The sequence below is a fragment of the Zea mays genome, chromosome 2, assembly GCF_902167145.1.
Source record: "Zea mays cultivar B73 chromosome 2, Zm-B73-REFERENCE-NAM-5.0, whole genome shotgun sequence".
NCBI classification, from domain to species: Eukaryota; Viridiplantae; Streptophyta; class Magnoliopsida; order Poales; family Poaceae; genus Zea; species Zea mays.
Window position 1 is genome coordinate 207510129 of NC_050097.1, and position 71622 is coordinate 207581750.

At 45.7% G+C, this 71622-nt stretch overlaps 3 protein-coding genes across 5 annotated transcripts; 1 reads left to right on the forward strand and 2 right to left on the reverse strand.

Annotated features, from left to right (window-relative positions):
- Positions 1-7381: 7381 nt before the first annotated feature.
- On the forward strand, positions 7382-12160 carry LOC100279517 (LRR receptor-like serine/threonine-protein kinase GSO1). Its single transcript, XM_020547654.1, has 2 exons — positions 7382-11368; positions 11464-12160. Exons 1-2 carry the CDS (start codon positions 7957-7959, stop codon positions 11793-11795), a joined length of 3744 nt encoding a protein of 1247 aa, XP_020403243.1. The 5' UTR covers positions 7382-7956; the 3' UTR covers positions 11796-12160.
- Positions 12161-13190: 1030 nt separating this feature from the next.
- Positions 13191-24429, reverse strand: LOC100276162 (uncharacterized). 2 transcript variants are annotated; one of them, NM_001360977.1, is made up of 3 exons: positions 24157-24327; positions 23639-23776; positions 13191-13444 (listed from the first exon to the last, which is right to left on the reverse strand). In NM_001360977.1, exons 1-3 carry the CDS (start codon positions 24245-24247, stop codon positions 13431-13433), a joined length of 243 nt encoding a protein of 80 aa, NP_001347906.1. In that variant the 5' UTR covers positions 24248-24327; the 3' UTR covers positions 13191-13430. The 2 variants fall into 2 exon arrangements, with proteins under 2 accessions (NP_001347906.1, XP_008670423.1); XM_008672201.4 differs by lacking the exon at positions 13191-13444 and having other exon boundaries at positions 23189-23776; positions 24157-24429.
- A 2284-nt stretch (positions 24430-26713) lies between these two features.
- On the reverse strand, positions 26714-45749 carry LOC100304380 (uncharacterized). Of its 2 annotated transcripts, XM_020547825.2 has the most exons (17): positions 45491-45749; positions 45229-45390; positions 43375-43486; positions 42585-42686; positions 42408-42494; positions 42124-42206; positions 33354-33467; positions 32377-32431; positions 32182-32268; positions 30134-30189; positions 29973-30032; positions 29807-29894; positions 28942-29679; positions 28799-28859; positions 27953-28055; positions 27142-27273; positions 26730-27035 (listed from the first exon to the last, which is right to left on the reverse strand). In XM_020547825.2, exons 3-17 carry the CDS (start codon positions 43387-43389, stop codon positions 26951-26953), a joined length of 1866 nt encoding a protein of 621 aa, XP_020403414.1. In that variant the 5' UTR covers positions 43390-43486; positions 45229-45390; positions 45491-45749; the 3' UTR covers positions 26730-26950. The 2 variants fall into 2 exon arrangements, with proteins under 2 accessions (NP_001348345.1, XP_020403414.1); NM_001361416.1 differs by lacking the exon at positions 43375-43486 and having other exon boundaries at positions 26714-27035; positions 45491-45747.
- Positions 45750-71622: the final 25873 nt, after the last annotated feature.

The following is a 71622-nucleotide window of genomic DNA, read 5'->3' on the forward strand; positions in this document are numbered from 1 at the left end:
AAGTGCCGTCTTGAAGCGCTTGATGATGAGGGCCATCTCTTCATCATTGAGCCCTGCCGCCTCAACTTGCGCCACCTTGCTGGGTAACGCCTCCTTGCTTCTCGTTGCCTTAAGAGCAATGGGTTGAGGCTCATTGATTGGACCATTCAGTGCGTCGTCCACGTACCTCGCCTCCTTGATCATCATTCGCCCGCTTACGAATTTTCCAAGGACTTCTTCGGGCGACATTTTGGTGTACCTGGGATTCTCACGAATATTATTCACCAAATGTGGATCAAGAACGGTAAAGGACCTTAGCATTAGGTGGACGACGTCGTGGTCCGTCCATCACGTGCTTCCGTAGCTCCTTATTTTGTTGATAAGGGTCTTGAGCCGGTTGTATGTTTGGGTTGGCTCCTCGCCTCTTATCATCGCGAATCGTCCAAGCTCCCCCTCCACCAACTCCATCTTGGTGAGCAAGGTGACGTCGTTCCCCTCATGAGAGATCTTGAGGGTGTCCCAAATCTGCTTCGCATTGTCCAAGCCGCTCACATTTATGATACTCGTCCCTGCACAAGGAGGCTAATAACACAGTAGTAGCTTGTGCATTTCTATGAATCTGTTCATTAATAAAATTAGGACTATCCGAGCTATCAAATTTCATTCCACTTTCCACAATCTCCCATATGCTCGGATGGAGAGAGAACAGGTGACTACGCATTTTGTGGCTCCAAAATCCGTAGTCCTCTCCATCAAAGTGAGGAGGTTTGCCAAGTGGAATAGAGAGCAAATGAGTATTTGTACTTTGCGGAATACGAGAGTAGTCAAAAGAAAAGTTCGAATTAACCGGTTTCCTTCTCTCGTAGTCGTTGTCGTCGTTGTCCTTATGAGAAGAAGTGGACTCATCACTGTCGTCGTAGTAGACGATCTCCTTGATGCGTCTCGTCTTCTTCTTCTTTCCATCTTTGCGTCTGTGGCCCGAGCCCGAGTCGGTAGGCTTGTCATCCTTCGGCTCGTTGACGAAGGACTCCTTCTCTTTATCGTTGATCACGATTCCCTTCCCCTTAGGATCCATCTCTTCGGGCGATTAGTCCCTTTGTGAAGAGAACGACTCTGATACCAATTGAGAGCACCTAGAGGGGGGGGTGAATAGGTGATCCTGTAAACTTGAAACTTAAGCCACAAAAACTTGGTTAAGTGTTAGCACAATAAACGCCAAGTGGCTAGAGAGGAGTCTTCAACAAAACACAATAACCACAAGATATCAATCACAGAGATGGCACGGTGGTTATCCCATGGTTTGGCCAAGACCAACGCTTGCCTACTCCATGTTGTGGCGTCCCAACGGACGAGGGTTGCAATCAACCCCTCTCAAGCGGTCCAAAGACCCACTTGAATACCACGGTGTTTTGCTTGCTTTTCTTAATCTCGTTTGCGAGGAATCTCCACAACTTGGAGCCTCTCGCCCTTACACTTGAAGTTCACAAAGAAGCACGGAGCAAGGGAGGGATTAGCAACTCTCACAAGTCACAAAGATCACAGCAAATACGCACACACAAGACCCAGACTTAAGCTCAAGAGACTAGTACACTAGAACGGAGCTTAAATCACTAGAATGTCGAACAAGTGCGCAAGAATGGAGTGTGAGTGATCAAGAGTGCTCAAGGAATGCTTGGTATCCTCCTCCATGCGCCTAGGGGTCCCTTTTATAGCCCCAAGGCAGCTAGGAGCCGTTGAGAGCAATCCTGGAAGGCAGATCTTGCCTTCTGTCGACTGGCGCACCGGACAGTCCGGTGCACCACCGGACACTGTCCGGTGCGGATTTCCTTCCTTATCTGGCGAAGCCGACCGTTGGCAGCCTTGGAGCCGTTGGCGCACCGGACATTGTCCGGTGCACACCGGACAGTCCGGTGCCTCCTCCCGACCGTTGGCTCGGCCACGTGTCCCGCGCGGATCGCGCAACCAACCGTTGGCCTGGCCGACCGTTGGCTCACCGGACAGTCTGGTGCACACTGGATAGTCCGGTGAATTATAGCCGTACGCCGTTAATTCCTTCCCGAGAGCGGCAAGTTCGCCTGAGCCAGCCTGACACACCGGACACTGTCCGGTGCACCCAAACCGAGCTGACTTTGGCTAAACAGAGCCATCTCATTTCCAATTCAATTTTTCCTGTTTCCAGCACTTAGACACAATACATTAGTCCATAAAATAATTGTACTAAGTTTAGAAACATACCTTTTGACATGATTTGCACTTTGTCCACCACATTGCATAGATTAGCACAAAAGCACTTGTGTTGGCACTCAATCACCAAAATACTTAGAAATGGCCCAAGGGCACATTTCCCTTTCAAGAAGGCACCCAGGGGCTACACGCACCTGCTGGTCGCCATCGACAAATTCTCTAAGTGGATTGAGGTCCGACCCCTAAACAGCATCAGGTCCGAACAGGCGGTGGCGTTCTTCACCAACATCATCCATCGCTTTGGGGTCCCGAACTCCATCATCACCGACAACGGCACCCAGTTCACTGGCAGAAAGTTCCTGGACTTCTGCGAGGACCACCACATCCGGGTGGACTGGGCCACCGTAGCTCACCCCATGACGAATGGGCAGGTAGAGCGTGCCAACGACATGATTCTGCAAGGACTCAAGCCATAGATCTACAACGACCTCAACAAGTTCGGCAGGCGATGGATGAAGGAACTCCCCTCGGTGGTCTGGAGTCTAAGAACGACGCCAAGCCGAGCCACGGGCTTCACGCCGTTCTTTCTAGTCTATGGGGTTGAGGCTATCTTGCCCACAGACTTAGAATACGGCTCCCCGAAGACGAGGACATACGACGACCGAAGCAACCGGACCAACCGAGAAGACTCACTGGACCAGGTGGAAGAGGCTCGGGACATGGCCTTACTACACTCGGCAAGGTATCAGCAGTCCCTGCGACACTACCACGCTCGAGGGGTTCGGTCCCGAGACCTCCAGGTGGGGGACTTGGTGCTTCGGCTACGACAAGACGCCCGAGGACGCCACAAGCTCACGCCTCCCTGGGAAGGGCCGTTCATCATCGCCAAGATTTCGAAGCCCGGAACATACAAGCTGGCCAACAGTCAAGGCAAGGTCTACAGCAACACTTGGAACATCCGACATCTACGTCGCTTCTACCCTTAAGATGTTTTCAAGCCATTCATACACCTCGTTTACATACGCAAATAAAGTCTAACCATCAAGGAAGGGTCAGCCTTGCCTCGGCAAAGCCCGACCCTCCCTCGGGGGCTAGAAGGGGGGAACCCCCTCTGCGTCAAAATTTTCCTCGGAAAAAGTCTTTCTGCCAGAACATCTTTCGTGCTTTTCGACTACTTCGATAGTGGGATCCTGAAAACTACGGAGTACACGTAAGCGGCAAGACCGACCGAGCTGAGGGACTCCTACGCCTCCGGGATACGGATACCTCACTCATCACCTTCTGCGATAAGTAACTCACGCTCGGATAAGCGATTCCGCTGACCGAACAAGTCTTAACGCTCGAAAACTTTTCTGCTGAAACGATTTTTCGTGCCTTCTCGACTATATCGATAACAGAATCCAACGGACGAGTAAGAGTACACGTAAGCGGCAAGGCCGACCGAGCCGAGGAACTCCTATGCCTCCGGGATACAGATACCTCACTCATCACCTTCCGTGAAAAGTAACTCTCGCTTGGATAAACGATTCTGCTACCGACGAACAAGTCCTGATACTCGAAACAAGGGGAAAAGAAACACAGCTTTACGACACGACGACAGTATGTTTGGGCCTCGGCGGCCGCAAAAAACATACACACACTACAGATAAATTGTTCCTGCAGGTTCAGACATCAATAGGGGGAGCAGCAGCACCCTCGGCATCGACTCCACCTTCGGCGGAATCCGACCCGGCCTCGGACGGCAACACGGTCGGAGGATCTCCACCTCAAAGGAAGATGTCAGCACCGCGCCTGGGCCATCGTCGCCGGGGTCTCCTCCAGGAACCCGACCCGAGCAGACGGCTCGACCGGCCGCTCCGTAGCCTCAGCTAGCTGTCCCCCGAGGACATCAGCCCGGCTCATGGCCTCGGCAACCCGACTTCGGCGTTGGTCCCGCCAGTGGACGACCCGGCCAGGCTCCGGCCGCCGCTGCTACACCTCCTCGACCTGGGAAGTCCTCTGCTCCTGGGTTGACGAAGTTTATTCTCCAGCCAACTCTGCCTATGTCCACGCTAACGCCGCTGCCTCCGGCTTCGGCTCATCGCAGAGCAGCCGAGGGTTCCTTCACTGAGCAAGAGAAGCCTCGGGCGGCAAGGCCGACCGAGCCGAGGGACTCCTACGCCTCCGGGATACGAATACCTCACTCGTCACCTTCCGCACGAGGCAACTCACACTTGGTTAGGCGGTCCAGCTAGCCGACAGACGAGTCTGGTGCTCGAAATGAGGAAGAAACACGGCTTTACGCCCAAATACACACATGTTCAGGCCCCGCCAACCACTCGTCCCGTCGCATTAACTCTGTGGCAGGGCAGGCGACACCTTTGGCAGCCGAAGCGGGCGACGCTTCACCTCCGCCATAATGACCGCGTCAAAAAAGGTGTGCCACGTCGTTCAATTTCGTATCTGAAAGTCTCCTAGAGGGGGGTGAATAGGGCGAATCTGAAATTTACAAACTTAATCACAACTACAAGTCGGGTTAGCGTTAGAAATATAATCGAGTCCGAGAGAGAGGCTTCAAAACAAATCGCAAGCGAATAAAGAGTGTGACACGCGGATTTGTTTTACCGAGGTTCGGTTTTTGCAAACCTACTCCCCGTTGAGGTGGTCACAAAGACCGGGTCTCTTTCAACCCTTTCCCTCTCTCAAACGGTCCCTCGGACCGAGTGAGCTTTTCTTCTCAATCAATTGGAACACAAAGTTCCCACAAGGATCACCACATGATTGGTGTCTCTTGCCTCAATTACAAGTGAGTTTGATCTCAAGAAAGAATGAGAAAGAAAGCAATCCAAGCGCAAGAGCTCAAAAGAACACAACAAATCACTCTTACTAATCACTAAAGCCTTGTGTGGAATTGGGAGAGGATTTGATCACTTTGGTGTGTCTTGTATTGAATGCTTAGCTCTTGTAAGTAGTTGGAAGGTGGAAAACTTGGATGACTTGAATGTGGGGTGGTTGGGGGTATTTATAGCCCCAACCACCAAACTAGCCGTTTGGTGGAGGCTGCTGTCGCATGGCGCACCGGACAGTCCGGTGCGCCACCGGACAGTGTCCGGTGTGCCAGCCACGTCACCTGGTCGTTGGGTTCCGACCGTTGGAGCTCTGTCTTGTGGGCCCGCCTGGCTGTCCGGTGGTGCACCAGACAAGTCCTGTAGACTGTCCGGTGTGCCACCCGCGCGTGCTCTGCTCCTCTGCGCGCGCTGGCGCGCATTTAATGCGTTGCAGTCGACCGTTGCGCGCGAAGTAGTCGTTGCTCTGCTGGCTCACCGGACAGTCCGGTGTGCACCGGACATGTCCGGTGAATTATAGCGGAGCGGAAATCCGAAGCTGGTGAGTTCAGAGTCGCTCTCCCCTGGGGCACCGGACACTGTCCGGTGGTACACCGGACAGTTCGGTGAATTATAGCGGAGCGCCTCTGCGTTTTCCCGAAGGTGAGGAGTTCAGCCTCGAGTGCCCTGGTGCACCGGACACTGTCCGTGGTGCACCGGACACTGTCCGGTGGCACACCGGACAGTCCGGTGCGCCAGACCAGGGCACACTTCGGTTGTCCCTTGCTCTTTTTGTTGAACCCTTTTCTTGGTCTTTTTATTGGCTTTTTGTGAACCTTTGGCACCTGTATAACTTATAGACTAGAGCAAACTAGTTAGTCCAATTATTTGTGTTGGGCAATTCAACCATCAAAATCAATTAGGAAAATAGGTGTAAGCCTAATTCCCTTTCAGTATCCTTTTCCTCTTCCCCTTTCTCTCTCTTGCTACAGGGAGCGGGAAAGGGGATACTCCGAAAGGGATCCTTCTCCGCGAAGGAAGCGGGCCCCGAGCCCTCCTACTGATCAGAGGTTCGAAGGCTGGCCCCTCGGAAGGGTTCGACAGCCGCCTCAGAGCACTCGGGCTCCGCGCCCACTACTGGTCAGGGGTTCGAAGGCTGGCCCCTCGGAAGGGTTCAACAGCCGCCTCAGGCCACTCGGGCTCCGCGCCCACTACTGATGAGGGGTTCGTAGGCTGGCCCCCGAAGGGTTCGACAGCCGCCTTAGAACACGCAGAGCGAGGGATGACTCTGGGTACGTCCGATACATGCCGAGGCTCGGGCTACGCTCCTGAGGTACCCTAGGACATTTCCGAGACCAGCAGGAGCGATTCTGTAACGGAATCCCATCAGAGGGAGGCATCGAGCCCTCGGACCCAATCAAACGGGACCGGGTCCGGCAAATCACCTGCAAGTACTTTTGGAGCGCGCCTCTGGGCCACTAGCCGACCCTTATCGAACGGGGCACGGGCGTCCACTCGGATCACCCGTTAGCAACTCACTGGAGACACCATGTTCGGCGCCCTCCGAGGGCAACATGGCGCTTTCCCCCCTCCTCCTTGCGGAAAGGCGACGAAGGGGCGTATGATAAAAGCCGAGTCAGTCCTTGACCGTCCTCTCGCTCTGTGCGGAGGCTCGGGGGCTGCTCTCGCAAACCCGGCTCCGGCCAAACCGTTGACAACGTCAACATACCAGCCCGAGAACTCGGAACCTGACTATGCACCCGGGCAACGACCAGTTTGCATGAGGGAACAACCAGACTGGCTGAGGCGTCACGAAAAGCGCTAAGACCTCGGAGGAGTCAAACCACTCCTCCGAGGCCTCGGGGGCTACACCCGGCGGGTGCGCTCGCGCGCACCCACCGGAACGAAATACAACCGAGAAAGGCCGGTCCCCTTGCAAAAAAGTGCGACAAAAGCCTCCAAGCGAGTACCAACACTCCCTTCGAGGCTCGGGGGCTACTGTCGGGGACCATAATTAGGGGTACCCCCAAGACTCCTAATCTCAGCTGGTAACCCCCATCAGCACAAAGCTGCAAAGGCCTGATGGGCGTGATTTAGGTCAAGGCTCTATCCACTCAAGAGACACGATCTTGCCTCGCCCGAGCCCAGCCTCGGGCAAAGACAGCCGACCCAGGAGGATTCACGTCTTTGGATTTCTTTTTCCGTCTTTGGATTAAAATCCAACCAGTGCACGACGCCATCACGGATTCACGGTGCTCTCCCCCCTCCCATTTCTCATGGCAGTGGCACTCATTGGAGTAGTCATGTACGTAGATGGAACGTAACACAGCATCCATTGGTCTGGCCCCATGCCGCAGGTCAAATCATTCCATCCACTACATTCGTTTTCGTTCCCACAAGTCACGAGTCACAAACTCACTCACAACCATGGAGGGGCAGAGGGCCGAAGGCATGAAGGATTCTGAATCCATCAAAAGGACGCCAACCACTCTCTTTCTACGAACTCCATCTCTCTCCTCTGCCCCTCCAGTATCTCCACCTCCCCCTTCTCTCTCCTCGCCCTACTCTGCTCTACTCACTCCCCCAACTGCCAGCCGAATCCTACTATCCCCTCCTCTCCGAGCTCCGCCATTCCCCAAGCACAACAACTCCTTGCAGAGGCGGACGCAGTCGGTGACATCAATGCCCTGACTGCAGGCTGCCCTGCCCATGCACTGGGCGCCTCTGCTCTCTCTCACTCTCAGACACGACGCAGTCACCGACTCACCGCCACCTCCGTTAACTCCCTTGCCTGGTCGCTTCCCGACGCATACGTGCGCCCATGCACGCAACCGCCGCATACGTGCGCCTCCCTACTTGCCCCTGCCCTGCTCATGTACTCACCACAATCTTACGGGATCCCCAATCTTACACCTAGGAGGAGGCTACGACCTCAAGAAGCTCTGGGCTGTGGCGAGCTGCGAGCATTGAGTCGAGGGGCACCGAGAAGATGGCAATGGTGCGGCCATTCTTGGCGCCGCTGATGATAGCGGCGGTGTTTCTTCTTTCATGTATGGCGGCGGCGGCGGCAGACGACGGCGACGTAATGCTGCAGGTGAAGAGCGCGTTCGTCGACGACCCCCAGGAGGTCTTGGCGAGCTGGAACGCCAGCGCGTCAGGGTTCTGTTCCTGGGGCGGCGTGGCGTGCGACGCGGCGGGGCTCAGGGTCGTGGGCCTCAACCTGTCCGGCGCCGGGCTGGCCGGGACGGTGCCCCGCGCGCTGGCGCGGCTCGACGCGCTGGAGGCGATCGACCTGTCGTCGAACGCGCTCACGGGCCCCGTCCCGGCGGCGCTCGGCGGGCTGCCCAACCTCCAGGTGCTGCTGCTCTACTCCAACCAGCTCGCGGGCGTGCTACCGGCGTCGCTGGTGGCGCTCTCGGCGCTCCAGGTGCTCCGCCTCGGCGACAACCCGGGCCTGTCGGGCGCTATCCCGGACGCGCTAGGCAGGCTCGCCAACCTCACCGTGCTCGGCCTCGCCTCCTGCAACCTCACCGGCCCGATCCCAACGAGCCTCGGGCGGCTCGGCGCGCTCACGGCGCTAAATCTGCAGCAGAACAAGCTGTCCGGGCCGATACCGCGTGCCCTCTCCGGCCTGGCGAGCCTCCAGGTGCTCGCGCTCGCCGGCAACCAGCTCAGCGGCGCGATACCGCCGGAGCTCGGGAGGATCGCGGGGCTCCAGAAGCTCAACCTTGGGAATAACTCGCTGGTGGGCGCCATACCGCCGGAGCTCGGCGCGCTCGGCGAGCTCCAGTACCTCAACCTCATGAACAACCGCCTCTCCGGCCTCGTCCCGCGCGCGCTCGCCGCGATATCGCGCGTGCGCACGATCGACCTGTCCGGCAACATGCTCTCCGGCGCGCTGCCCGCCGAGCTCGGCCGTCTGCCGGAGCTTACTTTCTTGGTGCTATCCGACAACCAGCTCACCGGCAGCGTCCCCGGCGACCTGTGCGGCGGCGATGGAGCGGAGGCTAGTAGCCTCGAGCACCTTATGCTCTCCACGAACAACTTCACAGGGGAGATACCGGAGGGGCTCTCGCGGTGCCGGGCGCTGACGCAGCTCGACCTCGCTAACAACAGCCTCTCCGGCGGTATCCCCGCCGCGATCGGCGAGCTCGGCAACCTGACGGACCTTCTGCTCAACAACAACAGCCTCTCTGGGGAGCTGCCGCCAGAGCTCTTCAACCTCGCCGAGCTCCAGACACTGGCATTGTATCACAACAAGCTCACCGGTCGGCTGCCGGACGCCATCGGCCGCCTAGGTAACCTAGAGGTGCTGTACCTGTACGAGAACCAGTTCGCCGGCGAGATACCGGCGTCCATCGGCGACTGCGCGAGCTTGCAGCAGGTCGATTTCTTCGGGAACCGGTTCAACGGGAGCATACCAGCGTCCATGGGGAACCTGTCGCAGCTGATCTTCCTTGACCTCAGACAGAACGACTTGTCCGGCGTGATCCCGCCGGAGCTGGGTGAGTGCCAGCAACTCGAAATCTTTGATTTGGCCGACAATGCTCTGTCCGGGTCGATTCCCGAGACGTTCGGGAAGCTCCGTTCGCTGGAGCAGTTCATGTTGTACAACAACTCGCTGTCCGGCGCAATACCGGACGGCATGTTCGAGTGCCGGAACATCACGAGGGTCAACATCGCCCACAACCGCCTCAGCGGCAGCCTCGTGCCGCTCTGCGGCACGGCGAGGCTGCTGTCGTTTGACGCAACCAACAACTCCTTCGACGGCAGGATCCCCGCGCAGCTTGGCCGGTCGTCTTCGCTCCAGCGCGTGCGCCTGGGAAGCAACATGCTCTCCGGGCCGATCCCGCCGTCGCTTGGCGGAATCGCCACGCTGACCCTGCTGGATGTGTCAAGCAACGAGCTCACCGGTGGCATCCCAGCGGCGCTCGCTCAATGCAGGCAGCTCAGCCTCATCGTCCTGAGCCACAACCGCCTGTCAGGGGCGGTTCCGGGCTGGCTGGGCTCGCTGCCGCAGCTCGGCGAGCTGGCACTCTCCAACAACGAGTTCACCGGAGCAATCCCGATGCAGCTCAGCAACTGCTCCGAGCTCCTGAAGCTGTCCCTCGACAACAACCAGATCAATGGAACAGTGCCGCCTGAACTCGGCGGCTTGGTGTCCCTCAACGTACTGAATCTCGCACACAACCAGCTCTCAGGTCCGATTCCGACGACGGTCGCAAAGCTGAGCGGCCTCTATGAGCTTAACCTGTCGCAGAATTACCTGTCCGGCCCGATCCCTCCGGATATCGGCAAGTTGCAAGACTTGCAGAGCCTGCTGGACTTGAGCAGCAACAATCTCAGTGGCCACATCCCTGCATCGCTCGGCTCACTCCCCAAGTTGGAAAACCTGAACCTGTCCCACAACGCTCTGGTCGGCGCGGTGCCGTCCCAGCTCGCTGGAATGAGTAGCTTGGTGCAGCTGGACCTGTCCAGCAACCAGCTGGAAGGGAAGCTGGGCACCGAGTTCGGCCGGTGGCCGCAGGCCGCATTCGCTGACAATACAGGGCTCTGCGGTAGCCCCTTGAGAGGTTGCAGCAGCAGAAACAGCCATTCGGCGCTGCACGCGGCGACCATCGCGTTGGTGTCTGCGGTGGTCACGCTGTTGATTATCCTCCTGATCATTGCGATTGCGCTGATGGTGGTGCGCCGCAGGGCCCGGGGTTCAGGCGAGGTGAACTGCACGGCGTTCTCGTCGTCGAGCTCGGGCAGCGCAAACCGGCAGCTCGTCGTCAAGGGCTCGGCGCGGCGGGAGTTCCGGTGGGAGGCGATCATGGAGGCCACGGCGAACCTGAGCGACCAGTTCGCCATCGGGTCCGGCGGATCAGGCACGGTGTACAGGGCGGAGCTGTCCACTGGCGAGACGGTTGCCGTGAAGAGGATAGCGCACATGGACAGCGACATGCTGCTCCACGACAAGAGCTTCGCGCGGGAGGTCAAGATCCTGGGCCGCGTCCGTCACCGGCACCTGGTCAAGCTGCTCGGCTTCGTCACGTCCCGCGAGTGCGGCGGCGGCGGCGGCATGCTCGTGTACGAGTACATGGAGAACGGCAGCCTCTACGACTGGCTGCACGGCGGCAGCGATGGCCGGAAGAAGCGGACGCTCAGCTGGGAAGCGCGGCTCATGGTTGCCGCCGGGCTGGCGCAGGGCGTGGAGTATCTCCACCACGACTGTGTGCCCCGCATCGTGCACCGGGACATCAAGTCCAGCAATGTGCTCCTCGACGGCGACATGGAGGCGCACCTCGGCGACTTCGGCCTCGCCAAGGCCGTCGCCGAGAACCGGCAGGCCGCCTTCGATAAAGACTGCACCGAGTCAGCTTCCTTCTTCGCCGGATCATACGGGTACATCGCTCCAGGTAATTTCGACGGCAATCTGAAATGCTATAGAAACGCAGTAGCTCAGGCGACGCGGCCAGTTACTGACAGTGGACGTGCCACATTATCTCTGCAGAGTGTGCTTACTCCCTGAAGGCGACGGAGAGAAGCGACGTCTACAGCATGGGCATCGTGCTAATGGAGCTCGTCACCGGGCTCTTGCCGACCGACAAAACCTTCGGCGGCGACATGGACATGGTGAGGTGGGTGCAGTCGAGGATGGATGCGCCGTTGCCAGCAAGGGAGCAGGTGTTCGATCCTGCTCTGAAGCCGCTGGCGCCGCGTGAGGAGTCGTCGATGACGGAGGTGCTGGAAGTGGCGCTCCGGTGCACAAGGGCGGCGCCGGGTGAGAGGCCGACCGCGCGGCAGGTCTCCGATCTGCTGCTTCACGTTTCACTCGATTACTGACGCGTCTGCGAGATGAATTAGACTTTGTTCGTTTGTGTCGGATTGATGGGTCAGAACGATTCCTAACCGGATTGTTTCTCTAATTTATATAAACTTTGATTAGCTAGAACGATTTCGGGTGTAATCCGACACAAACAAGACTTTAGGATTTGAAAAGTGGGCTGGATTGTCTTAGCAGCCGCTTTGACTGAGTCGTGCTTCAGCTAGCCTATCTTTAATTCAAGAAATTAGGGCGAGCGGGGAAGAATGCCCTCCAAAATTGGATCGCTTAATTTCAAATTTTGAGCTCCCTTGTACAATCATCATTTGGAAATGTCCAGCAACGAGGCATACCAAAGCATCAATGATTGAGATCCTTTTGCTAATCATTCTGCAGATAGCTGAACACAGACGTGTAAGAGACTAAGGCCCCGTTTGGTTACATGGACTAATCTTTAGTTCTTAGTTTTTAGTTATGCTAGTACTTTTTTTTGCTAGGTAAGGACTAAAGTAAAGACTAATTAATTTTAGTCTCTAGTCCTTCACATGGGTGCTAAAAGGAACTAAATGACGTCATTTATTCTAATTACCCTTGCATTGAGAATCTGTACAACATTTCAGTCTTTGTACAACATTTCAGTCTTTGTGTACTTCATTTAATAGTCCTTGGAATCAAAAGGTAGGGACTAAAGTTTAATTCATGGACTAAACTTTAGCCCTAGGACTACCAAATGGAGCCTAAAGATTTGTTTAATTCCTTTAGTTCAAAGACTAAGAGACTAAAGTTTAGTCCCTTACTCTGTTTGGTTTTAGGACTAAAAGTATTCAAAACACTCTAGCATAGCCCTAGGACTAATGGAATCAAACGGGGCCTAAAGGTTTGTTTAATTCCTTTAGTTCAGAGACTAAAGCTTAAGAGACTAAAGTTTAGTCCCCTACCCTGTTTGGTTTCAGGACTAAAAGTATTCAAAACGTATTAAATGGCTCATAAGAAGACCAAAATATCATTCAACATTCTACTGTCATTAGTGTAACTGAAATAAATGAAGGACAAAAGATGAAATTAATATGATTTAGTTCCTTTTAGCCACCTCTTGATGGACTAGAGACTAAAACAATTTAGTTTCTATTTTAGTCTAACCGTTTAGTAATTTAGAGACTAAATGGAACTAAAATGTTTAGCAATTTAGAGGCTAAATGGAACTAAAATGCAGCGACTAATTAGTCCCTCAAACCAAACATTGCCTAACAGTAAAGTGCTCATAGGACAACATGGCTCTAGAATACTTGATAGGAAACCTTGGCAAACCAGGTCTTGGCGAATCATTATGTCCAATGAAAAAAAAGAGTAATGAATGAAATGTCACTAGACAGGAAGAAGAATGGAAGAAAAAAGTTGGCATTGCAAAAGCACAGTCACTATAACTGAGTAATTTTGCATCAGAGAAAGTAAGCGATCATATTCAAAGCCCATAATTTGTAGCTTACAATTGTGATCCATCAGATCCATTGGGCAACGACATTTTATTACAAGGCCACAGTTGAAATGTGGAAGCTGAGGCAACAACTAAGTCATGGGGGATCCACAGTCCTGACCATGTGTACTGACAACATGTTGCAAAAAAATACAGGTCACTGACAAACAAATCTGAACAGCTATTCATCATCATCTGCACAAAAGGTGAAACGGAAAATGTGTTAGGTCCCATGACTACCAAACAGAATGGTTAAGACAGGCACCAGCTGTTCCCAGGGCCTCTTATGTTTTTATGTTATAGTAAATACTGGTAGAATGGTCAACTGTTTTCAGCCACTAAATAGATTCACAACTAGAAATACTGAAATAGCATCAACCAGGTATATGTTAGCCATGCAACCACATTTTTTTGCAGCTTTTGTTTTTCATCACCTTCTAGCTGTAAAATGGTAGTAAAGTCTTCCAATTTGCAGCTATACGAAATTCCTACTTGGGAACTTTGTTCTGGTTTAACATTCAATTTACAACCAGACTTAGATCCGTAGCCAAATATCAATTGAAGATATTAACTATTTATTATGTACTACAACTATCTAATATGATAAAGTTCGGTCATGTAGGCCAACATATTATAGATATCAAGCAACATTATAACACAAGACAAGCGTTTAAATCCACATTTTTTCTGGATTATTAAGGACTTCCCAGCAGTAAAGTGAGAATGAAATATATTATGCTCTTCGTCATAATTAAGCGGTTAACAAAGAAAATGCAGTCAATTTTTTTGGGTTTACAAGGAAGAATGTAAAAAAGGAGAAGCAAAAGTCAACAAAATATTAATGAGCTAGTGCAAAATGTGTGCAGATTCAAACAAGAATATGATATTAGGTTCAGACTTTGAGGCCTTTGAAAGGGACTGAAGTCATGTCACCTACTCCAAGTACTCTACTTATAATAGATATAGGGCCAAAGGTTGGAACTAAAACCATCTCTTGCTAGGTACCAATATGGCAGGACTAAACATTAAATGTCCCCAAAAGAAAATTTCTACATCGCCATATCAAATATGAATGATTGGGGCTCCTGATGGTGTAGTGCTATTAGAGAACAACATTCACACTAATCTTATTCCAATCAATCTTCAAAATACAGAACTCTGGAAACCCACTAAGTCAAAAGTTTACTCTATTAGTCCAAAATACATCTTATTCGAATCAGATACTGTGAAACACACAGTAAAAAACAAACAATACTAAATTGTGACACTAGCCCTTTTGTATTACACTAGCAAGGATGACTGTGGATATTCACACCACACAAAAAGGAATTTATGAAGAAATGTAGTTCATGGGAACTGTGTTCCATTTCCATTTTATGCAAGATCCTGAATTCCTGGTACAGAGACTTAAAGATTTCCATATCTGAGCAAATTGTGATACATCAGTTTTGTTTCACACTTGGAAAGTCAAAGTATAGATTCTGTAAATCTCTTTATCTTTGCTATCAGCAAGGTAGATGTTGGGGACCTTCGGCATCCGAAGGTCCTCAAAAACAGGATTTAATAGTGTTTCTGGATTATAATGTGTGAACAGGTATCTTCGGACTCAAGTCAGGCATCACAGTAGACCAGAATAATACGAAGGTTGGTGAAGCGCCGAAGGTGTAAACAGGAAAGCTTCGGCGAGACAGCAGCAGTTGAAACCGACTTAAAGATGAAAAGGCTATTTAGACCTCGACAGATTACTATAGGATTATTATCAAATGTAAAGGGCATTAATGTAATTTTGCACGGGCTGCGTCCCGTGCCTATAAATAGGTGAACAGTACTCCCGTACTGTTCACGCTGACTTGGCATTCGCTTTTTGCGTCACGCTTGTACTGTCATTTCATTCCGATTGAAGGTACACTTGTAATTCAACGATATTTCTGTTTATACCTAATAATAATATATAATTGTCCATGTTGTCTTTTATATTCTTTATATTTCATCCTTCGTCATTGTTTAATGAATTTATGAAGGTACGTCCTTCATAACCTTCGTCCGTAAACCATTATATCCTAAGGGAAATAATGCTTCGGAGGACGAAGGACCTTAACGATTAACATTTTCTATGTTGTCTTGTTCTTAACTCATAGCACTTGAGAACAAGTCCCCAACATTGGCGCCCACCTCCGGTGAACTCACTTCCACTCTGAGTTTTTTGAACACCTTCGGCGATCATAAACTTTCGTTATGGCGCCGAAGAAGGCTTCAGCGACTGGGGCTGCAGCTCTGCAACCATTGGACCACAATCAGGAGACAGTCTCCCTGCGGGAGGCCCGAAGCCAGAAAAGGAAGGCTGTAAGCCCGACACCACCAGAGGACGAGATAGATCAAGAAATCAGAGATATGGAGATGCTTCATCAACAAGTACAGAGGAAGAAAGAAAAGATGGCCAGGCTAGCTGAATTGCAGAGACAGATAGACGAAGCCTCTGAAGAAGTTCGTCATCTTGCCCAGGATGAGCAGCACCGAAGGCCTCAACACCAAGATCTTCATCAGGAGGGTTTTCCCAACGAAGATGACTGGTATGACAATTTCCATCATGGGAATTTCGTTTTTGATGATGCTTCTCCTCTGTCCGCTGAGCTGCAGGCTACACCTTGGCCTCCGTCCTACAAGCCGCCCCAGCTTCCCGTATTCGATGGTCACTCAGACCCGAAGCAGTTTTTGATGAGCTACGAAGCAACAGTATCTTCGTATGGTGGCAATGCTTCAGTCATGGCCAAATCTTTCGTTATGGCTGTCAGGAGTGTTGCTCAAACCTGGTATTCCTCCCTTCGACCAGGAACGATCACTTCATGGCAGAAGCTGAAGGATTTGTTGTTAACTAGCTTCCAAGGATTTCAGACGAAGCCGGTCACTGCTCAGGCTATGTTCCAGTGCACCCAAGATCACGAAGAATACCTTCAGGCGTATGTCCGAAGGTTCTTGCGTTTGAGGGCACAGGCACCAACGGTGCCCAATGAAATTGTCATTGAGGCCATGATCAAGGGACTTCGACCAGGACCGTCAGCTCAGTACTTCGCTCGGAAGCCTCCTCAAACTTTGGAGAAGCTGCTCCAGAAGATGGACGAGTACATTCGGGCCGATAATGATTTTCGCCAAAGAAGGGAGGAGGCTTTCAGGTTTTCTGAAATGACCAGGGGCTTCGGAGGGAGGTTCTACCCGAGGCACGTGAGATCAATTCATAACTCTACACAAAATGATGATAGAGGAAGCCAACAGCAAAGGCCACAATGTTCCTCACAGGCTTCGGGGCAACAGCAAAGCTCCTTCCGACCACCAGCTCCAAGAGGCAGAGGCGCCAGGGGCTTTGGAGGAAGATTTGGCGATCAACCAAGAAGAATCTTTTGCTTATTCTGCGGTGAGAACAAAGGCCATACTACCAGGATGTGCCATGTTACTATTCAGAAGCAAAAGGAAATAGCTGAAGCAGCAGCACAACAAGCTCAACCGAAGCAGGTCATGCATACAGCTTCGTATCATTCGCCCTACATCCCAGAATATGTGGGCAATCATCCTGCAGTTTCTGTTGCTTCGGCAAGTCAGCCTCAAGCTTCCTGGCAACAGCCTCCGCCTCCACCTCCGTTGCAACAAGGCCAGCAGCCAGAAGGGAGCCAGTATGCTCCACACCAGAGGGACTTCAGAGAGCAGTCCGAAGCTCGTACAGTCAATAGCACTGTGCCAGAGTCAAAGCACATCTATTGACAAATATCCTACCTTAATAGCAATCTTTTTCATTCAGTTTTATTTTCTGTAATAAAGGACATTGTTTAGGTTTCATGTAATTAGTTTCGTTGATTCCTACAAGGAAAATATATTTTCTTCACAGGCTTATATTGATTAAAATTCAAAGACTTGTGATAACAAAGACGACCTTCGACCTATCGAAAATTCTTCGAAGCAACAAAAAGTCGTTCTAAGGAACGCAGAGTAAGTTTACCGAAGTCACAAAAAAGTCGTTCCAAAGGGAGCGCAGTGTAAGTTTTCTGCTCCAAAGTCGTTCCAAAGGGAATGCAGAGCATACAGCGAAAAGTCAACGCTGATACCGCCTAAGTAAAAGGCGAAGCGCGAAAAGTCAACGCGAATACCGCTGAAAGTAAAAGGCGAAGAAGCTCCTAAGGGAGGCTTGCAGCGAAAAATAAACGCTGATTCCGCTGAAGTAAAAGGCGAAGAAGCTCCTAAGGGAGGCTTATAAAAGATTGTGTTTTATTGCAGGGATGCGTATGTATCTTCGGAGTAAACATCATCTCACATAACATAACATCATCGCATCATTTCGCATAGCATAAGCATCATACATCATTTTGCACATGACACAAGAGGTGGACACATTATCAATCTACGGAAGAACGCTTTGAAAAAAGAGAGAAATCAGTCACAAAAAGATACATCATTGATCTTCGGAAGGGTAGCTTCGGAAAATATTTTTACGAAGCCTGGATATTATTCATCAGAACATTGGATATTGTTGTGACAATGAAAAATTCTTCTTCACGAAGCATGAAAAGAAGGGAAGGTGTTTTTTCGTCAAAGACTCAAAAGCGGTACGTGTAAAGTTTCATGCATCGTAAAGAATTGACTAACAAAAATAGGTATATTACATTTGCAGTTACAAAATGTTACAGTATATTACATTTCAGAAGTTTTCACAAAAATATTTAATCTTCTCTCAAAACGACTTCTGCAGCCTCATTCAGGAGCCGTTTGACGACTTCGTCCATAATATCTTCAGCCATCTTTTTAATTTCGTCGTCTCCTTTCGGCTGAGGGCCCGAAGACGTTTTAGCAGGATCTGAAGTAAGACAGGATACGGCTACATTGCTATTACAAATCGCAAACAAATCTTAAAGGCTAAAGATTACAACACAATAAAAACTATTAGTTAATACCTAATTGACCTTCGGCCTCTGCGCTTTTTTCAGCAGCCTCAGCTACTTCTCTAGCATCGTGAATGCCCTTTTCACTTCTTCGAATAATTTCTCCGGCCATTTCTCGGCCACCATTATCCCAGATATCGGTAAAAAATTTTCCACCAATTATACTAGCTTCGGCCGAAGGATCTCTCGCATCTTCAAAGGACAAAGCAGCCTCGGACTGTGCTAAAATTTTTACATGTTCGCAGCCCTTCTTCTCTAAGATGGTGGCAATCCCTCTGGCACCAGAGAAGGCACATATATCTCCTCGGCTATTTAAAATTTCTTCGAAGGCCTCAGCTTCGTGGTCGATCCACTCGATGGGACCTTCGGGATTGCCTCTCGTAAAGTTTTCTTCGCTTGAGAAGGCGCCAACCCTGGCGAAGCTAGCTTTTAACTTCTTAACGCACTCTATAGATTTGTTATAGCATCTCTTTCTGGACGAACGAAGCTCTTCAACAGTTATTTCTAGGTGATCAGCACATTGGTCGCTGAGTTCTCGCTTTGTTTCTTCAAGTATGCGTTCTTCCTTGGCTCTGGCCAGTTGTTTCCGAAGATCTTCAATTTCCCGCTTCTGAGCTTCAACTTGACCTGTAAAAGCAACTTCGTCTTCCTTTATTTTATTTATCAATGAGTGTAATATTTTATCTTTTTCAAGACCTTCGTTCCTCAGTTCAATAACTTCGGAACGAAGGTTGCTCAGGGCTATAGAACACCCTTCGTCTTCAGCATCTTTCTGTGCCCTAAGGGCATTGCTAAGTATCAGGCCCTGCAAAGAGAAATATGTGTGCGTCAATAGGTTTAAACAAACGAAAAATTTTGGACTCAACAAAAAATACAAGGATTTCATTTGTCGCACCTTTAAGCTATTGTAAGCTAGGCTGTCGGCCAGATCGTTCTTCGACAGCATCGAGAGCCCGTCTTCTAAAGTTGGGAATCCGAAGCTCCTGCTCATCTCCCGGCAGACAGAAATTTCCTTGCTGTCGGGAAGACAATACAAGAAGTCTTCTTCTCCACTGCCATTGAATATTAACGCCCCCTTTGGATATTTCAGTTTTTGGGCGTAGTGCTGGGCCTCTTGCTCTTCTTTTTCTGATAGTTTTTTCCCCGAAGCATGACGAAGAATATAATCACGAACTTTGGGGGATGCTTCGGGGGCAATGACACCGGTTTCTTCAACAAAAGTTGGCTTTGTTATTTTTTCTGCCTCACTTTCTAAGGATTTTATCTTTGTAGGCTCTGAGGGCCCAGCTTCGGCTTCAGTCTCTTGCCCGGGAGCTTTAGAACCAGAAATTTCAGTTGTTGTTTCAGAAATGACAGCAACCCTCTTCGGAGGTGTGCTTGAAGATTTGATCGTTTCCAGTACATCTAGCACATTGGCCATTCTCTTTCTTTTTGGAGTCACTGCTGGCACTTTTTGATTTTTTACTGCAGGACTCAAAACTTCTGATGTTTTGGATCCCTCAGTTGCTTCTTTTACCTCTTCCATTTTTTCTGTGGACGGCGCTTCGGCCTTCTCTTTCGTTTCTGATAACAAAATCTTTGATTGTTCCAATTCTATCTTTGTTGGCACTTCGGCCGTTTCTGCGACTTCTGGCAGCATGGTTGGCTCAGCTGGTTTTTCGGCTTCGGTGGCCGAAGAAGTTTCTCCGGTAAACTCAGGCACCGAAGCTGGTTCAATATAGCGCGGCCGATGTGTAAGGACCTTTATCTTCTTTCTTTTCGGTTCTGGCTCGCTAGGAGCAGTTGCAGCTTCTTCTTTTGCAGAGGTTGTGTTTTTTCTCTTCTGCCTTCGAATGGGATAGCAATAGTCAGGGTAGACAAACCCGATTGCATCAAATACCCGATTCAGCCTCTTCTTTTTTCGGCCTCCGAAGGCTGCTGACATTGCAGTGTCTTCGGCTTTCGAATAAGCCCCAAGCAGTTCATCACTTAAATTTTCAATACTTTTTAACCAGTCATCATCTGGCTCAACGAACTTATCTCCAAATTTAAAAGTGTACTTCAACCTGATAAGTCCACCTTCGTCGGCCTCTTTTACGGTTTCTTGTGGCATTTCCCATTTCTCCGCGAGCGGCCATACCCTGAAGGCGATATGCTCTTGTACTAAGTCTCTCGTTCCAATGAAAGAGCAGACTGCGCCGAAGGCCCTCTGGCATTCTTCGGCAGCTTCATTCATTTCAACCTTCGGCCTCCGAAGGCCGAAGCTTTGCCAGATAGGGCGCATAATTATACCTTTGATATCTTCTCGTATTGTCAGATCATTCTTCACATAAAACCATTCTGTCATCCAGTCGCCGGGCCATCTCTTCCGAAAGGTTGGCACGGGGCAGCTTGACCCGGACCGAGAAACAAAACTGTAGCAACCAAAATTATTGTGATACTGTTCCTTACCCCAAGGTTTTGTCTCATATGATAATTCGTGTATATTACAGAAGCTTTTTGCATCAGGCTTCAGACCTTGGCTTCTCACGGCCCACACGAAGATATTCAGCTTTATAATTGCCTCGGGGGTAAGTTGATGGAGATAGATTTCGAATATTTTCAGCACCTCCACAACGAAGCTGCTCAAGGGAAATCGCAGTCCAGCTTTCAAAAAGCTTCAGTACACTACAACTTCATTCTCTTCGGGATGTGGGCAAGTTTTTTCCCCTTCGTCCGCCCTCACAATGGACAAATCCCGGAAATACCTTCCTCTCATATTAACAAGATGATTTTCTTTGATAGTTGATTTACCATAAACTGAATGGCTTGGTCGCCAGGGACGATCTTCGGAGTCCTCCCCACCACTGTCCACATCATAGCTGTCACTGTCACCAGTATCCTCAGACAAACCTTCCAGAATCTCCTTGGTGATTTTTTCTGTGTTGGTCTTTGACATCGCTATAAGAAACCCCAAATTTTTCTCTTCGTCGAGGCTCAGTTTCGTCTCAGCAGCAGTCTTCTTATCTTCGGACATCTTCGGAGACACTAAAAAACTATTTTCAAAGCCGAAGCTTCAAAACTAAAAGCTTAGCAAATCGTAGTGCACAAGAGCTAAAATTTGAGTGAGCGGGAGCAGTTGGCCAGGGAGCGTGTCAAATGCGTCTGCGGTATGGCCGTATTTATACGCCAAGTGCGTTGAAAATTGAAAGACCCCGCTTGTCAGTGAATGTTGCTATTCTAGCAAAGGGAAGGTGTTTTTTCGGACCTTCGGCGTAAAGCCTTCGTCCAGATCGCAATCTAAATTTATTATTTTGAACAAATTAATATTGCGAGGGGCTACTGTTGGGGACCTTCGGCATCCGAAGGTCCTCAAAAACAGGATTTAATAGTGTTTCTGGAGTATAATGTGTGAACAGGTATCTTCGGACTCAAGTCAGGCATCACAGTAGACCAGAATAATACGAAGGTTGGTGAAGCGCCGAAGGTGTAAACAGGAAAGCTTCGGCGAGACAGCAGCAGTTGAAACCGACTTAAAGATGAAAAGGCTATTTAGACCTCGACAGATTACTATAGGATTATTATCAAATGTAAAGGGCATTAATGTAATTTTGCACAGGCTGCGTCCCGTGCCTATAAATAGGTGAACAGTACTCCCGTACTGTTCACGCTGACTTGGCATTCGCTTTTTGCGTCACGCTTGTACTGTCATTTCATTCTGATTGAAGGTACACTTGTAATTCAACGATATTTCTGTTTATACCTAATAATAATATATAATTGTCCATGTTGTCTTTTATATTCTTTATATTTCATCCTTCGTCATTGTTTAATGAATTTATGAAGGTACGTCCTTCATAACCTTCGTCCGTAAACCATTATATCCTAAGGGAAATAATGCTTCGGAGGACGAAGGACCTTAACGATTAACATTTTCTATGTTGTCTTGTTCTTAACTCATAGCACTTGAGAACAAGTCCCCAACAGTAGATTGAAACATAAAAATAAAATTGCAGATCAAATTAGTGTACTAAGGTGTTCAAAAATCAAATGTGCAATTCTTTCCTCGAATATTGCATTAAGGATAAAAAGCTGGCGGTATAACAACTTACATGTTAAAATCAGAAGAAAATGATACAACATGTGCTAACTCTTATAGTAGGATTGCTGAAGGCTGAGGCAATATGGCAGATTATAAGCAAAAACTACTGACAACAGTAGATAAATGAATTTGCAAACATAACATGCCAAAGCATAAGAAGGGCAAGTGATAGAGCAATATAGGGATCAGAAGGACATACACATGGTTTTCATCAACTTGGAGAAGTCTTATGACAGAATACTAAGAAATGTTACGTGATGGACTTTGGACAAATATAAAGTTCCAACTAAACATGCTGGGTTCATTAAGGGCATGTACAACAATGTCGTGACTAGTGTTTGAACAAGTGATGGGACACAGATGACTTTCTTATTAAAATAGGACTACATCAAGAGTCAATTTTGAGGCCTCTTACCGTTTTGCCTTAGTGATGGATGAGGTCACAAGAGACATATAAGGGGATATCCCTTGGTATATACTTTTTGAGGACGATGTAGTGCTCATTGATGAAAGTCGGGCAGGATAATAGGAAACTAAACTTGTGGCATGAGACTCTAGAGTTCAAAAGTTTTAGATTCAATAGAAATAAAACAGAGTACGTGAGATGGGACTTCAACACTATACACAAGGAGATGTTAGTTTAAAAGGTCAAGAAATGCCCAAGGAGGATAACTTCCGTTATTTAGGATCAATGCTACGGAGAGATAGAGAGATAGGGGTATTGATTAGATGTTAGCCATAAAACAAAGCATGATGGAGGAAGTGGCACCAAACATTTGGCGTCTATGCAACCAGAGCATATCACGCAAACTAAAAGGAAACTTTTATATGACAGCAATTAGACCTGTTACATTGCATGGTGCAGGATATTAGGCTAAAAAGGCATCATGTTCAACGTTCAACAGATAATAAGTGTTGCGGAAATGTGTATATTATGTTGGATTTGTGGCTATATAAGAAGGGATCGAGTCCGAAATGATGATATACATGGGTACAGGTAGCACCAAATTGAAAAAAAAAGATTGTACAACATCAATTGAGATTGTTTGAATATATCCGATGTAGACCTCCAGAGACACCAATATATAGTGGGATACTAATACATGATAGTAATAGGAAGAGAGATAGGAGAAGACCGAAGTTAATATGGAAAGAGGAGACTAGAAAAGATGGAATATACTAAAGATCTAACTCTGAACAGAAATGAATAGAGAACAGCTATCGACGTGTATAAACCCTTAATTTGTGGCTTCAAACGATGATATACATGAGTACAGGTAGCACCAATTGAAAAAAAGTTTGTCCAACACCAATTGAGATTGTTTGGATATATCCGATGTAGACTTCTAACTTGGGCAAAGTCTTTGCTGTTGTTAAGATGCCATAAGCAAGTTAGCACTGTACCAATGTAGCGTTGCTCGTTGGCTAGCCTGGCGCGCTCAAGCATCTTGTCGAGGTCCTCCTTGAGCTTCTCGTCAAATTTTACCAGCTGGTTCACAAATACTGCACCGAGACCCATCCCCAACACATGCTCCCAAGGATCTATAACAATTTAGACACAATAAGCACGTGAGAATGAATCATCATATCTAAAAGGAGACTGGTACAAAGCACATACTGAAATCATGAATGGTAGGGTGGAATAGGGACCAAAGGGGTATCTCTTCGGCAGTATTGCCTCCTAAATCACGAAGAAATGGACTTCAACCCCAAAAAACAAGAACCATATCGCATCTAGGATCCCAAAGACCAAGGAAGGCGCCCAGACCAGACGAAACACCACGAGGGCAGGTGGAAATATCGCAGATCAGACGGAAATGGGGCGCCAGGACGACTCACGGAGCGCGGGACGCAATGCGTGATCAAGAAACGGAGAAATGAACAGGGGAATAGGAGAAAGGGAAGGGGAGAAAGGGATATACGGCGCATGTAGGGAAGCTTGCGGAGGGCGTTGGAGTACATCTGAGTGCCCAGTCCCAGGAGGGCGCCGATGATCGTCGGCGTCGCCGGCATCCTGCTGTTCTCCTGTCTCCTCGGGGCGAGGCTGCGGCGGTGGGGTGGACGACTGGACGGCAAGGTCGGGGAGAGTGCTGTGGGGACTTGTGAGTTGTGGCCGGAGAGGGACCTTCCTATCTGTTGGACTTCGTTGCTCTAGCCTGTGTGGGCCGCCAGTTGCGTAGGTCCAACGAGGGTGTGGTGCAGGCCGGAGAGCAAGAAGCCCATTGTGCTAAATACATGTTGCCCCAATTTGGCATTCGCAACTTCATTTGGTTTGCAATTTCCTCAGCATCGTTTTTAGTGTTCTTTTAAATAAACAGGGGCGTTGTGTTGTACTCCTTTACATCTAAATAAATATAAATATAAGATCTGTATCAGCCAAACTAACTAAAGTTTAACCAAAATTATATTGAATAGTGTTAATATTTATATCGTCAACTAAATTTATCATATTTGCTATTTAAAATATGATAGTTGTATAATTTAGATATAGAACATACTATCAAAAAAGGAAAATATTTTTTATACTAATCGCTTGTTTATTTTCTTTTTCCCAGAACTAGCTGACTAGCATATGACTCGTACTAACGCTATAATTCAACAACAGCAGAGAGAAAGGGTCGACAGCTACGGTGGTGACACGAGTGAGGGGACGCGGGGGTAGAGGGAGGGGAAGGCTGGGACTTCGAATGGGGGTAGTGGGGGATGAGGGATGAGAAATGATTTAAATAATATTGTACATTGGATTTGAGTGAACGAGATAAAAGAGTTATCTAGCGATTTGAATTATTGATTTTGATGTTGTGTTAAGTATAAGTGCAATTTGTCTAATGGATTTAATAAAAGTTATTGATGCGGGTGATTTGATTGGGTGGGTTTGTAAAATTTAAACTGGATCATAGTGGTATTCCGCATCCTCGGCAACCGGTACTTACGGCAATACTTCTTGCCGTCTCTCACTCTCTCTTGTTCCCGGCGAACTGGTGAGCTAGTGTGATTCACCGCGGTCGGTTATCTGAAACTTTATCTTGATTACTTACACACACTCATTATTATTTGTTGGTTTCTTCTCCGTGTGGTCGTCCATAAGCTAGCTCATCTGAAATTTTATCTTTAATTTGCAAGCAATCTAGTAACGAACTGCTGCAGCAGAAATCACACTTCTGCGCGCACTCAACTCATGCAAGAGGAACAAGTCTCAGTTACCAGCTGGCAGCAACACCATATACGTTTCAGCCTTTTAGTGCAGCCCTAGCAGCAAGAAATGCACTGTGCAAGGAACGTTGTTGAATTTTGTCAATTTATGCAGAGGCACACACAAAGTTTCTCCAACAACAAAAAAAATGCACTCTTCATATACTACTTGCAACAACACCTTAATTTGGTATCTTATCCAAGTATATGTGCACAATACCCTATATTATATTAGTATAATTCTGTCTTGCAAAGGATCTATATATATGTGTGTGTTATTTTAAAAATTCATTTTAACTCTTGTTTTTTATGTCTACAATCAAATAGACAATAATAAATCTAGACACATATATAAAATACATATATTAACGGTTGTACGAATGCATTAGCACATAATTTTAACTCGGATAGAGCGATGTTTTTTTTAAGAATCTGTTCTATTTTCTTGTGTCCCAAATGTTCAGTAACTCGTGGAACCCAATTAACTGTGACAACTTACTTGCGAATAAGGGGGTGTTTGGAGGACTAGTTTTTTTAATCTCTAAATTAATAAATACAGAAATTAAATAGAGCTTTAGTTTCTGTATTTAATAATTTATGAAATAAAATAAAGGAACTAAAAAATAGTTCCTACAAACTAAACACCTATAAAACGAAAGTTGTAAAAAGAAATGTGTCACATGCATGTTTTTCACTGCTCGTCTTTCATTCATTCATATATAAAACTGGGCAGGGGACGGGCACAGGTGATGTCACCACGGTAGCCATGAGGCATCTACGCAACACATGACGGACAGGCTTTTCAGCAGGTTCTGTTGTGGTCGAGTCGACGACGAATGCTGACCTGTTCAGTGAGCCGCAGCCGAACGGTTATCCGACCAAGGAGAGCGATAGTTGCATGGTATTACGCCGTCTCAAGACCTTCATCGAGCGACTGATAAAGAAAGTTTTATTTTGGCTCTTCGCTTCTTCATGAAGAAATATTTTACTGCTTCTCGTATATTTCAGTTGCCTGAAATTTTTAATGTGATGATCCACACGCCCAACGTGGCGGCAGGGTGCATGCGGGATCCACACCGGATCCAGCACTGTGATGCGGCCATGTCCAGCTACCGGCACTCAGCAGAATGCCGTGGAGCGGCTGCACCTTGTAAACACAGGGAGGCCAGCGGTAGAGACATAGGTAAGCGATAGGAGGGGCAGAACGATTCTCATGCAAGCGTTGCATATTTCATTCATGTTCCATCTATGTGGTCAGCACGAAAATAATGAGCCTGACTGTGAGTTCAAGAAAACAGGATCGTTGATCATGTCGAGGGACTTCACTTATATTTCAGAACTCAATCGCGCGCGCAAACAATATATATCATGCTCTTAATTATTCAGTATCTATTCATACTGAAGAGAGCGTTGCGTCCACAGTAAATGCTCGCATTACAATATTATGAATTTATGATACTACACAGGCTCGTGAGACCGAGCAGTTCAGAAAGCCGAAAAGTGAAACACAGCTCCGGGGGGAGTTCATATGGTTTTCCCATATAGATCAATTGATCCTATCTGAAACCTTGGATTAGAATGGGAATCTCTTACGCGTAGAAACCTAAACCTGCCAAAGGAAAATAGAGCAAGCAATTCGGTCAGAAGGAACATGGTTCGCTAAAACTACTTGGACAAAGTGTGCATCAGTCATCAGCCGATGGTATAAAACCCACCTGAAAGCATTTGCCTTATATCTCTTATCCACTGTAAATGTTTTCCTCAGGAAACGGCTCTCGAACATTTCTGAATTCCGAGCATCAAGTATATTCCAGGTGGAGCCTCCGTCTGCGCTCCCTTCAAGAACCCTGACATAAAAAATGCTTGTGAGCTGCGACTACGTTGACCAGCAAGTTCAATTTACAACGTTGCCCGTAATTTCTATACCTACAGATTCAGATATGCTTCGCCAATACTTATCTAATTAACGATGTAGTCAGAAAGTCATATGGTTCACAGTAACGAAAATGGTAGACTAGCTATTTAAGTGAAAGAAAATTTTACCGATGAGGGCATATTTGGGAGCAAGGGGATTAGAGTGGATTGAAGGTGCTAAAATTCCCTTGCTAGTCAATTTTACCAAACAAGCCCTGAGGGTATGTTCTCAAGGTAGCAAGTCTAACAGCTAATCTGGCTTTCTGCACTCAGACCAACAAAGCTAAGCAAGATATTTGCAGGTCAACAAGAGCAAACCAATGACCAAAATAAGCACGAAAGAAAGGACAAAGAACCTGTTTGACTTCAGGTGAGGTTTTCAAAAAAAAAGTTTAATTTTGTTTAGCTCTTACGTTATTTTTTCTAGATTCAAGATAGCTTTCTTAATAAGCTTTTAGAGTAGACACAATATTGGCATAGAATCATTATGCACTCCATGTAAATCATTAATGCTACAAAAAGGAAGAATAACATCGGGATTTATTATGGCACATTATATTCCATTCAAGCATATTAGGATTGAATAAGGCTAACAATCTATCTCAACTTTACCAGTCCATTGGATCCCTCTCTGGAGCATCATTAGCTGACATCAAATCATATGACTCCAACTCGCAACTTTTGCCATCTTGCATTGTATAAATCAGCCAACATCCTGCATAACTCCTTTGTTAGCCGATACAGCAGATCAATAAAATTCAACACGTGTACTTGAAACACTTTAGACAGCATCTTTACAACATCGCACACAAAAAAACTGCAAAACGTCAGTGCAAAACTTGACCAGACATTACTGTCAATAATTGATGAACATCATCAGGTGCAAATTATAATAAGTTTAAGATGGATAGCAAATGCAGATTGCTACAATGACCAGAAAAGTTATATCATCAGACATTCATGAACCAGATCATGTAGACAACGTCTACAACAATTCAAATCATACTAAATCAAAGTCCCCAATTGCATAATCAAACCTCAAATTTCAACCTAGCAAAATAAAAATGTTTGGTCATCAGGGAGACAACTGATAGGAAGTAGTGAGACAAACTGCAAACTCCTTCACAGTTATTATTTCGGGAAAAAAAATCAATGTACATACTAAAGCATGCATGCTACTGGTGCCCACACCACCATCTATTAGCCCAAGTTGGAATAACACACAAAAATATGAAACATTCAATTCAAACTAGAGCCTATATTTGTAAAAAAAACAAATTAAAATGTGTCAGGTAAATGTTTTAATTAATCAACAAGCATGTGGCAGTTGGTACACTAGCAAAGAGAAATTAAGGAAAAAGGTAGAATTGAACTTGGTGTTTCAATCCAGGTAGCCATGTGTAGCTAAGATAATCTATAAATAGAAGATAGTATTTGTATTAACTATAACCAGATTACCTTTGGCTCCATCAGGCTCTTCCCATTTGGAGGAGTGAATGCCGTCAAAAGCTGCTGTTGCCTGAAATGATTTTCAAACACACTAATGTATGGAAAACATCGATGAATATATACTAAAAAATGCAAGAATTGCATTCACATACAATTCCTATTGGAAGTTGTTCCCTGCTTGCAAGGACTGAACCTGAGCATACTCTGTTCCCTCTTGGGAAATGATTGCCTTCTGTGAAAAAGGTATTATTCTTATAATTACTCAATATCTCATTAACTGCATCCAGTGCTACTGGTAACGCTAAGGATGAGTGTACTGGATTTCCAGACACGGTCACAGATTGGTATCCAGCAGTTCCCAACTCTGCTTTCAGTGAAATAGCAGATAACAATCTTTCAATGGAAGGAAATATCTCCTCAAATAGATGGTGTGCTTTCTGGTCTAATGTAGCACTTCTGCTCTTAAAGTTGGAACTTTTAAGAGTTAGCATCAAAGTCTTCAATGCCTCAAAAGCTTCAATAATTCTTTCTTTAGGGATTTTTTTGTCAAAAAAATGTGAAAGAAAAGCAGAAAGAGCATCATATATATTTGAAACATGACCATCCACACACTTCCGAATAGGGCAGGATGAGCAACTTAGTGAATCTGCTTGGCCCAACTCTGACCTTGCTTTCCTCCATTCCACAGAACCACTAAGCCTTCCAGGTAAGGATAAAGCCGTTTCAACTTGAAGATAAGCAGATTTTCTAAGTTCCTCAGACTCCTCCTTTTCACGGTTTTCTATGACTGATAGAGCATCAGGTGACAAACCTGTGCGATACTTCCCTGTTATAGATGATAGAACAGACACAACAGTTTCTTCGGAGGTAATTATTCGCCTAGAGAGAACCTGCAAGGGCAGATACAAGATACAGTACATCAAACCACTTCAATCTAAAACAAAGTAAACCCAGTTCAAAGGGAAAAAAGATCGCCCACTCACCCAACAGAGATCATAACTGACAAAAAAACTCTACCTCATGCCACTTTCTGGTGTAGCGTTTTGTTACGTCCCGTACTCCATCTTTAGAAATCGCAATAACATAATTTAACTTCTTGTTCCACCTAAAAGACAGCATTTGCAAAACTTTAGGTGACGCAGTGCAATATGCAGAAATCAGTTGGGCAGAACCAAATTATTACCCTTTCTCGTACAGTAAGGGATTATCATAGACTCCTTCGCATGGATCTAGGTGCATCCATCTAAATATTCCAGAACAATGGCATTGTTGCAGAAATCGGTTGGAACTTTTAAGAGTTAGCATCAAATTCAAACTTACAAGCAGTGGGTCTGTTCAACTGACCTTCCATACAAGTTTGAAAAACATTCTGTCCACACGTGATCAGTGAAATCCAGAATCTGTAAATTATAGATAGGTAGTTCAGATCAATCTATTATACTAGGTGGAAGAAACGCCTTGTTTAATCTTTACAATAGCATAGTTTTACTGAATTAGATGAGCAAGGACCAACAACAAAGTGGACAACATAAATGTGGGCCTACTAACAAGAGAGCAGCAGTGATGCGGACCACACAGAAAGGCACGTGAGGGTCAAAAGCTCAATTGGAGGAAGCAAGTAAACTGCATTATGGATGGCATTCTGTTTTTTGACTGAAAAATGTGAGTTCCCAACAATTTTGAACACGATATGATAACTGATAGGGATGCAATTGTTAAGGCCCATTAGGCCCTTATTACTTTCCTCTATATAGTCTACAGTCCCAGAGGACTTGTATCCTATCGCATCGTTCCAAGTTAGTAACATGGTATCAAAGCCAGAGGTCTCGAGTTCAAATCATGACAGAGGCTTTATTTATGCCTCCACCCATTTATTTCCACGTTTGCGCCTTTCTCTTTGGTTGCGTTTGCGCCTTTCTCTTTGGTTGTGTTGAAGTGTATAAGTGGATTGACTACTGTCGGTACCAGAGAACTGGGGTACCCCTTACTACTGTATCAAAATGCAATACTCACATGGTTATCTCTAAATCGTGTGCTAAGAGTCTTCACCAACGGGTCTAGACCCCCATGGGTAGGTACCAGACCCCCATGCACACAGTCCGGCCCCCTGGAAGGTCCAGGACCTCCACGTATACAAATCGGACCCCCATGGGGTCCGGGTCGCCAACAGGGGCTCCCGATGCTTCAGGGCAGAACATGCCCCCAGGCTCTACTCCAGACCCAGTCCGGTGACGCCACGTGGCTGCTGGGCGCATGGTGCAAACCTTCGCATGGAAGCAAAGCCTCAGCCCGCATTAGATGCAAGGTGGCCACGACGTACTCTGACCAAGCACAGAGCATTGGCAGGCTTGTGACAGGCCTCTATGACCGCCCCGCACGTTACCAAGGCACATTGTATCATGGTAGCGTCGCACGCATTAAATGCACGCTCAGAGCTTTGTGTGTTACCGAGACCGTTGTGCCACACGCGCGTGGAAGACACCATCATGAAGCGTCGTTCGGTCAGGTATTGAGTCCGCTACAGTGATCGGCCGGACGTGACAACACAGGCGACTGCACACGTACCTACGCACGTCAGCATGCCAGTCTACGCTGCAACCTATACTAGAGCCTTCACCCGTACGCTAACGAGACAGGGCGAAGGAGAAGGTGGTCATGAAATCTGCACGGCGACCAAGATAAGATCTTTGTCCGCCGATGACGTTACTTGTTCCATGCAGTATGCTTTTATTACTATATTCCTGGGCCCACCTGTCGGAGCTCAGCTTCCTTGTATGTGCCCACTTGGACTATACAAGGGAGGACATGCAACGTTACAGGGGAGAGGACGGATACGCACAGAGACTCTCATGCAATACAACTCACAGTGGATGTAGGTTATTACGCTCCGGCGGCCCAAAGCACTCTAACCCTTGTGTTCTCGTGTTCTTGCTGCTAACCAGGCAATCCCTAGGCCCCCTCCTCATCTTAGGATCAGGGTGGGTGCACTCCGCCATCCGACCGAAGGATTTTCTCTCCGACAACTATCTTCTCCCATCATCTTAATCTTTTGGGTTGAACTGATTAGTGCACCCACTCTAACAGCAGTAACCAAAAGACATAGCCTGGAACCTCTTCATCAGAACACACATATCAATCAAGACTTATGTTAAGTGTTCAATACTTCATCATCCTCTGTATCAATAATATCCACATTTTTATGCACATCATAGCAATTTACTGTAACTAATTTTATTGTACAGAATAGGCAAGAAATCTGAATATTTCTTAAAATTTGAATTGAAATAGAAAATGAATGAATAAATAGTGTAGTTAACTGAATCATGGTAGTGTCATATTACAAAAAAATCATCATTTAGCAACAAAAAATTCATAAGCGCTATGTAACTAACCAAACGAGCATCATATCCAAAAGCTCGACAATAGAATGTGAAGCAATTCGCCCATTCTCCACAGCGACCTCTCCTAGTTTGTATAAGCTTCCAAAGCAAGAAAACCAGATAACTTGACCATCAATTTTCACTTTGATAGGATATTCAAAAGTAAAGACCCAAATGAATCATAAATACTTGGATTTGTTACACTACCTTACGAGGATCGTTGTACCTTGGGAAACGGGTGATACTAGAACAATGGTTACACCTAAAGATAGCATATGTCAGGAATGCAACTGAAGTAAAGAAACTGGTAAAAAGGGCGTACCCAGTGCCGTAGGCTTCCCGCACTGTGCGGGGTCTGGGGAAGGGTATCTTTAAGCGCCAAGCCTTACCCGCATAATATGCAGAGGCTGGGGCTCGAACCCGGGACCTTCCGGTTACAGACGGTAGGCTCTACCGCTGCACCAGGCCCGCCCTTCGAAGCAAAGAAACTGGTGATATGGAGATATGTTGCAGTGGTGATTTAATTACAAAGGATAATAGTACATTTGGTCCATGTATTTCAAGTTCAGTTTCCCAGTTGATAAATGGCACAAAAAACATAGGGACAAAAGGAAATGATTTCATCAGATTCATCACTGGCACAGGTATAAGAACTATGTGGCAGAAACAAATAAACAACCGTGTCATCAATTGCTTTAGTTCAGCAATTATATTCACGAAACATGAGGTTATTAGGGTTCCAATTTATACTGTGAATCATACAATATTACGACAAACAACACCGAACATATAACTTTTTTTTAGATAACGGAAACAAAATGTTCCAGCCTTTTGCAGTGTCCTGCATACGGCCTTACAGGTCAAAAAATAATAAAACACCACCACAAATAATAAAACACCGAACATATAACTAGGCTTGGGTGTATTGTGTGGTCGAAGTCGTTGTCTGTCAAGGAAATGGTGAGATTGTAATGCTTTTTTTAGTGGGTGCGGGTGCATGTTGCAAGGATTCTTAACCCTTTTTTTCTTTTTAATATAATGATATGCAGCTCTTCTACGTGTTAGAGAACTTCAAACAGTAGCAATATGATTCACCTGATATTGAGTTGCAAGTTTTGAAAGGATATGACACATCTAAATTAAGCATATGAGATGTAAGAAAATAACATTCAACTTATAGCTACCTATACATCTCAACACGTGAAGCGCCAAATTTGATTTCTGAGGTAAGTGGGGTGCCCATTCCAACATTGGATGTCTCACGGCCACAGCTGTCACAAGGTGCTGCATTAACCCATCTGCAAAAACAAATACACATGGAAGATGTGAGCACTGCTGCAGACTGTTCTATCACATACATAAACTGCAAGTTAAGCAACATAAAAAATACGCAAAGGTTCGCAGCAAGACATTACAAAGAACACCATAATAATGTCCAAAGTTGTTAATTCAAACTAGTGTGACAGCATGTTCCAAATCAATAAGATTGGAATATGATATAAAAATAGTGGCACTCCTTGTGATTGTTTAATTTTTTACAGTATCAATATTATACTGCATTAAAAGTTCCTATTCATGTCTGAAATGTGTTTTGCAGTTACAAGTACATGCTTCATTACATAATTTAGCATGCTTGCAAGATCGAGTCCCCATCATCTGAAAATTTACAATTTAGTTATACAAAAAAAAACTTAGTAGCGCAATCCGCAAGGACTAAGAGTACTTTAGTGAATAATATAGAATAAAGGATTAAGTCCATTTTTTTTCTTAAACGCGCAGGAAAGCTGCACATCTTTATATTAGAGAGAGAGAGAGAAAAAAGACTTACAACCGGGATACACACCCAAACAAAAGAAAGAGATTACAGAAGAGTAAAAGGACTAGATCCAACACTACTCATGAAGTTAGGAAGGCCAAGCTGACCCAAACCCCTGGCGCCCGCCAAAAGCCAATAAGCGAGTTCATCACTGAACTGCTGCTGCACCTTCTGAATGGAGGGGAGATCCCCATAAAAAACCGTTCTATTCCTCTGCAGCCAAAGGCACCAAGCCCCCAAAATGATGATGATGTTGATCCCTTTTCTCTTTTCTTTCCATATGCACTTGCTGGCCCTATTCCACCAATCCTCAAACGAATGCTCATCAGCCCTAGGTGCAAGGTGGGATTAAGTCCATTTTACCCCTCAACTACCAAAAATAAGATGTTCAATTTTAGTCCACAAATATGAATCATCCAACTTGGCACCTTAATCCCTGAACCGACGAAATGAGTGAGAACCGAACCATCTTGTCAGTAATGGCTCTCACTTGAAAAACTATTTTTCGCTTAACAAGGATTTTTCATTAAACCTAGCTCATACTCATGTTCATGTATAGGTTCTATTGATGCGGATTTGTTGTTTCGAGTAACGCTGATGATAATTTGATTTGACTAGCCACATTAGCTAACATCCTCACTACTTTTATACCACCTGGTCTGTGACTGCACAAGCTGTATACCGTGCGTATGCAGTAGCAGCTCATAATAAATACAGCAGAAGGATGGCCGGCTGAGAGTGAAGTGCATAGAGGTGTAGTGAAAGATGTGGACTTTAGATATCAGTCAGTGAGCACAATCAAAGCATGGACAATGACAATTTGATTTGACTAGCCACCTTAGCTAACATCCTCACTACTTTTATACCACCTGGCCTGTGACTGCAGTACTGCACAAGCTGTATACCGTGTGTATGCAGTAGCAGCTCATGCTCAATACAGCAGCAGGATGGCCCGCTAGAGTGAAGTGCGTGGTACATTATCAATTCCAAGGGATGGTAAGATGCCCCCGCCCCCCTGCCCTCCTCCACCCCCTCCCCCCGGCGCCCAAACCACCCAAAGCCCCACGCCGACGCCTACTCCAGGCCCGGCGGCCACAGCCAACACCTCCCCGGCGTCGGGATCCTTCTCTCCCTCTCCAGCGTCGTGGCCTGCTGGCCGTTCCAAGGCTCAACGATGGCGCGATGATGGTGGTGACCAACCTGGGGAGCTGCCTTCTTATAAGGACGTGCTTGTCTCCTCCTCCACTTCGTTGGTCCCTCACCCCGTTGCCGGTGATGGCTGGGTGAAGGTCGTTGATCGGCGTGCTCGCTGGCGTCGTCCTCGCCCTTTGAAGCCTCCATCCAGACCCATCCCGGTCGACCTGCGTGGGAAGTGCTTCAACTGCTTCTCCTCCTCCCATCGCGCGGCGGTGTGTCGTCATCCGGTGAGGTGCTTCTCCTGCAGGCTGTCTGGGCACCGTGCTCACGTGTGCCCGCGCCGGCGGTCGGCACCTCCCAGACCTCTGCGTTCCAAGGTGTGGCGGCCTGTCTCTCACGTCTTGCCTTCTATGGGTGTCTCGGGACGCATTGCTGATGGCCACGAGGGTGGCAACATCGCATGCTCTGGTGGTGGCACTGGCGCGGGCTCTGGCGGCAGTGGACACAGGCGTACTCGTCGGGGGCATAGACGACGAAGACCCTTTGGTGCGGCTGGTGCTGTGGACACCAGCGTCCCTCCCGTTGTGCTACCCCAACCCCCACCGGAGGCTGTTCGCGCCATTTCTCTGCCCCCTCCCCCGTCTCGGCGCTGCTTCTTCAAACGTTCTAGGAGGATTGCCCAGGCTGAGGATGACCTGCAGAGCGCTATTGTCATCTCCGTTGTGGGCATGGGGCGTTCTGGCTGTGCCGCGGAGGTCTCCGATGCGCTCGCTTCGAGATTTGATCTTGAGGGTAATGCGCTCGACCTTCGCCGGGTTGCACCGAACACCTTCATCGCCTTGCTTCCCAACGTGGAGATGGCTGATCGGTGGCTCAGTGGAGGTCAGTCATTCTACGTTCCTCCTCTTCGGATGCACATCAAGAGGTGGTCCCGTCAATTCATGGCTAATGGGGGAGGGACGCTGCCTCATCGGCTTGATATTGAGCTCCGCGGACTTCCGTTTCATATGTGGGGGTTGCATACAGCCGAGCAGCTTCTCGATGGACATTGCCTTGTTCATGAGCTGCACCTTGATTCTGTTGGCGGTTCTGATCTGTCTACGTTCAAATTGAGTGTTTGGTGTGATAATCCTGAAGACCTGCCTTCATTATTGGATCTTCACGTGGAGGAGCCTTCGGTCCTGATTGGCGACGACCCGTCTCCCCCACGCACGGTGGTTTACCCAATTTCAATCCTTATTTCCCGCCCCGGGAACTCGCCGGAAGTGCTTCCTCCTCTCCATTCTTCGCCGACGCCACCAGATCCAGAGCGTCAGAATGAAGAAAGTGACCAGAATTCCAGAGGTCTGCAAAAGCGGCGTTTCAATTCCCAGTCTTCATCGGATCGCGCTCCTGTTCACACTCGCCTGGGGCCGCGCGTCCATCACTGCTCGGCGGCTGGCCGCGTTATCCCTGCTGATGCGGTTACTGCTCTGGTGACGCCTGCAATCCAGTCGGTCTCTTCCTTAATGGCAGTTGATGCCTCGTTTCTGACGCGGATTGACCCAGCTGATGATGCCTCGTTTCCGACGCTGACTGCTCCAGTTGATGCGCCAGCTCTCCCTGTTACTTCGGTTGTAGGGCTGGCGGCGCCTGGACCTGCCTCGTTTCCTGCGATGGAGGGGCCAGCTAATGTGTCAATGCTATTGGATGCTTCGGGTGTTGTGCCAGCAGCGTCTGGCCCTGTTCTCGTCGCTGTTAATGCTGCGGATTATCCCCATGAAGACTGTTCGGAGTCCCAAGGATCTGCTTCTGCGCCTATTCAAGGGAGGTGCGGCCATTTATGCTCGGCGGCTGGCAGACCAGTTATTGTCCCAATTGCTGTTGGGATTAATGCGTTGGTGGCACCTGCTAAATCCTCGGTTTCTTCCTTAATGGCGGTGGATGACTCGTTTTCGAGGTTGGTGGGACCATTTGATGCGCCAGCTCTCCCTGATGCTTCGGTTGTAGAGCTGGTGGCGTCTGGGACTACCTCGTTTCCTGCTGAGGGATTGTCAGCTGTTGTGCCAACACTCCCTGTGGCCTCGGGGGCAGGGTCGGATGTTGGTCTGGATTCTGCGGATTATTCACGTTTGGAATGTTCGGCCATGATGAATTGCTCCCGCATGGGGTCTGCTGCGCCATTGGTTCGGCCTGATATCTTTCCTGGACCCTCTTGCCCTCGATACTGCAAGCCCATTCTGGTTTATTCTAGGAGGGACCAGAGTCTGCAACATGATCTTGATTCATTGGCTGATAAGTCTGCCCCTACCAGTGGTAATGTCAATGTCTGTGATGTTGTTAATTCCATGTCTTCGGAACTGCATTCCCCTGGCAGGCTCAGATCCTCTTTCAGTAACAAGGTCGTGAAGGCAGCTGCCCACATTTTACCTGCTCCTCTGGAAGTCAGGCCTGGGAACCCAATTTCTCCAGTTGTGCCTCCACGTCGCAGTAGGCGCATTGCTGGGATTGGTGTTGAATTCCAGTCTGCCTTCAGTGATAGTCAATTCAAATTTAAGAAGAAAATAATGAGAGCGCTGCAGGTGATTGATGAAAGCGAAGGCATCAGTCAGGAGGCCTTGGATAATTATAGTAGGCTTTTTGAGCAGCCCCTCCCTCCATCTCATGTCCAGGCCCTTGCTGCCCTTTTCGGATGGACACCCCCTGGGTTGGCGGTGTGTTGAGCGGCTGTTCATGCCTCTATCCTGTTGGTCGGGATCTTCTTATATTTGTTATCATGAATCCTTCAAATATTGTGTGTTGGAACGTACGAGGCCTAAACTCTAGAGCTCGGCAAGACTCTGTTCGTAATTTGGTAAACTCCTTTAATGCTAATGTGGTGTGTATCCAAGAAACCAAGATGGCTGAAATTTCTATGCATGCCTCCCTGTCTGCTCTTGGGAGTAATTTTGTGCACAAGTTGTGTCTTCCCTCAGTTGGAAATAGTGGTGGGATTCTTGTGGCCTGGAGGAATGAAATTGGTCCAGCCAGCGCTTCTCGGGTGGATCAGCACAGCGTGTCAATTCAGTTTAGTCCAAGTGATCCTCCTTGGTGGTTGACTTGCGTGTATGGACCTCAAGGCGACAGTAACAAAATTCAGTTTATGCAAGAACTTCGGGATGTGAGATCTGTGTGTCCTGGCCCCTGGATTCTTATGGGGGATTTTAATCTCATCTACAGAGATGAAGACAAGAGCTCTGGCAATTTTAACAGGCAGCTTATGGGGAGATTCAGAAGGTTTATTAATGATCTGGGTTTAAAAGAATTGGTTCTGCATGGTCGGAAATTCACTTGGTCTAATCGCCAAGATACGCCTACTCTCGTCAAGCTTGACAGAATGTTTTGCTCATCAGATTGGGAGCAGTCGTTTCCTAATTGCCTTCTGCAAAGTGCTAGCACCGACGGTTCGGATCATTGCCCTTTGCTCCTTGGGCTCCAGGTTTTAACACATGGTCGCAACAGATTTCACTTTGAATCTCACTGGACAAAATTGCCTGATTTTATTACAACAGTGGAGGCTGCTTGGAATTCTGTTCCTTCCTCCCCTTGCCCTTTTGAAACCCTTTCCAAGAAGTTTGGAGCCACCGTCAGGCGTCTCCAAAGCTGGTCTCAAAAAAGGGTGGGCCATATCTCCTCTCAGCTTGGGATGGCACGAGAAATTATGCACAAGCTGCAGTCTGCTCAAGATATCAGACCCTTGTCAGTGCTAGAAAATTGGCTGTTGAAGCAGCTTGATGGTCATGTTGTGGCCCTTTCAACCTTGCAACGTTCTATGGCTCGAAGCTGTTCTAGGATTACCTGGTTAGCTGAGGGGGATGCTAACACTGCCTTCTTCCACCTCCACGCTAAATACCGCAAGGGCAAGAATTTTATTGGTAATCTGTTATCCGACGATGGTTTAATAAAGTCAAGGCATGAGGACAAGGAGGAAACTATAAGTGATTTTTTCCACAAGTTGCTGGGTTGTTCGTCTGATCGAGCTCATACTATTGATTTGGATCATCTCCAAATTCCTTCCCATGATCTCTCTTCGCTGGACAGCCCTTTCACGGAAGATGAAGTCTGGAAAACAGTCCTTTCTCTACCTTCAAACAGGGCTCCTGGCCCGGATGGTTTTACTGGGAAGTTTTATAAGTCGTGCTGGCATATTATTAAAGGAGATATTATGGCAGCTGCTATGGCTGTTTGGAACGGAAATCGGGGAAATCTGGAACTTCTCAATTCAGCATACATTATTCTTCTACCCAAAAAAGATGATGTATGTCATGTCAAAGATTTTCGGCCTATAAGCTTGGTCCACTCCTTTGCTAAGCTTATTACAAATCTTTTGGCAAATAGGCTGGCCCAACACCTGGATAATATGGTTTCGCAGAATCAAAGTGCGTTTATTAAAGGCAGATCCATTCTGGATAATTTCATGCTTGTGCAACAGACAGCAAAGTTGTTTCACCAGAAAAAGTGTGCAAGGATCCTCCTTAAGTTGGATATCACCAAAGCTTTTGACTCCGTCTCGTGGCCCTTCCTCCTGGAGGTCTTAAAGCATTTGGGTTTCGGGCAAATTTGGTGTGATATTGTTAGCATTCTTCTTGCTTCTGCCTCTTCCCAAGTAATGCTTAATGGTAAACCAGGTAGGAGAATTATTCATAGACGAGGTCTTCGGCAGGGGGACCCTCTCTCCCCCATGTTGTTCATACTGGTTATGGATGTGCTAGGCTATTTAATTAAGGAGGCTGCTAATGATGGTTTGATGGTGCCTCTAATAGAAAGTTCAGTTCATAACCGTATTTCTATTTATGCTGATGATGTGGTGATTTTCCTCCACCCGGTGGCTCTTGATTTAGTAATCACCATGGACATTATCAGGATTTTTGGGGAGGCAGCTGGGCTCAAAGTGAATATGGCAAAGAGCAGCGTTTTCCCCATCCACTGTACTGCTGAAAATCTGGATACCATTCATAATCTGCTGCCATGCGTTGTTGCCAACTTCCCCTGCAAATATTTGGAGGTGCCTCTATCCTTAAAGAAGCTCGGCAGACAACACTTTCAGCCATTCATTGATAAAATTGCAGATCGTCTTCCCTGCTGGAAAGCTGATCTGTTGACTAGAGCTGGAAGACTGATTATTGTCCAGACTGTCCTGTCTTCAATGAATATCTACTTAATGATGGCCATGGACCTTCCTTCTTGGGTTTTCAAAGCAATTGACAAGATCAGAAGGAATTTCCTGTGGAGAGGGAGGAAAGAAGCTTTGGGAGGACATTGCTTGGTAGCTTGGAACAAGGTTACAAGGCCAAAAGAATTTGGAGGATTGGGTATATTAAATCTGCGTTTGATGAATTGGGCTCTTAGATTACGCTGGCTCTGGCTGGAAAAAACCGATACTGGCAGACCTTGGGCATCCTTTAAAATAAATGCTCATCCTTCAGTTAAGGCCTTCTTCTCGGTAGCAATCTCCTCGGTGGTGGGCGACGGCAGAAACACTTTGTTTTGGACAGATAATTGGATTGATGGCCAAAGTCTATGTCAGCTGGCCCCTCATTTGGTCCAGATGGTCTCTTCTAGGGCTAGAATGAGGAATGTCCACGATGCCCTCATCTCAAGGAGTTGGGTCCATGATATTAGAGGAGCTATCACTGTAAATGTTTTGTCTGACTTCCTCAAGGTTTGGGACCTCGCTACAGACTGGGTCTTAACACCAGATCAGGAGGATAAGCATAGCTGGAGGCTTTCAAGCTCAGGTTTATATTCGGCCAAATCGGCATATACCGGTTTCTTTCTTGGAGCAACAACTTTTAAACCCTGGAAAAGGATTTGGAAATCATGGGCTCCAAATAAATGCAAGTTCTTCATGTGGCTCGTGGCCCACGATCGCTACTGGACAGCAGATCGACTAGCAAAAAGAGGACTGCCTCACCCTCAATTTTGTATACTTTGTGATCAAGAGGAAGAAACGATAAACCACTTGCTGGTTTCCTGTGTTTTCTCTCGGGCTGTCTGGTTTCAGATGATGAAATCTGTTGGGTTGCAGCATCTTGCTCCTAACCCTGCGTGCTCCTCCTTTGAAGATTGGTGGGAAGGGGTTGCTGCATTTTCTGCTGGTCTAGTAAACACAGGGCTGCACAAGGGCTTGAACTCTTTGATCATTATTGGTGCTTGGGCCATCTGGAATCACCGCAATAGCTGTGTTTTTAATGGTGTGCAGCCTAGTCAAAGCATGGTCATCAATTGGGTCAAGGAGGAGGCTCATCTCTGGTATAGGGCTGGAGCCAGGGATTTATCTAACATCCTTATGCTCCAGTAATTTCAGTGGGTATTCTTTAATTTGAGTCTCCATGGTCACGGGAGTAGATGTCTTTTGTTGTTGTTGATGTTAATTCTCTCCTTCTCCCTATAGCCTAGTGTTTGTGGGTTCGAGTGGAGTTGTACGAGGTTTCCTTGCCTCACCCTTTCTTCTTAATATATTGATACGCAGCTCTCCTGCGTTTTCGAAAAAAAAAGAGTGAAGTGCGTAGAGGTGTAGTGAAAGATGTGGACTTTATCCTATCAAAAAAGATGTGGACTTTAGATATAAACCAGTGAGCACAATCAAAGCATGGACAAAGACAACTTCACTCAATTGCTGGAGGAAAACTGTGGTTGCTCGATCACAAGAGTGTGTGTGGTGTTGGCCGGGGGTTAGGACGGGACAATGAAATGTGTAAGACAGCCTTTTTAAGTTCCTAACTAGTTACAGTGACATGGCAAGCCCGCTGAACATCTTTTCAAACTTGGATGCCATAATCACCTGAAATCAGGCAGCTATGCGTACAGATTTTGATAGCTAAGGTGTGTGAATGAGGAATGCAAAGTAGACTTATTTCTTAAAATAATGGTTACGTAGAAGTAAGGATTCACTGAAATATGGGCAATATTAGACACATGCACACAATCAAAATTTGTTGAAGTAATGACTGAGAAAGAAGGCATCGGAGTGTTTCAGTGACCTGAATGATTGCTTAAACCAAAAAAGCAATTGCAGCAGAAAGGCATGCTTCTCTTCATCTTTCGAAGGATTGAAATTCCCTTCCTACTAAACAACCATTTGTAAGAATTTCTGAACACCCATCTCTTAAAACATGGAATTTGTATCCATAATTTTCTTTAAGAAAAATTAGATGTTTAGATGAGTGATAACAATAGGAGAATCATAAAATACATCTTGCATGGAACAAAACTAAAAAAATACCAGAGAGAAGAAAATAACAGAAGTGGTAAAATAAAGTAAAACCTTGGCCAGTGAAACTAATGCCTTCTCCTCCAGTTCGCATATCGGAACTGTCTTTTGTGCTGCCTCTTGTCCCACTGAATCTTCATACTGCATCCAAAATATATACTCAAGCACCAGATATACAAACCCCATAAAATAAGAAAACAGCTCAAAATGAAATGCATTCTGATTCCATACCATCAGAACCTGGTGCATGTAAGGCTCAACTCTTTGTCTAAACACATCTCCACCATCATTTTGTATATTGTACTGTTGTAGGAGAAGTGCCTCTTCTTCCGCCTAGGAAAAATTCAAGAAGTAAGGCCCTCTAGCGGGAACAATAATAGCTGTTTATTTTTTTCTCGAAAGCGCAGGAGAGCTGCGTATCATTATATTAAGAAAGGAAAGGTCCAAAGTGGACCGAATTACAACACCAAGACCGAACCCTCAAACCTCCCCCACAAGGGGGAAGCCTGACGGGCCCTACGAGACCCTATTTAAAGCGACAAAAATTCCAAAACTGTCTAAATGCTTCGCTCCCGCCTTACTCCAACTAATCAACTCATCTAGAAACAACCTCTTTGTCAAATTAATGGAAGGGCTCACTCCATCAAAAACAGCCCTATTACGAGAGAGCCACAAGTAGGAATTACTTCATTCCATTACTTCATCAATAATAGCTGTTTATCAATGTTAGTTATTTTATTTTTGCTCAGAAAAAAGTATACAAGTAGGAATTACTTCATTCCATTGCTGTAGTTTACTGTGACAATAAAGTAATACTTGGTTTTCATTGCCTAGCCTAGCCTAGCTTAGCCGCCTAGCCTTGCTAATGGATGAAGGGCCATTTGGCTATCAAAAGCAGAAACACTTGGGTGCAAAAGGTGAGTGGACGGAAATAAACACACTTCATGCCAACTAATTTTGCCAGGCAAGGTGAGGCATGACAACCAGAAATGAACTAAAGTTAGAAAAAGTTTCTTCGTACCCAGTATTGGCACATTTTGCTTTTCCTAAACTGTGGTGACTGGTGGCCAAATTGGTGAAGTGTGGTGACATTGAAACAGCCTCAACATAGAATGATACCACCAGGTTGCTCCCTGTTGGGAATCCATGAAAAATTAATCATGCAAAAATGGCAGCAATGGTGTGTAGTTACTAGTTACCTTGCATTTACCATGTGAATTTATCTACCATAGTAGCCTGTGACTAATATCATATGCGCCATTTTAGAAGTACAAAGAAGATACACACACATATACATCCACATCCACATACACATGAACATCTCTTGCACATAAAATAGACTAAAAATCAGTGAAACCTAGGCCTCCTGAGCACAGTATGCAGGCAGACCCAGTGTCGGAGGCTTCCACATGACCCAGTGCCTAAGCACAAGTATGCACTATCACATTAAATTATTAAAACCCATGGTTGTGTGTACTTTTTACAACGAATGAATGAATCCAGGATGTAATTTCCAGAACAACAGGGAGGTGTGGGTCACACAGATTCAATTCATTTTAAACTCAGGTTTGAGTGTCTGTTTTTATTATATGTAATGACACCTGGTTCTTCCTAGGTTGGTCGAGTTTATTTCTTTAATCCCATAAACAACTAACACGGAGTGTCATGGGGATATGTAACCTAAGATAAACCGTAAGAAAATATCCTGAAATTTGTCTCACTGGAGACCAAAACTGGGATGAGTGCTACTTGAGCGTTGATGGCCTACTGGTAAGGCTTGTTTGCATATGATGTGCAAAATTATGAATCCTTTTTAGAATCAAAACATAACATACATAACTTTTCAAACATTTATTTCCCTCCAAGAACACAAAAACAAAAGGTAAACACAAAAAACACCAGGACCTGTTATATGTAATCCATTAGGGTCTTAGGGGTCATTAGGATATTGTCAACATGTTGCATATATGGTGAAAATAGTATAGTGGACCCACATAGAGAATTAGGAAGGGTTCTCCTTGCCACCCCTGTAAATCTTATTAGGCCATCTTCAGCTAGGGTGGGTAAGTGGGTTTTAACATCGGCATGGTAACTTTCAATTCCATATGACATCATACACTGTGGAGTGAAATAAAGGAACCTTTCCCAGATCCAGCTTAATCCTTAAGACTCCATAAATCAGCCTCTAATCTTTCTTGAAATGCATCAGTTTAACCAAATGTCCAACAGCACAAGAGTTCCTACACGACTCAAGCGGCAACCGCGATGGAGTCAGGTGAAATATTTATGTTTCACCAAATAAATTTTGTGTTTATGTTGAACCACATAACTCCTTGATCTAATAACACACTAATGTTTCCAAGTTCAAGCCAAGATAATAACACCTAATTAGCACCTGACCCTAATCCATATACCTCCCAGCCCACATGGTTCAAATATCAGCTTAACTGAAATCAGTAACCAAAAGAACTCTGGACTGGAGTCTAAACATGTGAACAGCTCTAAATACCGTTATTAGGCTAATACATGGTTCTTAAAGCGGTAAGGTGGTCCAAGGCGTTGGAGCACCGCCTGGACGCCTAGGCGAGGTAGGCGGGCAAGGCGCCTAGGCGTTAGACCACCGCCTGGACGCCTAGGCGACGCCTTAAGAACAGAGGGCTAATAGCTGTGCTACCGAAACAAGAGTGCAAGGGAACTCCAGGCCATTTCTAGCTGAAACAAACTAATTTCATGGCCCATCCTCCAATCCCCTACCAAACCAAGTGAGCCCACCAGCTACCGCCAACATCGCAATGCAATGCAAATTAAAATAGCTCGACGCCTCGACCTTAGCCGAACCAGAGCAGAAAAATCGGCGATGTCAGCAACTCTGCACCTGAAGCATCCGTGCGAATTCCTCGTCGGACTTCTCCTGCGCCCTGGCCGCTGCCCCGTCGTCCTCCCCCTCCTCGCCGATAGCAAGGAGGCGCAGGCGCTCAGAGACGGCTTCCAGGTCGGTGCCGTCGTCCACCACCGACCCATCCGCCTCCACCACGATCTGCAAGCACGACCGGGAAGTGGGAAGCAGTGCAGGCGTCAGTGGCGTCCGGATCGCGCCGAAACTATGGGATCGGGACTAGGGAAGGGGTGCTGCGGACCTTCTGGAGGTCGGGCGGGACGGCGGTGAGGGAAAAGATCTGGAGGCGGAGGACGTCGAGGCCGTGCTCCGTGTCGTACTCCACCTCGTGCTGTTGCTCCTCCGCCGCCTCGGCTGATCCTCCGGCTGCGGGGCCATGCCGGACCACGAAGCGGCGAGCCACCATAGCGTTGCCTCCGCGCCCGCGTGGACCTGTGCTGCCGTCCTGCCGAGTCTACCCGTAGTTAGATGGGCGCGACTGGAAAAGATGCGCGCGACTGGTACATCTTAATTATGTTTCTATATTATATTAAGTGGAATATGATATATAAAACAATTGGCTACGCCAAATATGACAGCATACATAATCTCATACATATAAGGTGCTCACATATCTAGCTTTCATTGTATGATGCTCGAGAGCGGATCTAGATAAAACAACTATTAGTGTCATCTCTATTAAATTATAAAATCATCAACTCATTTAAATGCTAACAAACATACATTTTAATAAAAATTACTAAAATTCATTGGTGTCACATGACACCACAAAAAGTGCTAATAAGTATACATTTGTTTCCCTAGATTCCATATATATGTACATATTCCGCTCTGTTTCCTTTTGAACATTTGGATATTGATACAACTCTCTTCCATAATAAGTACGTAGATTATCACCCAGAAAACTTTCTCTATTATGTTTTACATCATCAATTCTAACAACACTTATAAACTAGCCTAGATGCTTAACAAAACGCGCCCAAGGATGCGCTAGGCCGCCAGCTACTAGTTACATAATAGAATGCGTAGTCGGGTAGGTTAGCATTTTGGCCCGCCGCTGCGGGGACCATTTTGTACTTTCGTAGGAATTCTGATGGCAGGAGAAACGTTTCAAATTCAGAATATCTATAAAAATATTTATACAAAACATTATTGTTTGTTAAAATCATTTAGTGGTCTGTCTAAATTGAGTTTCTAAAAGAGAAGAATATGGTGGAATCAGGGATTACCTTTTCGCTTGCAAATTCCAAAAAAAGATTTTGTTAACTAAAATTTGATTTTTTATATTTTAGAATTATGAACCGAAATATAATAAAACGGAAGGGTTTTCTCTTCTCGTTAAGTACCGATAACGGTAACTTTTACTGAAAATCGATACTTACCGGTTGAGATTGCAATCGCTGGGTGGAATACACTAGCATGCTCCCGCCCGACTCTCCTCGCCACACTCTCCTCTCTCCCACAATCCCCGCGGCCTCGCCCAGATCACCGCCCCGGCTCCCTAGAAATTCGCCCCAGATCGTCGCCCCAGCTCTCGATCCTCGCCCATGCTCTCCATAGAAGGCGAGTCCACGATGCTCGTGTCGTCCCTAAACCCAGCCCCGGCTCTCCGCGTCTGCGACAACCCGATCTCCATGGAAGGCGCGTCCTCTGCCCCTGAAAGGGAATTAGGCTTACACCTATTTTCCTAATTGATTTTGGTGGTTGAATTGCCCAACACAAATAATTGGACTAGCTAGTTTGCTCTAGTCTATAAGTTATACAGGTGCCAAAGGTTCACACTAAGCCAATAAAAAGACCAAGAAATTGGTTCAACAAAGAGAGCAAGGGATAACCGAAGTGTGCCCTGGTCTGGCGCACCGGACTGTCCGGTGTGCCACCGGACAGTGTCCGGTGCACCAGGGGACTCCAAGCTGAACTCTTCACCTTCGGAAATTCTCAGAGGCGCTTCGCTATAATTCACCGGACTGTCCGGTGCACCACCGGACAGTGTCCGGTGCCCCAGAGGAGAGCGACTCTGAACTCACCAGCTTCGGGAATCCGCTCCGCTATAATTCACCGGACATGTCCAGTGCACACCGGACTGTCCGGTGAGCCAGCGGAGCAACGGCTACTTCGCGCGCAACGGTCGACTGCAACGCATTAAATGCGCGCCTGCGCACGCAGAGGAGCAGGGCACGCGCGGGTGGCACATCGGACAGTCTACAGAACTTGTCCGGTGCGCCACCGGACAGCCAGGCGAGCCCACAAGTCAGAGCTCCAACGGTCGGAACCCAACGGCCTGGTGACGTGGCTGGCGCACCGAACAGTGTCCGGTGGCGCAGCGGACTGTCCAATGCGCCATGCGACAGCAGCCTCCACCAAACGGCTAGTTTGGTGGTTGGGGTTATAAATACCCCAATCATCCCCACATTCAAGTCATCCAAGTTTTTCACCTTCCAACTACTTACAAGAGCTAAGCATTCAATACAAGACACACCCAAGTGATCAAATCCTCTCCCAATTCCACACAAGGCTTTAGAGATTAGTGAGAGAGATTTGTTGTGTTCTTTTGAGCTCTTACGCTTGGATTGCTTCCTTCTTTCATTCTTTCTTGCGATCATCTCATTTGTAAGCAAGGCAAGAGACACCAATTGTGTGGTGGTCCTTGCGGGAAGTTTGATTCCCAATTGATTTGAGAAGAGAAGCTCACTCGGTCCGATGGACCGTTTGAGAGAGGGAAAGGGTTGAAAGAGACCCGGTCTTTGTGACCACCTCAATGGGGAGTAGGTTTGCAAGAACCGAACCTCGGTAAAACAAATCCGCGTGTCACACTCTTTATTCGCTTGCGATTTGTTTTGCACCCTCTCTCTCGGACTCATTTATATTTCTAACGCTAACCCGACTTGTAGTTGTGATTAAGTTGTTAAATTTCAGATTCGCCCTATTCACCCCCCTCTAGGCGACTTTCAATTGGTATCGGAGCCCGGTATTTCATTAGAGCCTAACCGCTCGAAGTGATGTCGGGAGATCACGCCAAGAAGGAGATGGAGACCGACGACAAGCCCACTACAAGCCACGGGAAGGCTTCATCGGAAGAGTCCCGCAGCAAAGGGAAGGGGAAGGAGAAGAAATCCCCTTCCCACAAGTCACATCGGAGTGGCGACAAGAAAAAGAAGATGAGGAAGGTGGTCTACTACGAGACCGATATCTCATCACCTTCCACCTCCGGCTCCGACGCGCCGTCCGTCACTTCTAAGCGCCATGAGTGCAAGAAGTTTAGTAAGATCCCCTTACGCTATCCTCGCATTCCTAAACATACGCCTTTACTTTCCGTCCCATTAGGCAAACCACCAACGTTTGACGGTGAAGATTATGCTAGGTGGAGTGATTTAATGCGATTTCATCTAACCTCACTCCACAAAAGTATATGGGATGTTGTTGAGTTTGGTGTACAGGTACCATCCGTAGGGGATGAGGATTATGATGTAACACCCGGATTTTAGGGGTCCAAAACCCGGGGTTAACATAAACACCAGGTATGCTGGGACCAAGTCTCAAACATATGATGTATAGTGGCACAGGATCGAATGTCACAACTTTATATATAACAGGAGTTCTATACAAATAAATAGTTACATTATAAGGAGACAACGGTCCAGCAACCCAAAGTTGACTGGGAGACGACGACCTAGACCACTCACGAACTCATCGCAGCATCTTCCATGAGCATCATCCTGCAGTACCTGGTCTTGACCTGTGGTGTATGTGAGACAGCAAGAGTGAGCTCACATACGTTCATCGCTCAACAAGTTGTGGGGAATAATGTGCATGAACTCGCCAAAGGTGGGAGCTCATAAAGTGTAAGGCTTACCAAGGAAGATGGTTAGAGCTGAGCATTGCTTTTAAAGTTGGTCAAAATTTTATTAGCAGTTACTAAGTATAAGTAAATACCAAACCCAATTAAGTAATAGAACAAAAGTAACAACATCACCTGCGATGCAATGCATATGACAAATTGAATTTAGTTCCATAAATTAATCATGTGAGTGTCCGAGCTGCTCATGACCGTGAGCACGGCTAGTATACCAGTTTTACACTCTGCAGAGGTTGCGCATCTTTACCCACAAGTCGTGTATCCCATGTCGCCAGGGTTTGCAAGGCCCTTAGACACTTCCGAGGTGAATGGCTAGGGATCCACTACGAGGCCTTTACAAAGTTCCACTAGCTTCCGAAAACCCGCTACAGTTTATAGGAAGATCCAGTACAGGAATCCCTTGCAGGACCGCCATCACAGCAAAATCCTCCCGAGGGCCTCCCCAGGAATCCCTTGCAGGACCGCCATCACAGCAAAATCCTCCCGAGGGCCTTCCCAGGAATCCCTTGCAGGACCGCCATCACAGCAAAATCCTCCCGAGGGCACTTCCCGCACTGACCTCTCCCCTACTGCCCTTGCCCCTTTCGGGTAAGGTAGTCTTCCACTAGCTTTCCTAATTAATCAGCCAAGGGCGTCCCATTAAACCCTTGTGGTAGCACTGTTTTCCCGGGTGGTTCTCCATGTTCCAATTAACATAATGATCTCAATATGAACAATAAATAATAACTGATAACAAAAGTGTAACCATGAATAGTGTATCTCCATACCCAAAACCACATATAGCACTAGCAAGTACTACCCAGAAAGTTCAGTGGTGAACAAGGTATAAAGATAATCAAACTAGGTAACCTGTTGGGTCCCATCAAAATTAACCTATGCAGATCATTATGATTAATCAGAACATGAGTGGGTAAAAAGAAGTGATCAAGGGCACAACTTGCCTGGGCCTTGAGAATCCAGGTACCAGGATGATCTTCAGATGGCACGTGACCTCACTGCTAGTCGTAGCAATTCAAACAAACATGGTATAGGCAAAATTAACATTACACCAAACATAAGAACAAAATACACATTAATAATATACATATTAAAATAAGATCACAGGAAAAAGAATTATTAATTTTTGAGTTATAGAATTCAAGTTATGAATTTCCTAAGATTTAAGGTGATTATAATAGGATTACATGATAAATTTATTTTCTAACAGAGTTCATGTCAAAACAGTGATTCTAAATGATAGAGAATATTATTACAAAATTTTAGGAATTGGAATGACTCAATTTGGAGCTAAAATGAATTTTCTATGCATTTTACAAGTTTCTAGATTTGTTTTTGTAAAAAATGAATTTCTAATATTAATTTCTCTGTTTTTAATACTCTCGGGACTGGGCGTCAAATTCCAGAAAACTCAGGGGCCACGGAGTAAGTTTTCCGTGACACAGTGAATAGTAATAGGTGGACGGCGGGTTTATTTCTTTAGAACTCAGGGACTCTTTAGCAATTGTGACACGGCGAAGGGGTATCGTGATCTCAGGGCCGCCCGATCTTGAATCAAGGGACCAGATTAGATCTTCCCCCCGACCGAACCGGTACGCGCCGTGAGTCGCACGATTAGAGATCAACGGCCCACGAATGCCCACGATCCAAACTACCCCGAACCACACGATTGAAGTTCGACGGCTCGGATTTAAAATGACGAAGGGGTACGCCCCGATCTAATCGTGGCCGTTGAATAAGATCCAACGGTCACAAGTGATCGTCTATCCTTTGATCCCCCCGACGGCACACCGTGCCTTGCCGCGGCGAGCCATCACCGGAGCGGCCCCGAATCCGCCCACCCGAGAGCTGATTCGCCAAATTAGTCGGTGCAAAATGGAATTGGGGAGATGACAAATACAGAGGTGGGATTCTTACCGAGGATTAGGTCACCGGGAGGCCTGCCCACGGCGCACGGCGGAGGTCGAAGTGCGACGAGCAATTGCTCGAGTCCCGGCGGCGTTCGACACAAATCAATGGCACAGACGGCTTTCCCAGGTAGAAGCGACACTCCACGACCCGATTTCGAGAGCCGAGGCCCCCCGACGACGGCTGTCCTCGGCGGCGGCGCTTCTCGGTGTTTTTCGTTCGATGCTATGGACGAGAGGAGATGGCTGGTCTTATAGGCAGTCCCGCGAAGATCTCGGCGGGGTTGGAGTCTTGGAGGTCGGGTCGCGGACTCCGTTGCCCGAGATCCCCGGCGGCGGGTGCGGAGGAGCTGTTGTCTCCCCGCCGCGAGCGGACTTCGTAGAGGGAAGACCGAGCTGACAGCCCCGGCCCAGGTGACAGCGAGAGAGGAAGGGAATAGGGCTGACAACGTGGGTCCCAGTTGTAAGCGACAGGCGCGAGGCGAGCGGAGGCCGGTGGCTGTCCGGGCGGCCCGCGATGTCAGTGGAGGTTCGCGCGCGCGGGCGTGGGAAGTGACTGACGAGCTGGCCCCGCGTGTAAGTGACCGGATCAGAAGCAAGCGCGGCGAAGACTGGAGCGTGGGCCCCACCTGTCGGCGCCGGGGCAAGGTTAATGGGCTCGCTCGGGTGTGATTTCGGGATTGGGCCGAATTGCAGGTAGCCGGCCCAGGTAAGGTTTTTATTCTTTTTCTTTTTATTTTCTATTTTCTTTTCCCATCATTTTCTTATTTCCCAATTTCCAAAACATTATGATATTTTGTTCAAATTTCTTCTACCAATCCCCAATCCAAAATTTGGGTGTTACAAATCCTACCCCCCTTAAAAATAATCTCGTCCCCGAGATTAGTAAGAGGATGTAGAAGAAATTGTTTGTAGTCTATGGGTTAGTTTCTAATTGATTTTAATACCAAAACTCTTCTCTCTTTTTTTTATATCACAAATTATCAGGTGATTAGAAAAGCATGGGTATATATGGGTATAGCCACTTTATTATGCAGGATAAATGATATCTTTAAAGCATATATAGTTTTGGGTAAGGAGTGGGGTAAGAAAAGACTCCATCCAAGATTTGTGGATCTTGACTCCGTTGGCGATTCAACTTGATCTTTGAAGTCTTGAGTTGATGCTTTATCCTTCTTTGACGTGGTTGGTCTTCTTTGGCCTTTCTTCTTGGAGTTGCCATCCGAGTTAAGGACATATGGTTAAGATATATGTGGTAAGATAGACTACATGATATAGGTCAAAATCTGGTTTGATGTCAGGTGGCGGTTGATAGATTATGCAATCCATTAAGACTTTATTGATTGGGTAAGTTATATAACTTGTTATATAGATCGAGTTGTTGTGTATGGCCAAGTTGATATAAGTCTCCAAATTAGGCTTAAGTGATTTAGGAGTATGGCCTTATCCTGGTACCAGCATTAAGTAACTCACACTAGATTAGATCCTATTTAATTAGATACGATCGAGATTAGACTAGTTTATGTTAGATAGATTTATCAGGGTAAGATATATCTTGTTAGGATATGATAGAATCTTTTGAGATAAGATGGGGTATACGGTGTAGGTAGGTCAGAAGCTCTATTAGGTTAACACTGAGGGATTATGCAACTATCGGATGGGTAAGGTAGTTGCATATGTATATGGTCAAGTTAATCTAGGCATCAATTTAGCTTAAATCATTTTTATAGGAGTGAGGTCTAATCCATTTCACTGGTACTGACTAATTTATTAAATAACTCACTTTAGATTGGATCATATTTAGATTAGATAGAATCTGGATTAGGTTGGATATAACTAGATTAGACTAGATAATATCTAATTACTTTGGATTAGATCCTGGTTGTTACTAGGGTGGGGTGAATATGCTTATTAGGGCAAGATGAATCCATAAGGATAAGATAGAATCTTTTAAGATAAGATAGATCTATGAGTGTAGGATAGAATTTCTTTAAGATGAGATGAATCTATTAAGATAGGGGAGAATCTTTTAAGATAAGATGAATTGATTAGAATGAAAGCTTTTAGGATAAGATAAATCTCTTAAGCTAGATAGGTTCCAAATGGGATAATTTAGGTTGCCTAGTTATTTTATAAATATATTTTTATACCTATGTGTATATGCAGATGTAATTGTGGACATTACTCCACAACCCATCACACTCAATCAAAGATCCAAATCAGACATGTATCATAATAACAAACATTCAAGTACATAAACACTTATAAAAATAGTTTTGTTTTTGTTCCTAGGATTAGGTCTCCTATTCCTAAAGGTCACTTTAGGCACAGGATTTCAAAGTGTGAAATCCAAGTTTGTCTTTAGAAGGAAAAGGTAAGGATAATCAGAGCAAAGCGGAATTAGATGAGAAAAGATTAAGAAAAGTTTAGAAAAGAATCAGAGTAGCAAAGGTAAGTAGATAATGGTTGTCCAGTTCTGTCTAGGTTTCGTCCTACAGTCAACATTCCTCTGATACCACTTCTGTAACACCCGGATTTTAGGGGTCCAAAACCCGGGGTTAACATAAACACCAGGTATGCTGGGACCAAGTCTCAAACATATGATGTATAGTGGCACAGGATCGAATGTCACAACTTTATATATAACAGGAGTTCTATACAAATAAATAGTTACATTATAAGGAGACAACGGTCCAGCAACCCAAAGTTGACTGGGAGACGACGACCTAGACCACTCACGAACTCATCGCAGCATCTTCCATGAGCATCATCCTGCAGTACCTGGTCTTGACCTGTGGTGTATGTGAGACAGCAAGAGTGAGCTCACATACGTTCATCGCTCAACAAGTTGTGGGGAATAATGTGCATGAACTCGCCAAAGGTGGGAGCTCATAAAGTGTAAGGCTTACCAAGGAAGATGGTTAGAGCTGAGCATTGCTTTTAAAGTTGGTCAAAATTTTATTAGCAGTTACTAAGTATAAGTAAATACCAAACCCAATTAAGTAATAGAACAAAAGTAACAACATCACCTGCGATGCAATGCATATGACAAATTAAATTTAGTTCCATAAATTAATCATGTGAGTGTCCGAGCTGCTCATGACCGTGAGCACGGCTAGTATACCAGTTTTACACTCTGCAGAGGTTGCGCATCTTTACCCACAAGTCGTGTATCCCATGTCGCCAGGGTTTGCAAGGCCCTTAGACACTTCCGAGGTGAATGGCTAGGGATCCACTACGAGGCCTTTACAAAGTTCCACTAGCTTCCGAAAACCCGCTACAGTTTATAGGAAGATCCAGTACAGGAATCCCTTGCAGGACCGCCATCACAGCAAAATCCTCCCGAGGGCCTCCCCAGGAATCCCTTGCAGGACCGCCATCACAGCAAAATCCTCCCGAGGGCCTTCCCAGGAATCCCTTGCAGGACCGCCATCACAGCAAAATCCTCCCGAGGGCACTTCCCGCACTGACCTCTCCCCTACTGCCCTTGCCCCTTTCGGGTAAGGTAGTCTTCCACTAGCTTTCCTAATTAATCAGCCAAGGGCGTCCCATTAAACCCTTGTGGTAGCACTGTTTTCCCGGGTGGTTCTCCATGTTCCAATTAACATAATGATCTCAATATGAACAATAAATAATAACTGATAACAAAAGTGTAACCATGAATAGTGTATCTCCATACCCAAAACCACATATAGCACTAGCAAGTACTACCCAGAAAGTTCAGTGGTGAACAAGGTATAAAGATAATCAAACTAGGTAACCTGTTGGGTCCCATCAAAATTAACCTATGCAGATCATTATGATTAATCAGAACATGAGTGGGTAAAAAGAAGTGATCAAGGGCACAACTTGCCTGGGCCTTGAGAATCCAGGTACCAGGATGATCTTCAGATGGCACGTGACCTCACTGCTAGTCGTAGCAATTCAAACAAACATGGTATAGGCAAAATTAACATTACACCAAACATAAGAACAAAATACACATTAATAATATACATATTAAAATAAGATCACAGGAAAAAGAATTATTAATTTTTGAGTTATAGAATTCAAGTTATGAATTTCCTAAGATTTAAGGTGATTATAATAGGATTACATGATAAATTTATTTTCTAACAGAGTTCATGTCAAAACAGTGATTCTAAATGATAGAGAATATTATTACAAAATTTTAGGAATTGGAATGACTCAATTTGGAGCTAAAATGAATTTTCTATGCATTTTACAAGTTTCTAGATTTGTTTTTGTAAAAAATGAATTTCTAATATTAATTTCTCTGTTTTTAATACTCTCGGGACTGGGCGTCAAATTCTAGAAAACTCAGGGGCCACGGAGTAAGTTTTCCGTGACACAGTGAATAGTAATAGGTGGACGGCGGGTTTATTTCTTTAGAACTCAGGGACTCTTTAGCAATTGTGACACGGCGAAGGGGTATCGTGATCTCAGGGCCGCCCGATCTTGAATCAAGGGACCAGATTAGATCTTCCCCCCGACCGAACCGGTACGCGCCGTGAGTCGCACGATTAGAGATCAACGGCCCACGAATGCCCACGATCCAAACTACCCCGAACCACACGATTGAAGTTCGACGGCTCGGATTTAAAATGACGAAGGGGTACGCCCCGATCTAATCGTGGCCGTTGAATAAGATCCAACGGTCACAAGTGATCGTCTATCCTTTGATCCCCCCGACGGCACACCGTGCCTTGCCGCGGCGAGCCATCACCGGAGCGGCCCCGAATCCGCCCACCCGAGAGCTGATTCGCCAAATTAGTCGGTGCAAAATGGAATTGGGGAGATGACAAATACAGAGGTGGGATTCTTACCGAGGATTAGGTCACCGGGAGGCCTGCCCACGGCGCACGGCGGAGGTCGAAGTGCGACGAGCAATTGCTCGAGTCCCGGCGGCGTTCGACACAAATCAATGGCACAGACGGCTTTCCCAGGTAGAAGCGACACTCCACGACCCGATTTCGAGAGCCGAGGCCCCCCGACGACGGCTGTCCTCGGCGGCGGCGCTTCTCGGTGTTTTTCGTTCGATGCTATGGACGAGAGGAGATGGCTGGTCTTATAGGCAGTCCCGCGAAGATCTCGGCGGGGTTGGAGTCTTGGAGGTCGGGTCGCGGACTCCGTTGCCCGAGATCCCCGGCGGCGGGTGCGGAGGAGCTGTTGTCTCCCCGCCGCGAGCGGACTTCGTAGAGGGAAGACCGAGCTGACAGCCCCGGCCCAGGTGACAGCGAGAGAGGAAGGGAATAGGGCTGACAACGTGGGTCCCAGTTGTAAGCGACAGGCGCGAGGCGAGCGGAGGCCGGTGGCTGTCCGGGCGGCCCGCGATGTCAGTGGAGGTTCGCGCGCGCGGGCGTGGGAAGTGACTGACGAGCTGGCCCCGCGTGTAAGTGACCGGATCAGAAGCAAGCGCGGCGAAGACTGGAGCGTGGGCCCCACCTGTCGGCGCCGGGGCAAGGTTAATGGGCTCGCTCGGGTGTGATTTCGGGATTGGGCCGAATTGCAGGTAGCCGGCCCAGGTAAGGTTTTTATTCTTTTTCTTTTTATTTTCTATTTTCTTTTCCCATCATTTTCTTATTTCCCAATTTCCAAAACATTATGATATTTTGTTCAAATTTCTTCTACCAATCCCCAATCCAAAATTTGGGTGTTACATATGATGAGGACGAAGTGGCCCAAATTCAACACTTCAACTCCCAAGCCTCAACTATACTCCTCGCCTCTCTAAGTCGAGAGGAGTATAATAAGGTGCAAGGGTTGAAAGGTGCTAAGGAGATTTGGGACACGCTAAAGATCGCGCACGAAGGAGACGAGGTGACCAAGATCACCAAGTGGGAAACGATCGAGGGGGAGCTCGGTCTCTTCCGACTTCGCCAAGGGGAGGAGCCACAAGACATGTACAACCGGCTCAAAACCTTGGTGAACCAAGTGCGCAACCTCGGGAGCAAAAAATGGGATGACCACGAAATGGTTAAGGTTATTCTAAGATCACTTGTCTTCCTTAATCCTACTCAAGTTCAATTAATTCGTGGGAATCCTAGATATGCACTAATGACTCCTGAGGAAGTAATCGGGAATTTTGTGAGCTTTGAATTAATGATCAAAGGCTCAAAGAAGATCAACGAGCTTGACGACCCCTCCACGTCCGAAGCACAACCGGTCGCATTCAAGGCGACGGAAGAAAAGAAGGAGGAATCTACTCCAAGTCGAACACTCATCGACGCCTCCAAGCTCGACAACGAGGAGATGGCGCTCATCATCAAGAGCTTCCGTCAAATCCTCAAGCAAAGGAGGGGGAAAGATTACAAGCCCCGCTCCAAGAAAGTTTGCTACAAGTGTGGTAAGCCCGGTCACTTTATAGCAAAATGCCCTATTTCTAGTGACAGGGGCAACGACAAGAAGGGGAGAAGAAAGGAGAAGAAGAAGTACTACAAGAAGAAGGGCGGCGATGCCCATGTTTGCCGGGAATGGGACTCCGACGAGAGCTCCACCGACTCCTCCGACGACGAGGACGCCGCAAACATCGACGTCACCAAGGGACTTCTCTTCCCCAACGTCGGCCACAAGTGCCTCATGGCAAAGGATGGCAAAAGGAAGAAGGTAAAATCAAGATCCTCCACCAAATATGAAACCTCTAGTGATGAGGATAATGCTAGTAATGAGGAGGATAACTTGTGCATTCTTTTTGCCAACTTAAACATGCAACAAAAAGAAAAATTAAATGAATTGATTAGTGCTATTCATGAGAAGGATGATCTCTTGGGCACCCAAGAGGACTTCCTTATTAAAGAAAACAAAAGGCATGTTAAGGTTAAAAATGCTTATGCTCTAGAAGTAGAAAAATGTGAAAAACTATCTAGTGAGCTAAGCACTTGCCATGAGACTATTAACAACCTTAGACATGAGAATGCTAGTTTAATTGCTAAGGTTGATTCAAATGCTTGTGATGTTCCAATTCTCAATCTTAGAAATGATAATGATGATTTGCTTGCTAAGATTGAAAAATTGAACATGTCTCTTGCTAGCCTTAGAAATGAAAATGAAAAATTGATTGCTAAGGCTAAAGATTTTGATGTTTGCAACGCTACCATTTCTGACCTTAGAAGTAAAAATGATATATTGCATGCTAAGATTGTAGAATTAAAATCTTGCAAACCCTCTACATCTACTATTGAGCATACTTCCATTTGCACTAGATGTAGAGACATTAATGTTGATGCTATCCATGACCACCTAGCTTTAATTAAGAAACAAAATGATCACATAGCTCAACTTAATGCTAAAATTAATGAGCATGACTTAGAAAATGAAACATTTAAATTTGCTAGAAGCATGCTCTATAGTGGGAGACGCCCGAGCATCAAGGATGGCATTGGCTTCCAAAAGGGGGACAATGTCAAACTTAATGCCCCTCCTAAAAGATTATCTAACTTTGTTAAGGGCAAGGCTCCCATGCCTCAGGATAACGAGGGTTACATTTTATACCCTGCCGGTTATCCCGAGAGCAAAATTAGGAGAATTCATTCTAGGAAGTCTCACTCTGGCCCTAACCATGCTTTTATGTATAAGGGTGAGACATCTAGTTCTAGGCAACCAACCCGTGCTAAGTTGCCTAAGAAGAGAACTCCTAGTGCATCAAATGAACATTTCATTTCATTTAAAACTTTTGATGCATCTTATGTGTTAACTAATAAATCCGGCAAGGTAGTTGCCAAATATGTTGGGGGCAAGCACAAGGGGTCAAAAAATTGTGTTTGGGTACCCAAAGTTCTTGTGTCTAATGCCAAAGGACCCAAAACCATTTGGGTACCTAAAGTCAAGAACTAAAATTGTTTTGTAGGTTTATGCATCCGGGGACTCAAGTTGGATCATCGACAACGGGTGCACAAACCACATGACAGGGGAGAAGAAGATGTTCTCCTCCTTTGAGAAAAACCAAGATCCCCAACGAGCTATCACATTCGGGGATGGAAACCAAGGTTTGGTCAAAGGATTGGGTAAAATTGCTATATCTCCTGACCATTCAATTTCCAATGTTTTTCTTGTAGATTCCTTAGATTACAATTTGCTTTCCGTTTCGCAATTATGTCAAATGGGCTACAACTGTCTTTTTACTGATGTAGGTGTCACTGTCTTTAGAAGAAGTGATGATTCAATAGCATTTAAGGGAGTGTTAGAGGGTCAGCTATACTTGGTAGATTTTGATAGAGCTGAACTCGACACTTGCTTAATTGCTGAGACTAACATGGGTTGGCTATGGCACCGCCGACTAGCCCATGTTGGGATGAAGAATCTTCATAAGCTTCTAAAGGGAGAGAACATTTTAGGATTAACAAATGTTCATTTTGAGAAAGACAGGATTTGTAGCGCATGCCAAGCAGGGAAGCAAGTTGGTGCTCATCATCCACATAAGAACATCATGATGACTGACAGGCCACTGGAGCTCCTACACATGGACCTATTCGGCCCGATAGCTTACATAAGCATTGGCGGGAGTAAGTATTGTCTAGTTATTGTGGATGATTATTCTCGCTTCACTTGGGTATTCTTTTTGCAGGAAAAATCTCATACCCAAGAGACCTTAAAGGGATTCTTAAGACGGGCTCAAAATGAGTTCGGCTTAAGGATCAAAAAGATTAGAAGCGACAACGGGACGGAGTTCAAGAACTCTCAAATTGAAGGCTTCCTTGAGGAGGAGGGAATCAAGCATGAGTTTTCTTCTCCCTACACCCCACAACAAAATGGTGTAGTGGAGAGGAAGAATAGAACACTATTGGATATGGCAAGAACCATGCTTGATGAATACAAGACTTCGGATCGATTTTGGGCCAAGGCGGTCAACACCGCCTGCTACGCCATCAACCGGTTGTATCTACACCGAATCCTCAAGAAGACATCATACGAACTCCTAACCGGTAAAAAGCCCAATATTTCATATTTTAGAGTCTTTGGTAGCAAATGTTTATTCTTGTTAAAAGAGGTAGAAAATCTAAATTTGCTCCTAAGGCTGTAGAAGGCTTTTTACTAGGATATGATTCAAACACAAGGGCATATAGAGTCTTTAACAAGTCCTCTGGACAAGTTGAAGTTTCTTGTGATGTTGTGTTTGATGAGACTAACGGCTCTTAAGTAGAGCAAGTTGATCTTGATGAGATAGGTGATGAAGAGGCTCCATGCATCGCGCTAAGGAACATGTCCATTGGGGATGTGTGTCCTAAGGAATCCGAAGAGCCTCCAAATGCACAAGATCAACCATCCTCCTCCACGCAAGCATCTCCACCAACTCAAAATGAGGATGAGGCTCAAGTTGATGAAGGAGAAGATCAAAGAGATGAGCCACCTCAAGATGACGGCAATGATCAAGGGGGAGATGCAAATGATCAAGACAAGGAGGATGAAGAACCAAGGCCGCCACACCCAAGAGTCCACCAAGCAATCCAACAAGATCACCCCGTCGACACCATCCTCGGCGACATTCATAAGGGGGTAACCACTAGATCTCGTGTTGCTCATTTTTGTCAACATTACTCTTTTGTTTCCTCTATTGAGCCACATAGGGTAGAGGAATCACTTCAAGATTCGGATTGGGTGGTGGCAATGCAAGAGGAGCTCAACAACTTCACTAGGAATGAGGTATGACATTTAGTTCCATGTCCTAATCAAAATGTTGTAGGAACCAAATGGGTGTTCCGCAACAAGCAAGACAAGCATGGTGTGGTGACAAGGAACAAAGCTCGACTTGTGGCCAAAGGATACTCCCAAGTCGAAGGTTTGGATTTCGGTGAAACCTATGCACCCGTAGCTAGGCTTGAGTCAATTCGCATATTATTAGCCTATGCTACTTACCATGGCTTCAAGCTTTATCAAATGGACGTGAAGAGTGCCTTCCTCAATGGACCAATCAAAGAAGAGGTCTATGTTGAGCAACCTCCCGGCTTTGAAGATAGTGAGTACCCTAACCATGTTTATAAACTCTCTAAGGCGCTTTATGGCCTCAAGCAAGCCCCAAGAGCATGGTATGAATGCCTTAGAGATTTCCTTATCACTAATGGATTCAAAGTCGGAAAGGCTGATCCTACACTCTTTACCAAAACACTTGAAAATGATTTGTTTGTATGCCAAATTTATGTTGATGATATTATATTTGGGTCTACTAACGAATCTATATGTGAAGAGTTGTCACACCCGAATTTTAGGGGTCCAAAACCCGGGCGCGAACATAATCACCAGGTGTGCTGGGACCAAGTCTCACACATATGATGAATCATGGCACATGATCGAATGTCACATCTTTACTATATAATAAGAGTTCTGTACAAAATAAATAATTACATTATAAGGAGACAACGGTCCAGCAACCCAAAGTTGACTGGGAGACGATGGCCTAGACCTCTCACGAACACATCACAGCATCCTCCAAGCGCCTCATCCTGTGGTACCTGCTCTTGACCTGTGGGGGGTGTGAGACAGCAAGAGTGAGCTCACATACGTTCATCGCTCAACAAGTTGTGGGGAATAATGTGCATGAACTCGCCAAAGGTGGGAGCTCACGTGAAGTGTAAGGCTTACCAAAGAGGATGGTTAGAGCTGAGCATTGCTTTTAAAGTTGGTCAAAATTTTATTAGCAATTACTAAGTATAAGTAAATACCAACCCAATTAAATAGTAGAACAGAAGTAACAACATCACCTGCGATGCAATGCATATGACAAATTGAATTTAAGTTCCATAAATTAATCATGTGAGGGTCCGAGCTGCTCATGACCGTGAGCACGGCTAGTATACCAGTTTTACACTCTGTAGAGGTTGCGCATCTTTACCCACAAGTCATGTTACCCATCTGCCAAGGGATCACGACTTCCCATACACCTCTACCGAGGAGGCGAGGCAGGGTAACACTACGAGGCCTTTACAAAGTTCCACTAGCTTCAGAAAACCCGCTACAGTTTATAGGAAGCTCCAATGCAGGGATCCCTCGCATGACCGCCATCGCAGCAAAATCATCCCAAGGACCTCCCTACACTGACCACTCCCCTACTGCCCTTGCCCCTTTCGGGTAAGGTAGTCTTCCACTAGCTTTCCTAATTAATCAGCCAAGGGCGTCCCATTAAACCCTTGTGGTAGCACTGTTTTCCCGGGTGGTCGCTCCATGTTCCAATTAACATAATGATCTTATCATGAACAATAATAATAAACATATAATAAAAGTGTGATCATGAATAATGTATCTTCATACCCAAAACCACATAAAGCACTAGCAAGTACTACCCAAAAAGTTCAGTGGTAAACAAGGTATAAAGATAGACAAACTAGGGTAACCTATTGGGTCCCATCAAAATTAACCTATGCAGATCATTATGATTAATTAGAACATGAGTGGGTAAAAAGAAGTGATCAAGGGCACAACTTGCCTGGGACTTGAGATTCCAGGTACCAGGATGATCTTCAGACGACTCGTGACCTCACGCTAGTCGTAGCAATAAAACAAACATGGTATAGACAAAATTAACATCACACCAACATGAGTACAAACTGAATAATGATAATCTACACGTTGCCAAGATCGTGGGAACAAGAACCACTAAAATTGGAGTTACGGTTGTTAAGTTATGAATTTCCGAAATTATTAAGCACTTAGAATAGAATAAATCAAGTGGATAATTTTTATCTAGGTGTCATGACCAAACAGGGTTACAAGATGATAAACAATATCAATATAAAATTTTTGCAATTGGAATGGACTAAAAAGGAACTAAGATGAATTTTCTATGAATTAAATGGGTTTCTGCAATTATTTTTATATTAAAAATCGATTTCTAAATCTCTTTTCCTGTTTTCTTTAATTACTGGACTGGGCGCACTATTATCAGAAACTGCAGGGGCTAACACGCAAAATTGCCCAAGACTCAGATTAACCTATAGATGGACGGCAGGTTGATTCCACAAAACCCCAAGGGCTCCTATGTAAAAGAGGTTCTGCGAAGGGGGATCAGTGAAGATCGGTCGCCCGATCACTGATCAAGGGCCCAGATTAAATCTCACATCCCTGCGAACCGGTACGACACATGGGCCGATGGATCCGAGATCCACGCCTAATATCTATCCACGCCACTTATCAGATCAGAGCCCCCGGATCCACGATCGACGGTCCAGAGTGAGACATCGAACCGGTATGCGCAGATTTAATCCCACGCGCCCATCCATCAATCAACGGCCACAGTCATCTCCCCAACCCCGATACGCGACCACGGCGGCGCCACTGTTGCCCTCAACGGAGACACGCCGGAGTCACGCAATCAGGCGCTGCTATGCGTAGTTTCTATGCCTGAACCCCAAAATCGAGTGCGGGGCAAACAATGAACTCAATAGATGTATGTATACCGGGTATTAGGGTGTCCAGCTACTTCGACCACGACCAATGGCGGCACTACGGCGCGGTTGAGATCCGACGAGCAATTACCGGCCGACCGCCGACCCAACTACCGCCCTACCGGTGTAACATGATGCTACGGATGTAAGTATCAGGTCTGTGCACTTACCAGAGGTCAGGGTAAGGATGGTGAGCTTGGCCTCGGCACGGGGCGGAAACGGTGGTGCTCTCCAATGTCGGCGAGAAATCCCGAGCTCCGCCAAGCACCGAGAACGTGTGGCGCCCCCGAGTGTGTGAACAGCTGGACGAGAGGGGGGGTTGATGGGTACTTTTATAGAGCAAGGGAAAGAGTCCGCGCCGAGGAGGTCGGTAGGTGGGCGGCGTAGAAACCGACTTCTGTTATGAGGATGGCGGCAACAATTTCATTGAGCTGCGGACTTGGGAAGGGATGAGTCCGACAGGTGGGTCCCGATGCGTAGTGAACCAACGCGAGCGCGCGCCTGAAGGACCCCATCCGACCGGTGGACCCCGCGTGACAGAGGGAGCGGGAGGAGCTGGGCCAAGCAGGAAGAAATGTCATGGTGGGCCGAATGAGGTGTAGTGGCCCAGCTGGCTTTTCTTTCTCTTTTTCTTTTATGTTTTTTTCCTTTTTAGTTTTGAATCCAGATTTGAATTCAAATGTTGTTGTGAAGTTCATGCTTAAGTGAATTATTCATATTCAAGCACTAGTATAAAAAGGTGCATTTATTTCATATTTATATATATATATATCTTCCTTATATTTATATAATATTTCTTTAATTCTCTTTCTATATTATTCCCTTAACTCATTTCTGAATTAGGATACACTTTAATTTGAACATCTCTACTTATTAACCCTAAATGCACAATCAACAAACTCCAACATGATGCACATTATTTTATTTTTAGTATCATTTGTTTTAGTTAATCTCTCTTACTATGAATACTCTTGTTGTGATAAATATATGACACACAAAAATAGGAGATCAACTATATTCTCCATGTATACATTTTTGGGCATTACAAATCCTACCCCCTTAAAAAGAATCTCGTCCTCGAGATTTGTATGAAAAGAGGTTCAAAAAGATTGGTTGTAATTCAGCTTTTAGTTTATAATTGGTTCAAAAATCCAGAGTTTTTTTTATATATATAGTCAATAGTGGGTAAATAGGAGGGCGTAGGTATCTAGCTACTTATCAGGTAGGATATAAAAGATAGATAGGTTAGGGCAAGAATATCCTAGGGTAAGAAAGTTTACGGTGAGAAAGGACTCCTTGTTGGGTGGTAATGCATCTGAAGATCGAGTTTGACTTCTCTCCTTCCTTGACGTGGTTGATCTTCTTTGGCCTTTCTTCTTGGAGTTGCCATCCGAGTTAAGGACATATAGTTAGGATAGCCGGGGTACACGAGGTGGGTAGGTTTGAACAGAGTTTTTACTTTGCTTTTTGAACAAATGGATTAGGCAACCTATGATGTAGGTTAGGTTGTTGTTTACGGGCGAGTTAGTCCAAGGTATTAATTTAGGGTAAGATATGTTTATAGAATTATGGCCTAACTTTTTTTTTGTCGCCAACATTATCTAACTTATTTAAGTAACTCAATTTGGATTAGATCATGTTAGATTAGGTAGGATCTAGATTAAATTGGAATAAGATAAAATCTTTTCAAGATAAGATGAATCTATTAAGATAAGAGAGAATCTTTTAAGATGAGATGGATCTATTAGACTTGATATATTTTTGTGGGGGGTATTCTAAGTTGGCTAGTTATTTTATCAACATTTTTTTGGCTATATGCATATACAGATGTAATTGTGGACATTACTCCACAACTCATTACACTCAATCAAAGATCCAAATCAAACAAGTATCATAAGAACAAGCATTCATGTGCATAGATATCTATAAAAAAATAGTTTTGTTTTTGTTCCTAAGAGTAGGTCTCATATTCCTAAAGGTCACTTTAGGCACAGGATTTCAAAGTGTGAAATCCACATTTGTCTTTAGAAATAAAAGGTAAGAATAATCAGAGTAAAGCGGAAAAAGATGAGAAGAGATTAAGAAAATTTTAGAAAAGAATCAGAGTAGCAAAGGTAAGTAAGTATTGGTTGTCCAGTTCTATCTAGGTTGCGTCCTACAGTCAACATTCCTCTGATACCACTTCTGTCACACCCGGATTTTAGGGGTCCAAAACCCGGGCGCGAACATAATCACCAGGTGTGCTGGGACCAAGTCTCACACATATGATGAATCATGGCACAGGATCGAATGTCACATCTTTACTATATAATAAGAGTTCTGTACAAAATAAATAATTACATTATAAGGAGACAACGGTCCAGCAACCCAAAGTTGACTGGGAGACGACGGCCTAAACCTCTCACGAACACATCGCAGCATCCTCCAAGCGCCTCATCCTGTGGTACCTGCTCTTGACCTGTGGGGGGGTGTGAGACAGCAAGAGTGAGCTCACATACGTTCATCGCTCAACAAGTTGTGGGGAATAATGTGCATGAACTCGCCAAAGGTGGGAGCTCACGTGAAGTGTAAGGCTTACCAAAGAGGATGGTTAGAGCTGAGCATTGCTTTTAAAGTTGGTCAAAATTTTATTAGCAATTACTAAGTATAAGTAAATACCAACCCAATTAAATAGTAGAACAGAAGTAACAACATCACCTGCGATGCAATGCATATGACAAATTGAATTTAAGTTCCATAGATTAATCATGTGAGGGTCCGAGCTGCTCATGACCGTGAGCACGGCTAGTATACCAGTTTTACACTCTGCAGAGGTTGCGCATCTTTACCCACAAGTCATGTTACCCATCTGCCAAGGGATCGCGACTTCCCATACACCTCTACCGAGGAGGCGAGGCAGGGTAACACTACGAGGCCTTTACAAAGTTCCACTAGCTTCAGAAAACCCGCTACAGTTTATAGGAAGCTCTAATGCAGGGATCCCTCGCATGACCGCCATCGCAGCAAAATCATCCCAAGGACCTCCCTACACTGACCACTCCCCTACTGCCCTTGCCCCTTTCGGGTAAGGTAGTCTTCCACTAGCTTTCCTAATTAATCAGCCAAGGGCGTCCCATTAAACCCTTGTGGTAGCACTGTTTTCCCGGGTGGTCGCTCCATGTTCCAATTAACATAATGATCTTATCATGAACAATAATAATAAACATATAATAAAAGTGTGATCATGAATAATGTATCTTCATACCCAAAACCACATAAAGCACTAGCAAGTACTACCCAAAAAGTTCAGTGGTAAACAAGGTATAAAGATAGACAAACTAGGGTAACCTATTGGGTCCCATCAAAATTAACCTATGCAGATCATTATGATTAATTAGAACATGAGTGGGTAAAAAGAAGTGATCAAGGGCACAACTTGCCTGGGACTTGAGATTCCAGGTACCAGGATGATCTTCAGACGACTCGTGACCTCACGCTAGTCGTAGCAATAAAACAAACATGGTATAGACAAAATTAACATCACACCAACATGAGTACGAACTGAATAATGATAATCTATACATTGCTACAAGATCGTGGGAACGAGAACCACTAAAATCGGAGTTACGGTTGTTAAGTTATGAATTTCCGAAATTATTAAGCACTTAGAATAGAATAAATCAAGTGGATAATTTTTATCTAGGTGTCATGACCAAACAGGGTTACAAGATGATAAACAATATCAATATAAAATTTTTGCAACTGGAATGGACTAAAAAGGAGCTAAGATGAATTTTCTATGAATTAAATGGGTTTATGCAATTATTTTTATATTAAAAATCGATTTCTAAATCTCTTTTCCTGTTTTCTTTAATTACTGGACTGGGCGCACTATTATCATAAACTGCAGGGGCTAACACGCAAAATTGCCCAAGACTCAGATTAACCTATAGATGGACGACGGGTTGATTCCACAAAACCCCGAGGGCTCCTATGTAAAAGAGGTTCTGCGAAGGGGGATCGGTGAAGATCGGCCGCCCGATCACTGATCAAGGGCCCAGATTAAATCTCACATCCCTGCGAACCGGTACGGCACATGGGCCGATGGATCCGAGATCCACGCCTGATATCTATCCACGCCACTTATCAGATCAGAGCCCCCGGATCCACGATCGACGGTCCAGAGTGAGACATCGAACCGGTATGCGCAGATTTAATCCCACGCGCCCATCCATCAATCAACGGCCACATTCATCTCCCCAACCCCGATACGCGACCACGGCGACGCCACTGTTGCCCTCAACGGAGACACGCCGGAGTCACGCAATCAGGCGCTGCTATGCGTAGTTTCTATGCCTGAACCCCAAAATCGAGTGCGGAGCAAACAATGAACTCAATAGATGTATGTATACCGGGTATTAGGGTGTCCAGCTACTTCGACCACGACCAATGGCGGCACTACGGCGCGGTTGAGATCCGACGAGCAATTATCGGCCGACCGCCGACCCAACTACCGCCCTACCGGTGTAACATGATGCTACGGATGTAAGTATCAGGTCTGTGCACTTACCAGAGGTCAGGGTAAGGATGGTGAGCTTGGCCTCGGCACGGGGCAGAAACGGTGGTGCTCTCCAATGTCGGCGAGAAATCCCGAGCTCCGCCAAGCACCGAGAACGTGTGGCGCCCCCGAGTGTGTGAACAGCTGGACGAGAGGGGGGGTTGATGGGTACTTTTATAGAGCAGGGGAAAGAGTCCGCGCCGAGGAGGTCGGTAGGTGGGCGGCGTAGAAACCGACTTCTGTTATGAGGATGGCGGCAACAATTTCATTGAGCTGCGGACTTGGGAAGGGATGAGTCCGACAGGTGGGTCCCGATGCGTAGTGAACCAACGCGAGCGCGCGCCTGAAGGACCCCATCCGACCGGTGGACCCCGCGTGACAGAGGGAGCGGGAGGAGCTGGGCCAAGCAGGAAGAAATGTCATGGTGGGCCGAATGAGGTGTAGTGGCCCAGCTGGCTTTTCTTTCTCTTTTTCTTTTATGTTTTTTTCCTTTTTAGTTTTGAATCCAGATTTGAATTCAAATGTTGTTGTGAAGTTCATGCTTAAGTGAATTATTCATATTCAAGCACTAGTATAAAAAGGTGCATTTATTTCATATTTATATATATATATATCTTCCTTATATTTATATAATATTTCTTTAATTCTCTTTCTATATTATTCCCTTAACTCATTTCTGAATTAGGATACACTTTAATTTGAACATCTCTACTTATTAACCCTAAATGCACAATCAACAAACTCCAACATGATGCACATTATTTTATTTTTAGTATCATTTGTTTTAGTTAATCTCTCTTACTATGAATACTCTTGTTGTGATAAATATATGACACACAAAAATAGGAGATCAACTATATTCTCCATGTATACATTTTTGGGCATTACAAATCCTACCCCCTTAAAAAGAATCTCGTCCTCGAGATTTGTATGAAAAGAGGTTCAAAAAGATTGGTTGTAATTCAGCTTTTAGTTTATAATTGGTTCAAAAATCCAGAGTTTTTTTTATATATATAGTCAATAGTGGGTAAATAGGAGGGCGTAGGTATCTAGCTACTTATCAGGTAGGATATAAAAGATAGATAGGTTAGGGCAAGAATATCCTAGGGTAAGAAAGTTTACGGTGAGAAAGGACTCCTTGTTGGGTGGTAATGCATCTGAAGATCGAGTTTGACTTCTCTCCTTCCTTGACGTGGTTGATCTTCTTTGGCCTTTCTTCTTGGAGTTGCCATCCGAGTTAAGGACATATAGTTAGGATAGCCGGGGTACACGAGGTGGGTAGGTTTGAACAGAGTTTTTACTTTGCTTTTTGAACAAATGGATTAGGCAACCTATGATGTAGGTTAGGTTGTTGTTTACGGGCGAGTTAGTCCAAGGTATTAATTTAGGGTAAGATATGTTTATAGAATTATGGCCTAACTTTTTTTTTGTCGCCAACATTATCTAACTTATTTAAGTAACTCAATTTGGATTAGATCATGTTAGATTAGGTAGGATCTAGATTAAATTGGAATAAGATAAAATCTTTTCAAGATAAGATGAATCTATTAAGATAAGAGAGAATCTTTTAAGATGAGATGGATCTATTAGACTTGATATATTTTTGTGGGGGGTATTCTAAGTTGGCTAGTTATTTTATCAACATTTTTTTTGGCTATATGCATATACAGATGTAATTGTGGACATTACTCCACAACTCATTACACTCAATCAAAGATCCAAATCAAACAAGTATCATAAGAACAAGCATTCATGTGCATAGATATCTATAAAAAAATAGTTTTGTTTTTGTTCCTAAGAGTAGGTCTCATATTCCTAAAGGTCACTTTAGGCACAGGATTTCAAAGTGTGAAATCCACATTTGTCTTTAGAAATAAAAGGTAAGAATAATCAGAGTAAAGCGGAAAAAGATGAGAAGAGATTAAGAAAATTTTAGAAAAGAATCAGAGTAGCAAAGGTAAGTAAGTATTGGTTGTCCAGTTCTATCTAGGTTGCGTCCTACAGTCAACATTCCTCTGATACCACTTCTGTCACACCCGGATTTTAGGGGTCCAAAACCCGGGCGCGAACATAATCACCAGGTGTGCTGGGACCAAGTCTCACACATATGATGAATCATGGCACAGGATCGAATGTCACATCTTTACTATATAATAAGAGTTCTGTACAAAATAAATAATTACATTATAAGGAGACAACGGTCCAGCAACCCAAAGTTGACTGGGAGACGACGGCCTAAACCTCTCACGAACACATCGCAGCATCCTCCAAGCGCCTCATCCTGTGGTACCTGCTCTTGACCTGTGGGGGGGTGTGAGACAGCAAGAGTGAGCTCACATACGTTCATCGCTCAACAAGTTGTGGGGAATAATGTGCATGAACTCGCCAAAGGTGGGAGCTCACGTGAAGTGTAAGGCTTACCAAAGAGGATGGTTAGAGCTGAGCATTGCTTTTAAAGTTGGTCAAAATTTTATTAGCAATTACTAAGTATAAGTAAATACCAACCCAATTAAATAGTAGAACAGAAGTAACAACATCACCTGCGATGCAATGCATATGACAAATTGAATTTAAGTTCCATAGATTAATCATGTGAGGGTCCGAGCTGCTCATGACCGTGAGCACGGCTAGTATACCAGTTTTACACTCTGCAGAGGTTGCGCATCTTTACCCACAAGTCATGTTACCCATCTGCCAAGGGATCGCGACTTCCCATACACCTCTACCGAGGAGGCGAGGCAGGGTAACACTACGAGGCCTTTACAAAGTTCCACTAGCTTCAGAAAACCCGCTACAGTTTATAGGAAGCTCTAATGCAGGGATCCCTCGCATGACCGCCATCGCAGCAAAATCATCCCAAGGACCTCCCTACACTGACCACTCCCCTACTGCCCTTGCCCCTTTCGGGTAAGGTAGTCTTCCACTAGCTTTCCTAATTAATCAGCCAAGGGCGTCCCATTAAACCCTTGTGGTAGCACTGTTTTCCCGGGTGGTCGCTCCATGTTCCAATTAACATAATGATCTTATCATGAACAATAATAATAAACATATAATAAAAGTGTGATCATGAATAATGTATCTTCATACCCAAAACCACATAAAGCACTAGCAAGTACTACCCAAAAAGTTCAGTGGTAAACAAGGTATAAAGATAGACAAACTAGGGTAACCTATTGGGTCCCATCAAAATTAACCTATGCAGATCATTATGATTAATTAGAACATGAGTGGGTAAAAAGAAGTGATCAAGGGCACAACTTGCCTGGGACTTGAGATTCCAGGTACCAGGATGATCTTCAGACGACTCGTGACCTCACGCTAGTCGTAGCAATAAAACAAACATGGTATAGACAAAATTAACATCACACCAACATGAGTACGAACTGAATAATGATAATCTATACATTGCTACAAGATCGTGGGAACGAGAACCACTAAAATCGGAGTTACGGTTGTTAAGTTATGAATTTCCGAAATTATTAAGCACTTAGAATAGAATAAATCAAGTGGATAATTTTTATCTAGGTGTCATGACCAAACAGGGTTACAAGATGATAAACAATATCAATATAAAATTTTTGCAACTGGAATGGACTAAAAAGGAGCTAAGATGAATTTTCTATGAATTAAATGGGTTTATGCAATTATTTTTATATTAAAAATCGATTTCTAAATCTCTTTTCCTGTTTTCTTTAATTACTG

Excerpts from the sequence above, each read along its gene's own strand:
- LOC100279517 (XM_020547654.1), top strand. The coding sequence starts at position 7,957 with ATGGCAATGGTGCGGCCATTCTTGGCGCCGCTGATGATAGCGGCGGTG. Across the intron at positions 11,369-11,463 it reads ATACGGGTACATCGCTCCAG|AGTGTGCTTACTCCCTGAAG; the intron begins GTAATTTCGACG and ends TTATCTCTGCAG.
- LOC100304380 (NM_001361416.1), bottom strand. The coding sequence starts at position 45,655 with ATGGTGGCTCGCCGCTTCGTGGTCCGGCATGGCCCCGCAGCCGGAGGA. Across the intron at positions 32,432-33,353 it reads TCACGTGTTGAGATGTATAG|GTGTAACCATTGTTCTAGTA; the intron begins GTAGCTATAAGT and ends TGCTATCTTTAG. Across the intron at positions 28,860-28,941 it reads AACAACTTCCAATAGGAATT|GCAACAGCAGCTTTTGACGG; the intron begins GTATGTGAATGC and ends AAATCATTTCAG.
- LOC100276162 (XM_008672201.4), bottom strand. The coding sequence starts at position 24,247 with ATGCCGGCGACGCCGACGATCATCGGCGCCCTCCTGGGACTGGGCACT. Across the intron at positions 23,777-24,156 it reads CAAGCTTCCCTACATGCGCC|ATCCTTGGGAGCATGTGTTG; the intron begins GTATATCCCTTT and ends AAATTGTTATAG.